The 72089-nt window shown below is 43.5% G+C and overlaps 3 protein-coding genes across 3 annotated transcripts; 2 read left to right on the plus strand and 1 right to left on the minus strand.

Annotated features, from left to right (window-relative positions):
• The first annotated feature begins 11280 nt into the window (after positions 1–11280).
• On the plus strand, positions 11281–12144 carry LOC121404806. The gene is made up of 2 exons (XM_041595175.1): positions 11281–11903; positions 11988–12144. Exons 1-2 carry the CDS (start codon positions 11281–11283, stop codon positions 12142–12144), a joined length of 780 nt encoding a protein of 259 aa, XP_041451109.1.
• Positions 12145–26087: 13943 nt separating this feature from the next.
• On the plus strand, positions 26088–27468 carry LOC121404807. The gene is made up of 2 exons (XM_041595176.1): positions 26088–26857; positions 26940–27468. Exons 1-2 carry the CDS (start codon positions 26088–26090, stop codon positions 27466–27468), a joined length of 1299 nt encoding a protein of 432 aa, XP_041451110.1.
• Positions 27469–45090: 17622 nt separating this feature from the next.
• On the minus strand, positions 45091–46141 carry LOC121404808. The gene is made up of 2 exons (XM_041595177.1): positions 45998–46141; positions 45091–45906 (listed from the first exon to the last, which is right to left on the minus strand). Exons 1-2 carry the CDS (start codon positions 46139–46141, stop codon positions 45091–45093), a joined length of 960 nt encoding a protein of 319 aa, XP_041451111.1.
• Positions 46142–72089: the final 25948 nt, after the last annotated feature.

The raw sequence follows: 72089 nt of genomic DNA on the forward strand, positions 1-72089 counted from the left end.
ATTTTTTTTCTATGGAAGAACTTTTTTTTGAAAAATTTTTTTTTTGAAAATTTTTTTGTTCGCAACCTTCCAAAAGTTATTTTTTTTTCATTTTTTCCATATTTTAGGTTTGGTTAACGAATTTTAGCTCCAAAGTCTCTTCATAGATTTTAATGAGCGATACCTGGAACGACGCCAAATTAATGCACCTATACACAAAAAAATATGGACACAGGATATAATTTTTTTGTCGACTTTTCTTGAGTTTTTAAAGTCAAAATTTCGTAAAAAATACCGCACAAAAATCATAATTTTTGCATTTCAATGCTTTATATTTCCCAGACGGTAAGCTGTAATCACAAAGTGTTTAGGCTTAACTTCTAGCGGTTTTTATTATCTTTTCAAAATAGCAAAGTTCTTTACAACCAGACGTAAATACTAAATTATGTGAAAAAAACAAGCGCTACTCTTGAAAAAGCTTAAAAAAAATACCAGTTTTCAAAAATTCTTTAAAAAAAAGTTCTGCCATAGAAAAAAAACGAGAAGGAACGTATGAGTCGCTTCTGGGGACGCGACTCTCTTATACCCGTACTCAGTCAGCATATACATTTTTAAGCATATAATTATTTAGAACTTAAAAAAAAAATTTTTTTTGCTACATCTGTTATCTACATCTACATATACTATTTATATTATACATCTAACATGTATATTCTACATGTACCATTTAGATTTCAACATCTCCTCCGCTAGGGGTTGCTCGCGCACTGAGCGCGGCAGAGTGTGCGAGCGAGAAGGAAAATGAGTTGCGTTGTCGTTTGTGGGAGGAGGGGAGGGGAAGCAACTGAAAATTAATTTCTTCATTCTGGCTATAATTATGATCCAATCTGATTCAGATTCGGCAATCTGATAGATATGGGCATTCTCTACTATACTGCGTTTCCAGTCTTATCGTATCTTTAAAATTGTGGCTGCCACAGATTTTCGTCCTTTGTGGGGCGGAAGGGGGCGGGGCGAAATTCTGAAATACACTTGTAGCAGTGTGATATCACATGAGTGTGGAAACCAAATTTGGTTGCCCTAGCTCTTATAGTCTCTGAGATCCAGGCGCTCATCAAGACGGACAGACGGACAGACGGAGGACGGACAGACGGACAGACAGACAGACATGGCTATCGACTCGGCTATTGATGCTGGTCAAGAATATATATACTTTATGGGGTCGGAAAATTTTCCTTCTCTGCGTTACACACATCCACTTTTACCACAAATCTAATATACCCCTTAACTCTTTTTTGAGTACGGGTATAAAAATATCATCAAACCATTTCTAAGCCCCAAATCTTTAAGAAAAAGTTCGTTTTGTTCCTTGAGGAAAAATCGTGCTGACTAGTGTAATTAGTTAATACTAATCCGAACATCAAAATCGGAGAAATGTTTTATAATAGTTCACCGCTAATCCAGGTCTTCGTTAGGCATCGGCAGGGCCAGTACTGTACACAGAGTCTCGCAATCTCTTAGACTGTGGAGGATGCGGAGCTGAAGCTCGCTTTTTAGCAAGCATTTGAATCTCTTGGGCTTCCAATTGTTTTGCGAATAGGGATCACGCAACAGTGCAAAGACGCATTCAAAAACGCCAACACAGACCTCGGTTGTGTGAAATGTACCACAGGAGAGCACCAAGACGTGACCATAGGAATCCATGCGCCCTTGTATTCCACCGTGGGTTAAGTTTGGATTAAATTGGAGGCCAAATTTGTATACCCGTACTCAAAAAAGAGTTAAGGGGTATATTGTATATGTGGTAAAAGTGGATGTGTGCAACGCAGAGAAGGAAACGTTTCCGACCCCATAAAGTGTATATATTCTTGATCAGCATCAATAGCCGAGTCGATATAGCCATGTCCGTCTGACTGTCTGTCCGTCCGTCTGTCCGTCTTGATGAGCGCCTAGATCTCAGAGACTATAAGAGCTAGAGAAACCAAATTTGGTTTCCAGACTCATGTGATATCACACTGCTACAAGTGTATTTCAAAATTTGGCCCCGCCCCCTTCCGCCCACGCAAGGGATGAAAATCTGTGGCAGGCACAATTTTAAAGATACGATAAAACTAACGAGAAGGAACGTTTCCAGGCTCATGTGATATCACACTGCTACAAGTGTATTTCAAAATTTCGCACCGTCCCCTTCCGCCCACGCAAGGGATGAAAATCTGTGGCAGGCACAATTTTAAAGATACGATAAAACTAACGAGAAGGAACGTGCGAGTCGCTTCTGGGGACGCGACTCTACTTATACCAGTACTCAGTCAGTATATACATTTTTGAGCTAATGATTTTTTAGAATTAAAAAAAAATTTTACATTTTTTTTGCTACATTTGTTATCTACATCTACAATGTATATTCTACATCTAACATGTAGATTCTATATGCACCATTTAGATTCTACATCTCTTCCGCTAGAGGGCGCTTGCGTACATAACGAGCGAGATAGAGAATGAGATGAGAATGAGTCTCATTCAGGAGTGGGCGGGGGAAGCAACTGAAAATGAATTTCTTCATTCTCGCTATAATTATGATCCGCTCTGATTCAGATTCGGCAATCTGGTAGATATAGTCATTTTCTACGATACTGCTTTTTTACCCGTACTGAAAAGAGAGTTAAGGGTATATTGTATTTGTGGTAAAAGTGGATGTGTGCAAGGCAGAGAATGAAACGTTTCCGAAACCTATATGGGCTGAAGCACTGTTGAAGCTGTCCATGAGCAACCATTGGAAACGCATCCTGGTGGTACACATGTTCTGTTGCTGAGGACAACGCGCCACCCGGACAATGGCTGCTGGGAAGAGTTGCAGAGTTACACACAGGAGCGGATGGGGCAGTTCGGGTTGTAAGACTCAAGACCAAAACTGGACTCTTTAAGAGCAACGTACACAAGCTCTGCCCACTGCCGACCGATACAGATGATCTTAATGTTGGAAGGAGCTTCCAAGGTGGGGAGAATGTTGACGCCACTTAATATATTATATCAGCTTAATGAACTTTAGCAATGTTAACATGAATTTGTCAATGAATTTGAATTTGGCGCTAAAAAGAAAATGTACAAGAAGAGAAGCGCAATCGATAGTATCGATAAAAATATGTATGAAGATCTATGATCACAAGAATTAATATAGAGAAAATAATAGGCCGTTTACACTGGGGCTGCGTCATGCTTCTTTGCGTCTTGGCGAAGACGCAGTTTTTTTTACATAGGTTAAGCATAGGGCCCTAGTGGTGGCAAAAAGTTGCGTCAGTGTCTGATTCATGTGCGTCTATTCGGTATATTCGATTGATTTTGGTCATTTTTGGTATTTTCTGCCTATCAGCGCAACTATCACCACTAATAACAACAAAAAATTGTAGATCAAAAATCAAATTTTGGCGCTAAAAATGTATGATTGTGCAAAAAGGTGAAAATATACATAAAGTCATTAAATAAAATACTTGAAACTGATTGTATTATTATCATATGAAATTTTTCTGACCCCCTGATGCCATTAAGACACTGCTGGTGACGAACTTCGGTGGTTTTCATAATTTGAAGAAGAACTCCCACAAACTCTACAATGAAATGTCTGAAAATAATATTTAAATATGAGAATCAATTCTTTTTCGTCCCATTTTCCTGACGTCTTGCTTAATTCTGTTGATTTTCAAAAATTTGTGTATCTTTCTTTGTCATCAAACACCCAAATCCAAATTCAAGACGCACGTCTTCCAATGTAAACGCCTTTTCTGCTTCATTGCGTCTATGCCGATATCGATAGCAGACGCGCCCAGTGTAAAAAGGCTATAAACGAACGAGCAAGAACTAACATCGAGCGGATTGAGGAATATCAGGAGTGCTGAAGAATTCCACTACGAAACTGTTGGAGGGACTTGGCTCGAACATATGGCGCCCGAACAGGACCCTTTGGAGACGGTCCATATTCCGGATGGAGTTCACAATTGGAACTCAATAAATATTTCATCCAGAGTCTGGCTGACGGCACCAACGACAGCGGCTTCGGTATCGGTAGTGTTAACTGCTTTGAGAATCTAATATTTCTTGCAGGCATGGTTAATTCCCATTCGATGTGTGTGAAAAAATATAACAGTAATATCTAGTGTCAAATGGTTGCGGCATTGAGACTTCTGCGCTTTAATTATTCTGTAAGCGGGGTCTCGGGTAGGAAGCATATTACGATTTCAGTTAGTCTCGAGTGCATACACACACGCCCTTATGCGTGCACTGCTGCACTATGGGGCATTTGACCACTTTCTCTGGCCGAAACTCATTTTTCAAAAGTCGGAAAAGTCATATTTTTTTAACCGGTATACGTAGAAATAACACCAGTCCGTAATGTTACGTACCCAAAAAATTAACAGTGCGCGCCACTGTTAAGATAACAGCTGTTAAAGTCAGCTGTTTGCTACGATCAACAGAAAGTTATCGGCAATCTTGCTTTTTTCCTGAAGTTTAAGGTGCAACAATTGCCGAATTGATCAATTTAAGTGAATCTTTTGTAATGGGCTCGATTGGAACAGGTATGTAAAATGTGTTTGTGAGTTTGAAATGAAAAAATTGACGTCATATTATGTTTAATGGCTAGTTTTTTAACAAGTCCATTTTTGTGACGAAAATTTGTCTTTGAATGAGACTTACAAAGTGTTCGGTTCCCGCCGGAAGCATTAAACTGCATAGTTATTGTAGAGTATTCAATTCTTAATCCAATTTATGTTTTTTTTTTTGCGCTTGTCTGTGTCTTCGGCGTAATCTTCATTTTTAGGTCACAAAAGAACAATTGCAAATTCACAGCTGTTTGCCGCGTGGTGCGGAGAGACTCAGAAAAGAGCAAAAGAGGGCGCAATTATGAGTATTTTGAAAGTCGCTTGTCCTGAGTACGATGAGACCATGTTAACGGCTAACAGTAAAATTATTTGCTACGAAATATTAAAGAAATGGAATAATTGCCACAGGAAGATAAATCGATTCGAAATTCGGCATGCAAATTGGCTTGACACTGACACTATCCTACACAAAGAAAGAAAAAATGAAAGCCGTTGGGCGGCCTTCCTTGCCATATTTCTCTAAAAGTGCTAGAGCGCAAAGAAAAGAATCTGCAGATTTAGCGGTATCTAAGGCACGCAACGTGAAACTGTTGATTCAAGCAGCGGGTGCAGCTGCGCGTAACCGCGGTCAACTTGATCTTGCATATGTGTTAAAGTTGTTAGCCATATGTCCAGATAAAGCTGAATCTATTCGCAAAACTTTGAGGAAGACAGTTGAGGTGCCGACAAAATTGTCTGCCAACGAGGCACTAGCTACCATTTTGGACCTTGGTTTGACAAAGCAGCAATATTGTGCAATTAGAGAGCAAACAAACAAAAAAATTTATCCACCATATAAAAAAGTTGCGGGTCAGAAGCAAGAGTGCCGACCGGATGGAATTATCGTTTCTGAGATGAAAGCAGAGGTACCTCTACAGAGTCTGCTTGAACATACAGCTGCGCGAATCATATGCCTACAAGAAGAGGTGGTTTTAAGTGCAATGGAAAAGCAAGGAACTGAATTTTTGACGGCTGATCTTATTTTAAGTTATGGATTTGATGGAAGCACTGGCCAATCGACCTATAACCAAGAATATACGGAAGGTCATACTTTTAATAGCGACTCTAGCCTATTTGCCACAACAGTAATGCCTTTGAGATGCGTCGATTCATCAGCAATATACTGTGGAATAATAGAACCCCCCAGTCAATTAGATTTTGTCGCCCCTTAAAGTTAGCATTTATGAAAGAATCAAAAGACGCAATTATAAAAGAAAATGCGGACTTAAAGGACAAGATCATGAGCTTGCGGTCTTGTAAAATAATTTTGGGAAATGGGAAAGCAGTCTACGTTAAGTTCCGTCTTTATTTAACTGTTATAGATGGAAAAGTTCTGAGCGCCTTGACAGGAACTAAATCGACCCAAGCATGTCCAATTTGTGGTGCTAACCCAAAGGACTTTCTCAACAATAAACATTTCAAGTCCGAAAAGTTTCTGCCAATACAGAGTAGCTTAAATTACGGTGTGAGTCCATTGCACTGCTGGATACGGTTTTTTGAATTTGTTTTACACGCGGGATATAAATGCTGTGTAAGGAAATGGAGGATATCGAGTCAAGATGATAAAAACGAAATACTTAAAAGGAAAAAGATGATTCAAGAATTGTTTTGGAAGAGGCTGTCTCTAATCGTAGATCAACCAAAAGTTGGCGGATTTGGAAGCACCAATAATGGCAATACTGCTCGGCGTGCCTTTAGTAACCCCAAACTCTTCGCAGAGATCACTGGCATTGACGTCAAGCTGATTTCAAATCTGAGGACAATCTTGATATGTCTCTCAAGTCAGTTGCCTTTAAATGTGGTCAAATACCAAACATTTTGTTTTAATACTGCGGGAAACAATTATTTACCTGTATCCTTGGCTGCCGATGACTGCCACCGTTCACAAAATTCTTGTCCATTCAAAAGAAATCATTGAAAACACTGTGCTACCTGTGGGATATTTTGCAAGAGGAGGGTGCAGAATGTAGAAACAAAATTTATAAGTCGGATCGACTTCATCATGCTAGAAAGATCAGCCGAAGAGAAAATTTCACGGACGTGTACCAAAGGTCTATGGATACCTCAGATCCGATAATTTCATCTATTAACCTCGTCAGGCGAATACAATTGCAACAAAAAAAACCCTTACCAACTGAGGTTTTAAATCTTTTGTCAAGCGAATTTAATAGTTCAGGCAGAGTTGAAAAAGATTCAATTAGTTTCGATGAGCTTGCTGAAGACCAGTTCGAATTCGGAAGTTGGAACATGGACCTCGAAAACGAATTCCAAGAGGATTCTACACAGGTGTGACAGTAAACATATTATTTACAATAAAATGTTAATTTCTTGTATATTACAGGTCTCCTAGTAACAATTTTGAAGAAAACTACATGTAAAAATAATTGTTGCTTGTTGTTAATTATTTTTAGTGTGTGCCAAGCCATCGCTTAATATGCTCCCATAATTTTTGTTTATTAAATGTTGAAGAAAAAGCGTAAAAATTAAATTTTTCTACGGAAAAAAGGCGGTGCCACGCCCATTTTTCCAACAAACCTTCCTTTCACTATTATAAACTCATATCAAAAAACTAAATCAAAAAATATTGTTTCGTTTGGAAGTTATTAATTAATGCCACAAAAAGTGGTCAAATGCCCCATAGTGCAGTGTCCAAGCAAATTTAGAAGCGAAGATCCAGCTAAAAATAGGGCAGAAGTGATCAACAGGGAAGGGGTACGTACCGAGTCAGGCTTACGCTCCAGGGGAAAGCTCTGAGGGATTTGCCAGGCTAAAAAACGTTTCTCCATCCTGCGGAGAGGGGCGGAGGGGTCACCCACACACAGCTCCTCGCTCTTTCTTAGCCGGGCCAACAACAATTGACAATTTTCCACGCGCAATTTTGTATTGTTTGCTCTTCGCGACGGCACAAGCAGCTGACTGATCAGTCAGTGTTGGAAAGCGCACAAGTCCTCCAGCTGGCAATATCGGCTACCACTTCATCGTAGCAAGCAGCAGCTGTCAGGGAGCAAGATTTGCACGATCCTGCAGAGTCTTGCATACCCATAGGCTGAGCGCGAGGCAGGCACGGGAGTGCATACTTCGAGGCTTATCAAGGCAGCACAGGGGCGCGAGGGAAAGGTCACGGAACCGACCACTCTCCGATCCCCCGCTCAGACGGTGTTCCGGTCAACGGAACGTAAGGGACCGTGGAGGGGCGGTACATCCCCCATCATCAATACGCCAAGGGGAAATCCGAGGCCTGCGCGGGAGCCTCCTAGTGCAGACCGAGAAGCGAGAAATGGAGGAAGGAAACCCCTTCGTGGGTAGTTCGGCACTGGCAAGATCGCCACGCCAACTGCCGGATAGGGAGCCAGAGGAGGCCGCATTGGCATTCGGGAAGGGCAGTAATCTCAGCCGATCGCCAGCACCCTCGCCAACCCCACCAACGGGTCAGAGCATGTACTCGGACTCCAAGGAGACCCCTAAGAGGACTCGGGACCCACTTAGCCCAGCTAGCTCGCAGAGAAAGACGCCGCCCAAGAAAAGCAAGGCCACACAGGACGCAACCTGCCTCGAGAACCTCTCGGAGCTAGGGAAACTCCTGGACGAGGTGACGATCAGGATGATGAACAAAACCTCGCGCCACATCACCATTGCCACGAGGGCAATGTTCGTGCGCATGAAGGAGCTGCACTCGAGCATCCAGGAGGAGAGACGAGCAGCCACATCGAATGGAGACGACGGGCATCAAGGCCACGTAGTCGAAGCCTTGTGCGCAAAATGCTTACAGAGGACGCAGAGCGAGGACAAGGGCAGCAGACGGCAACCGTCTGGACAAAAAATGCCGCAGCGCAGACCGAGCCGTGGCGAAGGCTAAGCCAGCCGACCGGAGCGGAAGCAACGGCAGCGGAGCCGAGTTCGCCACTCACGGGTACAGCCCAGCTGCATGGCGCCAGAGCACCCAAGAGGGCCGGGAGGAAGCCCCAAATGCGGCCGCAAGAAGAGGAGACGACCCATAGTGCCATCAGTAAGTCCGTGACCAACGGACATCCGGACAAAGGATGGTCCGTAGTGGCAAAAAAGCCGAGGACAGTACGCCGCGTACGTCCCGACGCGGTCATCGTGCAGGCGTGCGGAAAATCCTACAGTGAGGTGCTGGCAATGGTGACTAAGAGGGAGGACAAGCAGCTGTCGGACCTAGCGAGCTGCGTTACAAAGGTACGCCGTACACAAAACGGCAACCTTCTGCTGGAGGTGGCTAAAGGCAGTGCTGAGAGCGCTGAGTCTATGAGAGAGAGCATCGTGCGGGTCCTCAGTGACGCTGCGTCAGTGCGGGCGGCGACGGAGGACAACAAGGTGGCCGTGCTGGAGATACGCGATCTCGACTCCCTCGCGACGGAGCGTGAGATCTGCGCCGCCCTCGCGAGCCAGTTTGGAATTGTCGAGGGACGAGTCAGAGTGAGGAGACTACGCCGTGGCTATGCAGAGTCACAGACGGCAGTGATCAGCTTACCCTTCTCCATGGGCAAAGCAGTTCTACAGTGCGGTGAGGTGCGGGATCGGCTGGACCGTCTGCAAGATACGGGAAAGAGAAGGCCCCCAAGGTGCTTCAGATGCTTGGAGCCAGGGCATATTGCAAGCAACTGCAAGAGCACGGCTGACAGGAGCGGATGCTGCATTAAATGCGGACAACAGGGACACAAGGCAGCAGAGTGCAGCAATGAGCCATTGTGCTTCATCTGCTCGACAGCTGGTAAGAAGGAGGTCAGGCATCAGGCCGGCAGCAGAAGCTGTCCAGCCCTAAGTAGCAGGGTCGGAAACGCCAGACCGACATGCGGGTAATCCAGCTGAACCTGAACCACTGCAGAGCTGCGCAGGATCTCCTGGCGCAGACGGTGAGGGAATGTGGATCGGACCTGACCATGCTTAGCGAACCGTACAAAGCATGCGACACCGGGCACTGGGCCCCAGACTCGTCTGGGAAGGCATCCCTGTGGGCCTGCGGAAGCGACATCCCCAAGCTCTGCAACATCAAGGCAGGAAACGGGTACGTGCGTGCGAAAGTTGGGAACTTGTGGACCTACAGCTGCTATCTAGCGCCCAGTCTACCCCTCGATTCCTTCAACCGGATCATCGAGGAAATTGTCGACGATGCACGGAGCCATACAAACGTACTGATCGCCGGGGATTTCAATGCGTGGGCACAGGAGTGGGGCTGCCAATCCACCAACGCAAGAGGCCGTTCCCTATTAGAAGCGTTTGCATCGCTGGACCTAGCTTTGCTGAACGAAGGCACCCAGCAAACATTCAGCAGGGCGAGCGGAGGCTCCATCATAGATCTCACGTTCTCGAGCCCGTCGCTCTCACGCGAAGCTAGGTGGCAAATGGCAAATGTGTACACAGGAAGCGACCACGAAGCCATACTGTGCACCATCGGAGAGCGCCTCAGACCCAGCAGAACATACTGCAGGAGCAAGGCCTACATCGAGGACACGCTCGACACCAGAGCGATCGCCAGGTGCCTGGAGTCGTGGCATGCCACACTCGATGCAAGCGCCAACGAGGCAGCCAACCTTCTCGCCACGAGAATGGAGGAGGCCTGCGACTCGAGCATGAGGCAGCGTAAGCCGTTCACGAGGCACCACGAGCCGATTGCCTGGTGGACCCCGGAAATCGCACGACTCCGGACAATGTGCATGAAGGCCAGGCGAGCAATGCAGAGAGCGAGACGTACGGCCCGACTCGACTCGGCACTGGAAGAGTACGGGTCCGCCAGGAAAGCCCTGAAAAAGGCGATACGAAGCAGCAAACGCGAATGTTTCCTCAAGCTCTGCGAGCCGGCGGATAAAGAGCCCTGGGGCAGGGCCTACAAGCTCGTGGCGAAGAAGCTCTGTGCAGGGAGCAAGGCGCCAACTGAACCCGACGCGCTCGAGGCCATAGTGCCCGCATTATTCCCAAGCGCGCAGCATACGGGGCTAAAACCGAGGATACGCCCTGGTCCGTTCACGGTCATAGTGAAGGTCACGGAAGAAGAGGTGCTGGAAGCCGGGAGGAGCCTACACAGGAAAAAAGCCCCTGGCCCCGACGCAATCCCAAACCGAGCGCTGAAAGTTGCACTAGCACTACAGACATCTGCCTTCGTGGAGGTCTTCAACAAGTGCCTCGAAGAAGGTACCTTCCCAGGAAGAGGCAGAAACTGCTGCTGCTAAACAAGCCAGGTAAGCCACCAGTAGAGCCTTCGTCATACCGACCAATCTGCCTCCTGGACAGCGTCGGTAAGGTGTGCGAAAGACTTATAGCACGCAGGCTTAATCGAGCAATTGAAGAATCGGGAGGCCTATCGGCAAACCAGTACGGCTTCCGCAAAGACAGGTCGACGCTGGACGCCATCGACAAGATTGTGACCATAGCGGAAAGAGCCATCAGCGGCATACGATGGAAAGGAGGCAGTAAGCAGTATTGCTTGCTGGTCACCCTGGACATCAAGAATGCGTTTAACACGGCAAGCTGGGCAAGAACGTTGGAGGCGCTACGGACGGTAGGCATACCGGACTACCTCCTCTGCGTGATAGACAGCTACCTCAGCGACAGGGTGTTGTCGTACGAGACGAGCGAGGGAACGAAAAGGTACGAAGTCTCAGCTGGAGTGCCCCAGGGATCAGTGCTAGGGTCGCTCCTGTAGAACACTATGTACGATGGAGTCCTCCGACTGAACCTACCAGAAGGCACTACGATAGTAGGGTTCGCCGACGATGCGGCCATCGCAGTAGTGGCCAAGGACCTCGTAGCAACGGAAGCAGCGGCCAACGAGGCTATTCGAGCCGTGGAGACGTGGCTCGACCTAGCGGGACTGCAGCTGGCAGCGCACAAGACGGAGGCCGTCTTGTTCAGCAGCAGGAAGAAGGTGGTCTCCAGCTACATGCGAGGTGCCGAGGCAACGCATCGACTCTGCGCCATCAGGATTGCCTGCGCGCTTAAAACGGTCTCCGACGACGCAGCCCTTGTCATTGCGGGACTGATCCCGATTGTGGAGCAGGCAAGGAAAAGAGCAGCGGCGCATGAGCTGACCCTAGCAGGACAGGTCGATACGAGAGAGGCGAGGGAAGCACGAAGGCAGGAGAGCATCCGCAGATGGCAGGCGAAGTGGGACTCCTCAACGAAAGGTCGCTGGACCCATAAATTGATTCCCGACCTTAAGGCGTGGATAGATCGGAAGAACGGTCAGGTTGACTTCCACCTGACCCAAATCCTCAGCGGTCACGGCTGCTTCCGGTCATACCTGAAGCGCTTTGGGCATGAAACCGAAGACTGGTGCCCAGCTTGCGGCCGAGGCATAGAGGAGGACGCCCACCACGTTTTTTTCGAGTGACATCGCTTCACGCACGAGAGGCATAGGCTGGAGGTGGCACTAGGCACCAGAGTCAGCGCAGAGGGATTAGTCCGCCTGATGGTCTCGGACCCTGAGGCATGGGACGCCATAGCGCAGTTTGCTGCTGGCATCATGCGGGAGTTCCGAGGAGCAGAAAGAGAAAGGAGAGCGACGGTGGATTAAGGAGGAGCGGCTGTGCGAAGCAATGCTTTGCGGCGGTACCGTACAGCATCGCCCCTTCTTCCTACAATCGCCACCATCTACATAGTAGTATAGTTTAGATAAATAGTTAAGTAAGTTATTAAATAAAACCTGAATACAAAAACATACCGGCACATTAGGAGCAGTAATTCCGGGACTCTTTTGTCTGCAGATTCGTTGGGGTGCAAGTACATTTGTTGTTACAGTGGCGCAAAGTGATACAATTTTGATTAAATATTGAATCGTGAGGTGTTGTGAGAATTGCCGATTACTGAATCGAGCAACTAAACTTAAACGTTAAGGGCAACATGTTCCTTACTTATGCCAATAACAATTTGTGAAAGGTAACAAATGGCACCAAAAAAGAATGTTTGATCGAGGAGAGTTTTCCTCAATATAGTTGTTCAAGAATAGGGGTGTGTCAATCTCCAGTGAGCTAATTATACTCGATGCGAAGAAATTTGCTGCAATCCAAGAATAATACGAAAGTCGAGGGGGTTCAGTAGGCTGGGCCAAAAAATTTGATTTTTCGAAATTCAAACGGGAAACCCTCTAGTTTTGTTACCTTGCATTTAATAGTAATTAACATGTTGTTATTTTTATTTTTTTTATTTTTTAGAGGTTGCTACCGAATTAAAAAAAAAAATTTTAATCAAGAAATTAAAAAAAAAAATTTTTTCCTGAATGAGTTGGATAATTGTTGAAATCTATTGCATATATATTCACCGATAGAAAAAAGCCCTGAAATTTTAATATTTTCACTTAGATTTTAATATTTATGCTATTGATTTTCATCCAAAAGTGGTTGTATTAAAATTGAATATTTTTCACTTAAACTTTGATATTAAAATGAAAATATTTAAGTTGAATATATTTCATATTTAAATTTAATATATTTCATATTTAAATTTAATATATTTTCATATTTAAATTTAATATGTTTCATATTTAAATTTATTATGTTTAATATTTAAATCTAATATCTTTTATATTTAATTTAAAAATATTTTATGCCTAAATTTAATATGTTTCATATTTATATTGAGTATATTTTATTTTTTAAACTAATCGAATATTATTTTGCCTACGCGGACTACATTTCAAGTCCTCATGGAGTGAGATTCACAAGTTAAAGTTTGCAACTTAGAAATAATCGCAACATGAGTAGAACTGCATTTTTTGTGATTATGGCCCTGCGCAAAGATAATTTAAACTGTGTATTCAAGGCTGCAGCAGCGTGAACCAGTTGGGAATTCGGAGGACATAAAAAAAATAATATAAACATATTTAAAATAAATACAAAAAATATTTAATTTAATTTAATATAGAATATTTAAAATAAAAAGTTTTCCACTTGATTTTAAAACAAAAATGTTGAAATCAAGTCATAATAATATTCAATTTAAATATGAAACATATTAAACTACAAATTTAATATATTATATTTATTTTAAAGTTTTTTGTATTTAGATTAAATATGACCGTATTAAAAAAGCCATTTTAATAAAATTATATTTGAATCAAAGTGAATTCTATTTAATTTTACTATCTTTTTAAATTTTAAATTCAAATATGATTGTAGTTATTTTTACTATGCCTTTTTCCTATCAGTGTTGTTACCATTCATATCGTCATTAATCAGTTATTGGCAGTAAGAAACCTGCACAAGTTTTTGCGAACTAGTTAACTAAATATATCAACCTCAACTGAACTTCTTGATTTTCACCAATCGTTAATTTTTTAACAGTAACTAAACAAAAAAAAAAAATAAAAATACCTTATTATCAATATGAACTAGTTTCTAAGTTTCAATATTAATGGAAAAAACCGACGAATTCAATTTTTTTTTAATGTATATTTACCCGAAAAATTTTTATTTTCTTTCCGTGGTAGCAACCCCCCAAACATTAAACTAAAAATTTGAAAAAATTGTATAATTTTATTGAATAACAAAGAACAGAATAGGGGGACGTCCCTGAAAAAAAAAAAATGGTTGGTCAAATTTTGGCACAGCCTAGGGTTCAGTTTAGTACTAGCCAATAACTATTTATTCGGTTTCTAAGTGCATAAGCACTGAGCATAAGCGGGCTTCTAATGTGGTGAATTCGATTACAAATTTAATGCAAGAGCGTAACAAAAAGAGGTAGAATGAGCGTAAGGTACTACAACGCGATTGTCATTTAAGTGATTATTATATTATATTATGACATTAAGAGTTTGACCGAACATCCCGGCCCCGTTGAAAGGATTGCTTTCAAACTACAGGAAAAATTGCCAACTTGTGTACTGGCCTGCAGCATGTTCCATTCGCGGTGCGGAGGTGCACCACGCGTACACGACCATCCCTTCCGAGCACTGGAGACTGCACTCGGCCTAGTTTCCAGCGTAGTGGGGGTTGTCCTCATGAATGATGACCATTGTGCCCTCAGTAAGATTCGTTAAGGGTGCTGTCCATTTCGTGCGAGATCGCAATTCGTTGCCGTAATCCATAGACCATTGCTGCCAAAACCGTTGCTTGACGGCGGTGATCATGTCGTAGCGGTCCAAATTTGACAACTTGACGTTTTCGAGGGACCTTTCAGGCAACGAACGCAATGATTCGCCAACCAAGAGGTGACCAGCCGTAAGAGCGTTGAAGTCGTTCGGGTCTGACGAGAGTGGCGATATCGGGCGCGAGTTAAGAATCGCATCTAGCTCCACTACGACGGTGCTCAGTTCTTCAAACGTAAACCTTGTGTTTGCCAATGTTCGATTCAAGAGTCCCTTCGCACTCTTGACGGCTGCTTCCCAAAGGCCTGCGAAGTGAGGTGCCCTGGGAGGAATAAAGTGGAAATTAATAAAATCTGTGGCGCAAAATTTATAAATTTCATCTTGGGTCTCCTTTTGAGTTCAAGCAGTTGATTTGATGCCCCGACAAAATTAGTGGCATTATCGCAGAAAATGTCTGCCGGAAACTTGCGACGACCTCCCATCCGCTTCAATGCATTCAAGAACGCCTTCGTTGATAAGTCCGAAACTACTTCAATGTGAACGGCCTTGGTGAGAAGGCAAACGAACACGGCCAAGTACGATTTTGTAGGCCCCTTTCCTCCAATCCGTAGATAGGTATTAATGGGTCCACAAAAATCCACTCCACAGTCGTAGCGAACACAGTGTACAAGTCTCGTGCCAAGTCTCTGGCGTTAACGATCCAGTATTCCAAACGAATGAGAGCGACTAAGGCCTTAGGTCCAGCGTGATAGCTGCGAATATGCAAGTGACGAATATAATTCCAAACAAGTTTAGACTGGTTAGGCAGCAGCAACGGATGTTTTTGACCGTCTGGTAGGTCTGAATATTCCAATCGTCCACAAACCTTGACGAGCTCGAATCCATTTACGAGTTCTAAAAGGGAGTAAGAAACTTCAAGCTACTCTTCAATGGTTTTTGCTTCTGAAGTAAACGAATATCTTCTGTGAAATGAGTTTGTTGAATGTTCTAAATAAGGCAGTGCGAAGCAAAACGAAGCTCATCTAGTGTCGGTGAGGATGTGGTAGGCGTCGATTGCTTCCGACATCTCCTTATGAACCTTACCATCCAGGCAATGAGACGAAGACTATGACTGTACGAGCTGACATACTTTTCCGCTTCTCTGAGTTGACCACGTCCATGTCAATGACAAGCTGTTTACTGCTGGTGGGCCATTTCAACGAATCTTCCAGCAGAAATAAGGGACCAGAACACCATGTCGATTTGATAAGCTCGCTAACGTTGCAGCCTCGCGACAGAAGATCAGCTGGATTTTGATATGTTGGTACGTAGCGCCACTTCAAACCAGACGTCATCTCCTGACTGTCAGAAACCCCAACAAAGGTCGAAAAAGTGATGGAGTGTTGTTGCAGCCAATGCAATACGAGCTGTGAGTCGCTCCAAAAATATGACGTGATGTTGTGTTCAGAGAATATATCCTTGATTTTGTAGAAAAGCTGAAACATCAAATGTGCGCCGCACAGTTCAAGCTTCGGAAGAGACTGTTTCTTTACTGGTGCTACTCTCGACTTAGACGTGAACAATTTCACTGCAACCTGTCCTAGCGAATTCTCAGTGCGCACATAAATACAGCAGCCGTATGCCCGAATCGAGGCGTCGCAAAACCCATGCAGTTGAATAGTCGGGCTGCAAACAAAACCGCGGTACCGATAGTGACGAGATAGAATTCAATGACTTCAAACAGTTGCTACATGAATTGCTTAGAGTCTGCGGAATAGACTCGTCCCAATCCAGTTTTAGCAGCCACAACTTCTGAAGAATAATCTTAGCGACGATGACTAGAGTCGACAGAAGACCGATTGGATCGAATAACGATGATGCAGTGGATAAGATTGTTCGTTTTGTGGTGGTGGCAAAGATTTCCTTGGGAGTGAAGGTAAAGCTAAATACATCAATTTGTTGATGCCAAGTTACTACTCTCATTCTCTAATGTGTTTAGTTCTTTAATAGAGTCATCTTCCATCACGCCTGGATGATTGGAATGCCATTTGCATAAGGGAAACTGACCATAAGCGGGGTAGCTGTGATTTCTGTTTTGAGTTTGAGAAGAGTTTCTATTTCATCAGCCCCTCCCAGAAGATCGTCAACATAAAACGCCTTTTTAATAGCGGCAGCTCCTAAGGGCCACTTATCCTTACAATCATCCGCCAAGTGATGCAAACTACGAGTTGCGTGGTAAAGGGCGGACGTGGTCCCAAATGTTACGGTATTGAGTTGAAAGGTTTGAAGCTTGGCATTTGGGGACGTTCGCCACAAAATATACTGGAATTTTCTATCCTTCTCCCCCACAAGCACCTGTCTACACATCTTAGTGACGTCAGCAGTGATGTCGAACCTATGCATGCGGAATCGTAGTAATTGCTGGTACAACTCATCCTGAATGGTCGGACCGACTAAAAGAAGATCGTTAAGTGACTTCTGCGATGTTGTACGGCAAGAAGCGTCAAATACGACTCTGAGCTTCGTCGAGGTGCTACTTGGCTTGAGAACGAAATGGTGAGGAATATAATAATGTGGTTCCTCCAAGTTTGGCTTCGGTACTATGGACATGTGACCAAGACTTTCATATTCCCGCGTAAACGATAGATACTGCGAGCGAAACGAGCAAGACGTCTCTCAATGGCAAAAAATCGATTACATGCTGTATCGACTGAATTTCCAAGACAGTTTGGGTCTTCTTGGAATGGCAAGCGCACGACAATTCGCCCACTGGCATCCTTCTGTGTTGTATCCCTATAGAGCTCCTCACAGCGACGATGAGTTGGGAGAATTATAGCTCTTGAATCGCCGATTGAGTTAACCTTCCATAACTGCTGTATGTTTTTGTCGATCGACTCTTCTACAGTCACCAAGCACAACGATGGCTGTATATTCTGTTGGCGTTGGTACCTCCCACCAAAAACCCAGCCGAACAGAGTCTTCTGCAACGTGGGAAGATTGGGACCAATGGGAATCTGGTCAACAGCAAGAGCTCCATAGAAGGCTTCGGTTCCCAATAACAAATCAAAGCGCTTAGACCTAAAGAACGATTCATCTGCCAGTGGAGTATTGGCAGGTATGTTCCAATTTGATATGTCGATCTCACTATCTGGCTGGTAGGCAATGTGAGAGGTTATTCCGAACTGGAGAGTTAGCTGATAGCCAGATGTGCGCGACTTAATATACGTCGTCGTACGAGCCTTAAGGTTAGTAAGAGACTCTCCGATACTGCGGATTCCGATTTGGTGTTTTTCACGACGAAGGCGAAGTTTTTGAGCGAAGTTCTCGGTTACAAAATTAACCTGAGAACACGAATCAAGCAATGTTTGTATTCACCTGAGGCATCCTTGACCAATACCATCGCTGTCGCTAACAGTATCTGATCCCCTGCTGCTACTTCAATGTGCGAATGAGACGCTGCTTGATGAGACTGACTAGCAGTAGGTGGCCAGGAGGGTAGCGATGATTGTGTTTCTTGTGCTGGAGTTGAGGTTTGTCCTTCTGACGATTGTGGTGTTTGTTGCGGCTGAGAGTCATGCAAGGTTTAATGATGAGTCCGATTAGAGGTACGGCAACGATGAGTCGATGAGCATTGTGCCACTCTATGGCTGTTTCCAAGACAATTGATGCAGAGACCGAGGCGTTTAACATTATCGAACCGTTGATTGCTGTTCATAGCCTTGAACTGCGAACAGTTCGTAATTTTATGACCAGAACTAGAACAAAGGGTACAAGACGAATTAGTAATGGCAAACCATGAGGTTGTATGGTGATTTGAATGACGATTAGACTTATTGGTTTCAGCCTTTCGTTGCGACGAAGTACCAGCCGAGGTTTGTAGTGCGCTTGTTCATAGAGAACAATGAAATTATTTCTCTATTTTCATTTTTTTTTAATTCAACGGTTTAATTTCAATAACCGCCTGAAGATATGCCGTTCAAAATATGGGTTTCCGATCGTAGTAGCTTTCATAGAGCTTTTTGACGAAGCATATGTTTTGACAAAAAGTGGCAATTTATTATATTATATTTATTGCTAATTGCTTTTATTCGAAGTATAAGGCAAAAGTACTGTACTGGAGGGAAGAAAAAACGTGGGCTGCTGCACAATTCTGTTTCGGGAGTCTGTCTTTCTCCTCGTGATCGTTAAAGAGTTCAGTAGTGCGATATTCTGGTGCTCTGTATAATAGATGAATCTTAACCCTATATACAGCCAGACACCACGCGAATTAATTGAGATAGTTGTGCTCGCCAGTTAAAAGACAAATTTTCCAACCATTCATATTCGGGCTATATCTGTGAGTATGCTCATATTTTAACCGATATCCAGTGGTCTAAAAATGTGAATTGTCGCAAAATTTTTCGATGCAGCGTGAGGTGTACCTAACCCCAAGACCACGGCAGCACCTGCGTGGTCAGCCACAATGCTCGTATCAACCCTCCTCGAGAAGAAATCCACGTTTTCGATTAAAGTGGTGCAGTTCCCATTTGGGGTAAATATCTAGCCGCTCATTCCCAATATTTGGTTTTAAAGTGTTCCTCTGTATATATGTATAGGACTTAGCACCATTAATTGCGTTTTGTAAGTAACGTCTGTGTGTGCATAACCTTGCCGAAGGGTGTTCCTCGTGCTTTGCCCTTGAACCATCGCCACTCTCCACGCCCGGCTGTACCGATAGGCTTGCCACTACATTGAGCAGCCTCCTATAGGAGATCATAGCCACCTGGTGAACTGTGCGTCCTCACGATCTGAGACGCCAAGAGAGGCTTTCATGTCGCAGTGAAGGGTTTTGCTGGATCCGTCAGGTGCCTTGCGGCAGCACCATCTATGTCCGCCCCATAGTGCCAGCCTCGACGGAGTGCCTGCAGGTCACTGACCTCAACGTCTCGACGCCTTCACGTGGCATTATCTGGATTCTGCACCCTAAGCTGCAGCAACTTTTTCGGCTGCCTTGGTATTAGATTACATGGGTATAATTAGGACCTGATATGACCATATTTTAGTTTAACTTTGAATTTTTGTTTAATGAAAGAATATCCATGTCAAGGTCTAAGTGTATTTGAATATTTTTGGAACTCGTAGTAACACTATTATATTCACAGAGACCATCATTCATCTAATCGCTCATCTTACCATTCATCTACTCATCCCAGCACAGCTAACACAAGGAAAGATCTTTCTGCGTGGAGCAACGTAACTAATATCGTAAGTGATGAACTAAAAATTGAAATCAAGCCCTGAGATTAATGAAGGTGGTAACCGTTTGCTTTGCATTCGCCTTTAGCCATTAATGAGTTCCCTAATATTTACATTTGCACCTTGCCATTGTGCATGTTCTCCACTGCCCTTCTGTCACGAAGCTATCCTGGTTTTTTCTTGAAATTTTGAAATCAGTCGAAAAAAGAAAAGAAATGAATTTACTTATTGATAAGGTTCCTCATACTACATACGTAATCTAAATATTTCATATTTTTGTATCATATATTCTTTTTTATATCTCTATACTATCGTTACATTCTTTTTCTCTTTACTTAACTGATTCGTCAGTCACTGATTATAACTTATATACATTTACCCATTTATTATTTAATCTACGCATATATCGTTATGAATCCTATTATAATTCGAAATTAGTTGTACAAACATTGGGTGTTAGGCTCGGTTAGAGTTAGTTCGTTTTTTTTAGTTTAATAATAGTATAATAAGTGTTGCCATGAATACATGCTAAATTTCGTATTAGGAGCCATGCGAATGTCTGGTCGGAGGAATATGGTGTAAACCTAAATGAAAAGGGATCATTCCATAACACCAAAAAAATCGAGCAAATGGGGTGATCAAGGTTGGGTGGGCATTGGCTGTTGCAACAACACCTGCACAGCTAACAGACATTGCAGTGGTTTCGTTTCCGCTTCCCTTTAAGTTCCCATTCTATATGTAGTTCTCCTAGCATCCTCATAACGCTTAAACGGTCGAAGCAAGGTTATGCACGCGAATAAAAAGAATAAGATTTGGTACATACAGCGAGCACGTATTCATAAGCCCAGATCGGAACCCACTCCTACTACCGATAATACAGCCGGAGCCAGCGCGTGCAAACTTATGATATACAACCCAGAACAGCTCGAGTAGCCCATCTACAGCAATTATCGTTGTAGGTGACATGCTACAGGTTCCAGATGAATGAAGAAACTGACAGTGGCGTTCCAACAGCTGTGTGCATTTTAGCCAGGTCGGCAGAGTCTTGTAGTCCAGCGATTCCTTCCTTTTAATCCGAGTTGGCTGATCACACTTCTCCATAACGATATATATGAGCATAGCTTGAGCAATATTCTCAGGTTTGGATGGATTGCAAAGAGCTGAAGATACCGGATGCTTTATCCACTAAACTGCGAAGCTGCTGACTGTTAGCCCTTTCCACAGGTTTAAACCTTTCTATGTTAGACAGTCCAGACTCACGCACAATAAGTTGATTTATGAAATTCTTATAATTCGCATAAATGCCGTCAAACGTAGGCAGCGACAACCTCGGCAACGATGACCGCACTGGCGGCGGGTGGTGATCCGGCGTAAATGTGCTAGCGTTCAGATCTCCTTCTAGTTTTTTCTTTATGGATAGCTTTATTGCTATGTAGGTATCTTCCAAGTCCGCACGTCCTTCATCGTTCGGACTAAGATCCTCGATGTCAGATTGAACGTTTAGAATTTTCTTGAAATACGTTTCCAAGATGCTCAAGCGATAGCGAAGCTCATCATTACAAATTGGGTTTTCCGATTTGCCTTCCACCACAGATTTGATTATATTGCTCCGTTGGCGTTTCAAATCTTCGAGAGTCGTCATTTTGTTGTGTAGTGTAAATTACACGCACACAGAACTAGAGATTCCAAATGCAATGCACGCAACAACAGGAAGAAGGCACCAAATCAGCAGCAGCAGCAAGGGAACAAATTTAGAAGCGAGCGACGGCGGCAAAAAACAGGTTTGAGCGCAATTCCAGTCCAGAGAGTGAACAAAAATTCCAACGACGGCAACGAAAGCGAAAGTGATAACTGCGTTGACCGATGGACCAAAGCAAGTAGCAGCAATGCAAACGAAACGAGAGTGCAAGCGCCGTTAAATGCGATGTGGGTGATAAGCGAATGATAGAATTAAGCGAGAATGGCGAGAACACAGCGAGAGGTTAATGAACCCGCGATCGATCAGTTAGCTTCTGAAATGATTTTCAGCAATTTCGATGGCAACTGCGAGACGAAACGAAAGTGTAGTTGTTGCACTTGCAAATTATGTACCGACGAAACTGTTTGATGGAATATACATAAATGCGAGTAATTGTTCACAGAATTAAAACACGAGCCCCACGTTGGGCGCCAAAATGTTTGATCGAGGAGCGTTTTCCTCAATATAGTTTTTCAAGGATGGGGGTATGTCAATCTTCAGTGAGCTAATTATACTCGATGCGAAGAAATTCGCTGTAATCCAAGAATAATCCGAAAGTCGAGGCGGTTTAGTTGAGTACTAGCCAATAACTATTTATTCAGTGCATGAGCACTGAGCATAAGAGGGCTTCTAATGTGGTGAGTTCAATTACAAATTTAATGCAAGAGCGTAACAAAAAGAGTAAGAATGAGCGTAAGGTACTACAACGCGAGGGTCATTTAAGTGATAATTATATTATATTATGACATTAAGAGTTTGACCGAACAAAGAATAAAGACAGCGCTTCCTCTCGAACTGGGTTAGTGATATCCTTTAACCGTAACAAAAGTTATGTCGAAAAAAATTGCAACTCCATGATGGTGGCAGAGCTTGAAGCCAGGTTAAGTCTAATTGAGACAAACTGTCGCAGTTGAGCAGAAAAAAAAATAAAAGCTTATTGCTGTGTTGCTCCAATTTCTTGCATGCAATAAATTGGCTTTCCTTAATAAGGCAAACCATAGCTCTAGCCATGGCTCGTCACAAACAGCGGAGTGTCAGCGCATCCACGCTGGTCGGAAACCATATTCAAACTGATATACACAGAGCCAACAAACCATGGTTTAACCCCGGTATCCACAAATAACGGTGTGTCAGCACCTCCGGAAAATAAACGAGAAGGAACGTGTGAGTCACTTCTGGGGACGCGACTCTACTTATACCCGTACTCAGTCAGTATATACATTTTTGAGCTTATGATTTTAAAAAATTTTAGAATTAAAAAAAAAATTTTACATGTTAAATTTTTTTTGCTACATTTGTTATCTACATCTACTATGTATATTCTACATCTAACATGCCGATTATACATGTACCATTTAGATTCTACATCTCCTCCGCTAGGGGTTGCTCGCGCACTGAACGAGGCAGAGTGTACGAGCGAGAAAGAGAATGAGTTGGCAGGAGGGGGCTGGGGAGCCAACAGAAAATTAATTTCTTCATTCTGGCTATAATTATGATCCGATCTGATTGAGATTTGGCAATCTGGTAGATATAGGCATTCTCTACGATACTGTCCTTCGTCCTTTGTGGGGGCGGAAGGGGGCGGGGCGAAATTTTGAAATACACTTGTAGCAGTGTGATATCACATGAGTCTGGATATCTAATTTGGTGGCCCTAGCTCTTATAGTCTTTGAGATCTAGGCGCTCAACAAGACGGACAGACAGACAGACGGACAGACAGACATGGCTATATCGATTCGTCTATTGATACTGATCAAGAATATATATACTTTATGGGGTCGGAAACGTTTCCTTCTCTGCGTTACACACATCCACTTTTATCACAAATCTAATATACCCCTTAACTCTTTTTTGAGTACGGGTATAAAAAACAGTGTCTTATGGAACGAAAGCGGCTACATATTTAGCCACAAAAAGTCTACAATATCTCGCTCAAAGAGAAAGAAAGGAAGACCCGTTTGGAGCTGCTGCTCTGGAAAATGTCTTTTATGTGGATGATTGCTTAACAGGAATAGATTCAATACCAAAGGCCCTCCAGAGACAGCAAGAAGAAAATGGTGCACGAACAACGTTCATGTGCTTCAAGGAATTCCAACGGAAGACATCACTTCAAGCGTACAATTGGAAGATACTGCTTATGAAGATTACCGCATTAAAACCCTGGGAATCACTTGGATACCTAAATCTGACCATTTTTGTGGAAGGACAGAAATTGCCACCAAGGATGTAATATCTAGAAGAGATGTCGTATCGGAGATCTTTAAGATTTTCGATCCACTTGTACTCTTCTCCCCGGTGGTAATGAATTCAAAGATCTTCATGCAACATCTAACAAAGGAAGGATTTGACTACAAAGAGGCGCTTCCAGTTCATCTCCAGGAGGAATGGAAAAGGTACAGGGAGGAGTTAAAAATATTAAACACCATACAAGTACCACGTCATATTTTCCATGGAAAAATTCCGATATCGTCAGAAATACACACCTTTGTTGACGCATCGGAGAAAGCATTTGGAGCTGCCGTATATATCCGAGCATTACATAAGGATAAACGAGTAACAATTCAACTGCTATGTGCCAATTCACATTTAGCTCCTATAAATGTGTTAACATTACCTCGTCTGGAACTAAAGGCGGCTGTATTGGGTGCACAATTGACAGCTAAGATAAAGGAAGATTTATCCATTGAGAATGTCACAACCATTTTGTGGTCTGATTCAAGGATCGTTTTGTCACATCCATACGAAACAAATTCGTAGCTACAAAAATAGGCACAATACAGGAATTAAAATCGTACCGTACCGCTTACCATTCAGACGTGCTTCGTGACGTGCTCCGGCCCATGATCAGATTGTGAGACACCTGCAACAACACGGAACGCCAGCTGATGCGCAACAGATAAAGAAAGAGGCTCACTAACCAGGCATTTGATACCAGACAGATACGGAAGAGCCACGGACGTATATCAGCAAATAAAAACACAGGTTTGCAAACGCTGAAAACTGGAAATTCTCGTGGAAAGTGGGTAAAAGTGCCTCTTGAGTGAAAATGGACGCGGGAGAAAACACAAGTCAGCAACAAAAACAAAGACAGAGGTGGGACTGATCAGCTGCTGCAGCGACGTGAGTGGACCAGACACGCAACGCAACTTCACCAAGCGGTGAAGGCTTGTCAAAGCTGTAATATAACACGGATCGGAACCTGCATGCCGTAACGTAAGAAAAACTATCCACAGCATACTTTCAGACGTGAACAAAATAATAAATTGTAAAAATATAAAAGCTTAACATACAAAAAAGAGTAGAACCACAAAAACGTCACTAAACAGGACTCCTCCAGGTGCAAAGCAGACGCAAATAAGTACCGCACTTCATAATATGCCCCAGGTACGCCCCTTAATGGAGCAGGACAGCAGGAAAAGCGGAAGTGCGCTATCACCCGATATATCGCTGGGAGACGTGATGCAGGCCATCAACCAAATGGGCCAACGGTTCGACAAATTGGAAACAAAGGAGGATATAGGGACGTTAAAGTCCCAATTAGACTCAAAACTCTTAAAGCGATGAATGAGGTTCTAAAGCGCGATTTCCAGCAATTAAAAAGCGACAGAGAGCAGGACCGAAAGGAGCTTAGCAGACTGGAGCAAAGCAGCAAGGCCCGGAACCTAATTTTCAAAGGCCTAGAGAAGGAAGATGCGACAAAGGAGGGAGTGGATAAATTGCTACGGGGTAAAATGGCGATCCCGAACGCATCAGTACGAGAAACCCGAGTGCGCTACCAAAGAAACTATAATACGGGAGTGCTGGTGGAAATGGAAAATGCTTCGGCGATAAATGAGGTATTAAAAAATGGAAAAAAGCTAGCGGGTAGTTCAGTCTGTATTGACAGAGACCTTAGCCAACAGCAGCAAGAAAACAAGCTGGCCCTAATGCAGTTGAAAAAGGAGCTGGTTTCCATAAACAAGAACCATAAGGCCTTCGTCAAAAATGACCAGATCTATGTAGAGGGCAAATGGGTGTCCTTTAACAACGCCCACGAGCTCACTTGCAAAGGAAAGCCAGCTAACTCGATTCTAAAGGAACTCTATGGCGCTGCATTGGATGAAACCGACATTACTCACACCCGACTTCTCACCAAAGCCAGGGAATCAAAAAACTAGAACGGCAAATACTCAAAACAGCATACACATTAATATATTGTCATACAACATCGCAGGTTTAGCAAATAAGCTTACCTTTAGTCAATTTTTTAAATTTATAAATACTTATCAAATATTTTTCCTATACGAAACATTTTTCTACCAAAACATGCAGCAGTACGAACCATACTTCCCAAATCATATTCTGTCATGGGAGCCAGCCGTAAGAACGGCAGCTAGAGGAAGAGCAAGTGGTGGCCAACTTAGAGGCATCCACACAGACTTAGTCGCATCAACCCGACCTCAACTGCAATGGCTGGCAAGGCTATTATGATCAACTACGCGACATGATCCAAGAGTCCACGAGTTCTAGTGTAATGGTCGTGGGTGACGTGGATGCTAGAATAGGAACACATCAGTGCACCCCTGTGAGTAAAGACCACGCAGGAAAATTCGAAATGCTAATTAGGGCAGCAAAGGATCTTAAAGTAGACACCAATGGCAAGAATGTAATAGAGATGTGCGAGGACAACAGCTTCACGGTCCTTAACGGCAGAACGCAAAGCGACGGGGACGGAAGGTACACCTTCATGAGAGGCCAAGCGGTGTCCACAATAGACTACTGTCTTATCAATGGCATGTGGCATAATCGCATTGAAGATATGCAAGTAGTGCCCGAAACTTTCTCGGACCACGCACAACCCAATCCACACGACAACAAACTGCTCCCGAAACTGCAATGGAACGATAGGTACCGCCAGCAGTACAGAGCCCAACTCAAACAGAAAAGCGAACGGCAAGACTGCCAACCCGAAGCACCTAATATTGAGACCCTAACAAACTGGATAAAGATAGCGGCAGCCTGCATGCAAAAACCCGCCCACTATACAAGAAAACAGCCATGGTTCGACTCTGAATGCCATCGGGAGAGACAAAGATCAATGATCACATTGAAACGGTCACTTCACTCAGGCAATGCGGATGAGAAGCGGAAGTACCAAGAAGCCAACACAGCCTTCAAAACAATGTGCAGAAAAAAAAGGACAACCAATTTAGGAATAGAGCTTGAAGTAAATAATATTAAAGATAGCAAGGGTTTCTGGGAGTTTGTCAGGAGGTTGAATGGGATCAATGGGATCATGCAAATCAGAGTTGAACCGGACAGCTTAGCGCAGCATTTTAAAAATCTACTCCTACAGGACAGCCAAGCGATATTGCACTATTTTGCTTTGCCAAGGCAAGGAAGTCAAGGCAGCAGTGAGCAAGAGCAAAAACTGTAAAGCCCCCGGAATCGAGCGGATACCAGCAGAATTCCTAAAAAACGCACCTGACGTCGCTGATGCAGCGAACTATAGGCGGATATCCTTCCTTACTTCGACTATGAAGGTGTTCGCATCAATAGTGCTTTCGCGTCTTAATGACTGGGTAGAAAAGAATGGTGTGCTCAGCGAATACCAAGCTGGGTTTAGAAGAGGTTACAGCACAGTGGACAGCATTTTCGTGCTGGTGGCTATAGCAAAAGAGTACAAGAGGCGAAACCAGAAGATGTACACCTGCTTCATAGACTTTAAAGCGGCTTTCGACACCATCGACCGACATAGCTTATTTTTAAAACTTAGCTTGGCCGGAGTATCAACAAAAATTTTGAATATACTAAAATGTCTCTACAGCGATAACACGGCCGCAGTCTGGAACGGCAATAGTCTTTTTGAGTACGGGTATAAATAGTCTTAAGCAACGCAAACAATTACTAAAATTAAGAACTCTCGATCAACAACTCTACTCATTCTTGTCCACACACCAATTTAAAACAAACCACCTCTTGTATTATTTCGCAATCAGCGAAGACAGCACGAAATTCTCGGTCACCCACTTCTTGGTGAAATTTCACAACCACTCGGCCTCGAATCATCGACCTACCATTCAGCTATCCCCTTCTGCGATGCAGAGTTAGCAAAACCTTATTTTGTTTTGCGCTCCGCATTTTCCTTTTGTATAACTTAAACAGCCGGTGTTTTTTTATCTATAACACTAGTCAACACAATTTTTCGTCAAGGAACAAAACGAACTTTTTCTTAAAGATTTGGGGCTTAGAAATGGTTTGATATATATTTTTTTTTTTCTATGGCAGAACTTTTTTTTGAAGAATTTTTGAAAACTGGTATTTTTTTTTAAGCTTTTTTCAGGGGTAGCGCTTGTTTTTTTCACATAGCTCTAGTATCTTACGTCTGGTTGTAAAGAACTTTATTATTTTGAAAAGGTAATTAAAACAGCTAGAAGTTAAGCCCAAATACTTTGTGATTTCAGCTTACCGTCTGGGAAATATAAAGCATTGAAATGCAAAAATTATGATTTTTGTGCGGTATTTGTTACGAAATTTTGACTTTAAAAATTCAGGAAAAGTCGAAAAAAAATTATATCTTGTGTCCTCTATTTTTTTGTGTATAGGTGCGTTAATTTAAGGTATCGCTCATTAAAATCTATGGAGAGACTTTGAAGCTAAAATTCGTTAACCAAACCTAAAATATGAAAAAAATGAACAAAAAATACCTTTTGGAAGGTTGCGAGCCCAACTGCCCATTGGGAACAAAGGAACGCGATCAGGTACCAAATGTACAACCCTTGTTCGTTTGCTTTGTTTCCAATTGGCAGTTGGGCGTAACCTTCCAAGGTATTTTTGTTCATTTTTTTATATTTAGGTTTGGTTAACGAATTTTAGCTCCAAAGCTCTTTACAACCAGACGTAAGATACTAGAGCTATGTGAAAAAAACAAGCGCTACCTCTGAAAAAAGCTTAAAAAAAAATACCAGTTTTCAAAAATTCTTCAAAAAAAAGTTCTGCCATAGAAAAAAAACCATAATTCTTTAAAAAATTTTAAATCCCCATATCTATCAGAAAAAGTCGGTTTGGATCCTTGAGGAAAAAAAAAGTTCGATTTTGTCGAGTAGTGTAATTTAACTCTCTAACTAACTTACATTGAAATCATACTTTTACCGCGGGTGCATGCCTGATAATTGTGTCAAAACACAACTTATTTAATAAATTTTGTGCGTCGGTTAGTCGTGTGTTTGTGTTGTTGCTTTTCGTAAATACGCCCTCTCATTACATTTAGCCGCTCTTTGTCGTAGTTATTGCCGTCTATCACTCTCTCTATCACCTAACTCTCAATAACTGTTCTTTCGCTCTCGCTCTTTGTAACTTTTTGTGCAGTAACGCTCTCACTTATAAGCTGTTGCTGCAACCACTCTCCTCTCTCATCTTTTACCGATTTCGCTTTAAGCATTGCTCTAAGAATTTGCTCTGCACAGTGGTCTGATTGCTATTTGTTTTTGAACTTTTTTTTCCCAAAGTAAAAAAAAATAAAAGACATAAATATGGAATTTTCTGTCGTCTGTGCCAAAAAAAACCTGCAAGAAGCAGATCACCCATGACCAGCTCAATATCCCCTGCTGGCTTTGCGAAAGCGTAGTGCACGCAAAATGTGTAGGGATCTCGGGCCGTATGGAGACGCCATTTTCCCAAAACAACGGCCTAAATTATAGTTGTGAGGAATGCCGTGCTGTGGAAAACGACATGCGTTCGTTCATGAGGCAGACGCGGAGTGGCTTCAAAGAGCTGATCGTAGGCTTTAAACAGCAATATGATCGGCTCTTGGCCATGAAAACTCAGTTCAGCAGTTTACAGCTGCCGGCATCTGAAAAACTTACTCCGGCCACCACCTTAGTGCAGCAGTTGATTACGTTTGCTACTCCAACGGGCAACGATCGCTGCTGGTGATGCAGATTCGGGAGCCGAATGCGTCACTTCGGAGAGTATACAGTTAGAAATGTCTGTAGAGTCCGTGTCCATCGAGTCCGCACCCAACCCCTTAACTATCCCCTCAGTTTTGCTCCCACCAGCTAATAGATGTCCAGGACCACCGGATACTGCCATCACAGGTACTAGGCCTGTGGTGCCAAAACCACTGGGTGGAGTCCCACCAAAGCGACAAGTTTTTGTCTCGCGGCTAGCCCCTGACCTCACATCCAATGATATGACCGCTTTTATACAAAGCAAAATAAAAGCCGTCGGCTTAAAGGTGGAAAAATTTAACTTTTCTTACGCCAGGGAGATATCTTCCTTCAAGATAAGCGCTCTCCCAACTCAATTTGAAACCATTTGTTCCGCCAAGTTTTGGCCAGAGAATTTGGTGGTTAAAGAGGCTAAGGCTAAGAAAGGCTAAGAAAAAGAATAGGCCACCCATTACTCTTCCTAGCATTCAGACCAGTGCTTCATCTCCACCTCCATCCTCATCTTCCACCTCTACTTCCACCCATCCAAAAAACTAACTTCCTCTCTTGTAGTTACCTACCAGAATGCTAGAGGCTTGCGTAGTAAGATCAGCACTCTTTTCCTCTAGAAGTCTCGCATTCTCGTCCCACGTTACTGTGTTCACCGAGACCTGGTTAAAGCCGGACATCCTTAGTTCCGAAGTTTTGGCAGGTCGGTACACAATTTTTAGAAATGACCGTTCGTCTCGACGTGGAGGTTTCATGGTCCAGGTTCAACAAGACCTGGAATTCCTGTGCGTAAAACTGATTCTCCCAGGCTTTTCCATTTTCATTACTTGCTCGTATATTCCACCTTCCTCGGATATCCTAATAAACGAGCATCACCTGTCCGCTTTAAAAACTGTTTCTTCCTCGCTATCAGATAAAGACCATATGATAGTTCTTGGTGATTTTAATTTGCCAGGTACTGTTTGGTTTTCCGGTAAACGAGTCTAATAACCTTGTGCCAATGTCACGACATGACTTTATCGACGGCTTGTTGACCTATCCCTGTCTCAAGTCAACCATGTGAAAAATTCCTTGGGTCGAATGCTTGATCTGTGCTTTGTCTCGGATCCGACCATAGCGTTGTTAACCCGAGCCCTTCCGCTCACTATACCTGAAAACTCCTACCATCCTACATTCGAAGTCAGTCGATATTGGCCCTACTGTATTGGATCGAATGGGTAGGCTATCTGAACGTGTCCGCTGCTTTCGTAAAGCCGAGTTTACGAAGCTTAATAACCTCATTAGTGATTTTGATTGGTCCGCTCTGTATTTGTGCACTGACGTTATGAAAGGCACAAACATTTTTTACAATGTACTTGACACATTTTTTGATTCATGTGTCCCACTTTCTTGTCCGGTTAGATCTGGAAAGCCTCCTTGGTTTACCAAAGAATTATCTAGTCTACAAAATTTAAAATCAAGACTTTATAAAAAATTTCGAGAAGTTGGTTCTCCCCTTTCTCTTTCTCACTATGTAATAGCTCGGTCAAATTTCTCCTTTTTTAACGCTCAATGCTATAGAAACTACCTATCTCGATGCAGGATACGATTTTCACAGGACCCTAACAGTTTTACAGCTTCGTAAATAGTAAGCGTAACCTATAAAAACTACCTATCTCGATGCAGGATACGATTTTCACAGGACCCTAAACAGTTTTACAGCTTCGTAAATAGTAAGCGTAGAACGTCCGTACATCCATCCTCGTTATCTTTTCTCAATATGTCAGCAAACAATGATCAGGCAATTGCCGATCTTTTTGCCAAATTTTTCCAAACAACCTATTCTCATGAAAGCTACTCTGGTCAGCCGTATCCAGACAGTTTACCAAGGTCGAATGGCATCTTCAGCCCCTTGTTAAATGAAAGCTCACTGCTTCATGATCTTCGACTAGTTAAGCCGGTGTTTTCACCAGGTCCCGACGTGTACTTAGGTACTGTGCCGACGCTCTGTGTGGACCCTTGCTTAAACTATTCAGCCTATCCATTAACTCTTCATGCTTCCCCACCATTTGGAAGGAATCTTTTATTATTCCGCTCCATAAGAAAGGTAGCAAGTCTGATGCAAATAATTATAGAGGTATTTCTAAGCTATCCGCTATTCCTAAAATGTTTGAAAAAATTTGAATTCCGCACTTGCAACATCTCTGCAAATCACTTATATCTCCGTCCCAGCTCGGATTTATAAGGCGACGATCAACAACCACAAATTTATTAGAGTTTACCTCTTTTATCATTAAAGGCTTTCAAGGTAACTTGCAGACGGATGTCATTTACACTGATTTTAGTAAAGCATTCGATTCTGTAAACCATTCCCTTTTAGCACAAAAACTTGACCTTTTAGGGTTTCCGCCTCATCTTTTGAGATGGATTTCTAGCTACCTTCGTTTCCAGGTCTCAAAGAGTCCTCTTCAAAAACTCCTTCTCTTCACCTGTTAAGGTTACTTCTGGAGTACCACAGGGCAGCCATCTAGGCCCCCTACTATTCACACTCTTTATTAATGATCTGCCTTCAGTATTAACAAACTTTTGAGTACTCATGTATGCGGATGATGTTAAACTTTGTGTCCAGTATAAGGACATTTCATTTCACTCTCGCTTGCAATCCGATCTCAATAACTTTCAGTCATGGTGTTGTGCAAATATGTTACACCTAAATGCCTCGAAATGCAAAGTAATGACATTTCATCGCTTCAGCCCCGTTTTGGCTCCGTATAGCCTCTGCGGTGGTTCTCTTGAGAGAATTACCTTGGTTGATGATCTTGGTGTTAAATTAGACCCAAAGTTGAAGTTTTCTGAACACATTTCTACCATGGTAAATAAAGCCATTGGTGTGATTGGGTTTATAAAGAGGTGGTCAAAGGAATTTGACGACCCCAATATAACGAAGACTCTCTACATCTCGCTTGTTCGTCCGATTTTAGAGTACGGCTCTTGTGTATGGTGCCCCCAGAACAAAGTACACCAGGACCGTATAGAATCAGTCCAGAAAAACTTTTTACTTTTTGCTCTGCGTGGTCTTAACTGGGATGCAGGTGTGAGACTGCCATCTTATCCTCGTAGATTGCTTTTAATAAACCTTCCAACCTTAGTTAGTCGTAGAAAAATGCTTGGTGTGATTTTTTATGCACAACCTGACGTAGAGGACAGTTTGCGGGAGTTAAAATGTGAAATGTAGTTGGGAGTTTACAGAGGTAAAATGTGAAATGTAGTTGGGAGTTTACAGAGGTAAAATGGCATTAATCTGGCAATAACGCATAATGTATGAGAGGCAAGAGAGGTGCGAGAACGACGAAATGTCAAAACTGACATCTCTCTTCTCTTGTGATATCTACTTGGGGGCATTGAGCAGCGCAGTAAGCGGACAGTAGTTCTTTTTACTTCCAATCACTCTACGGAGCAGACGTATCAGTGGCATTGTGCATATCACGGAAAAGAGAGACAACGCGCATACCAGACAAATTTAAATCCAAGAAATTCCGAAACATCCGCTGGCAGTTTGTTTAATTAAACTAATAAATCGAAGAGGAAAAACAATAAAAATCAGTGTATTTAGATATTTTTATGGTGAGTGTTAATTTGTTGGAAAAACTAGGCAGTTACAATGTGCAATTTCCCTAGCCTAGGCACTCGCGTCTCGAGGGTTGGAGTATACCCCGAGAAAAGAAGCGCTAGCATCTTCGACGCGAGAGTCCCCTGGTTTGAGTGTGCAGAAAGCAGAGAAGGCGAAACAACAGGTCAATGAACCTCGGGAGATAACGGCGAATTTCTGTCAAGGCGTCAGCAGTAGCGGCCTAAACTCCAGTTTCGTACTACACCACAACTTCAGCACAATCGTCTAAGAGAGTATTAAAGAAAGAATACAGAAACAAAAAGAAAATGCAAGCGAACAGAACAAGCTAAACTGCAAACGCGCAAGTTGATAAAGTGGGTAGAAATAGTGGTAAAACCTATAAATAACAATTATATTTTATTAGTAAAACAGGAGAAAACTAAACCCCGTCGCAACGACGAAGGCCTTCGCCGGACATGAAGGGTGAGTGAAGTGTCGACAGACACATGTAGAGTATGTAAATTGTATATTTGTATGTTACACACCAAAATATTGCGAAATCCGAAAGTAAAGTAAAAAATTAAGGAAATAAGTGAAAAAGAAAACAAAATTATTGGCAAGAAATAAACTGTGAAGAAGAAAGCCAGTGAAATAGCAGAGCACTTACGATGCAATAACGTTATACAAGTTTGTTTTGTTCGCATATTCGTATGAGGAAGAATATTATAATTATGACCTGCACAAGCAGAAGCCAGCATTTCATTTCGTTTTGTTTTGATCGTTCTTTCTATTCTTATACTTATGTAGATTACTATCATGTGCATATGAATAACACTTATGTTTAAGAGGGAGGATAAAGATGGGTTTTTATTGAAATAAATACATATTAAGAATGGAGTAAGCCAGAGTGTTAGGTTTTCCTGAATGGGTCAAAAAGGGAGGTAACTACGGTGTTGTAACCGGAAAGGGATCTTCCGAATATCATTGCCATTGGAAGATCATTGGTAGGGTGGGTATAGAGGCAGAAGCATTACCATAACAGCTCGGTAATCGCAATCGGATAGGTTTGAGTCCCCATGTATTAGAATTCTTCTCTTTTGCTTGTGTTATGTTAGTGCTGCGTGTAAGGTCATCCGACTTTACGGGACTCTTGATAATATGTGCTGTAGGTGTGTTGAGTGGAGCTGTCAAGAACCCTCTGTATCGAGTCAGAGGGACTCTGTTGGCCGAGAGGTACAATAGGGGGTGGTGTTTCTTTCTGTGAAACATCACGCGAACCAGCTTTTGAGTGACTTGAGATGTCAGCGGCCAGAAGGCGAATCCCAATCGTTGCATTTCAGGCCAACAAAAGTTTGGACGTTGAACGCGTGTATGTAACAAGTTACATATTAGGTGCTCAATGAGGGCGGGTGATGGAGAAGATCTAAAAATCAGTTTCATTTCTTTAAGAAGGTCCTACTATCAATTCTAATTCTATTTCTATTTCTTAACAAAACTATCCTTTTTCTAATCTTCAAAGAAGTATCTGAATTTTCGCTATCCTCTGGAATTAGTGCCTTTTGGTGAAGTCCGGAAACATTACCGGGGAATACGACGTTGGTTTAGTTTAACTTGAAGAGTCTTTCTTACGGTACAAGAGCGATTGATATGGAATAGCAACAGCATGGAAGGAATCTCGAATCGAGGCGTCGAGCTACGAAATCGACCCCTATGATGTTGGTGTGTGGTAACAAGTCTATCAAATACCAACCAGTCAACTTTTCTTGGCAGCTTAATTCAAAATAAAAATTTCAATGAGGTGAAGAGTCCAATGTCAACGTTGCTGAGGACGAGGCTTATGCTGGAATTATTCATTAGGAAGAATACCATTGGGAATCCTACATTACCTGCGATTAATAGGCAAAGACAAATAGACTCACTTTCAAATTATTTCTGTTCAATTGGTTCGAATTAGCGCTGTGTGACTGAAGTTTTCGCTTAGTAACAATACCAATCCGATGACCTACTAGGCTTTGAGGTGGCTCAGAGGGGGCCTAGCTGCAGGCCACCGGACGGGTCGCAGGTTGCGGATAGCGAACGGCCTACCCTAGTGGGTAGGTCAGCTGCGAATAAGCGGGCATCCCAAAGAGTAGCAACCAAGTTGGCTCTGAGGGAGAGTACCGAAATAAGCAGTCCCGGACAGCCAGCGGGTGTTGCGACGCAGCAACACTGACGATGCGCTTGTGGTGCCGCCTCTCATTAAGTAGCTCACACAATCCCATCCCTACACAATACCTACCCACATCCCAGCCCCAACACTCACCTCACACCGGGCCGGACTAAGGTGTTACTCGACCCGTGCCAGCGTCAGCCTGGCTGGGGGCCCGGTATAAAACTAGCCCAGTCGTGAACGGAGAGCTCAGGGACTTGGCAGCCCCCTGTTTCTAGTTATGCCTTACCCGGGTAACGCAGAGCTCTGCCGGGGTGGACCGTTCCCCTTCTCTGCAGCTCGTGGGAACTTTATGGACAAATACGAAAATATAGACAACAAAAAAAACAAAAACGAGAGGCACTCCCCAAATGCCTGCAGGGAAAAATCCCAAGCGAGAGAAGGCAGCGGCCCAAAGGCCTGGCCCGATCCGCTCAGACGCAGGAAAGACCTGCATGGCGAAGGACGCGGGTATGAATCCGGGTGGGTCCCATCTCAAACCTGGGATGGGTGGAAAGCCAACACCCAAAACTGATACCATGGTAGGGCAGCCAAGCAATATTGCGGCTGCTCAACCTTCCGGTGAAGCGGCGGGTGATGGCTTGCCATCAACCAGTGTCCAAACCAGAAAATACAGCTATGCCCGCAAAGAGGAGTGCTGGGCACATACTCCGTCGGCAGAACGCCAGCCAGGAAGTCAGTCCAACAGCAGACTGGCTGAAAAAAGTGGAATGGGCCTCGACGGTGTTGCCCAACTTCAGTGTGGAGCCACAGAAGGTGGACGCACAACCGAAGAGGCAGCGCTCTCAAGAGACGCCCGGACCTGCCGCGAAGCGCTCCAGGGTGTTACCTAACGTATCCTTCGCGCAGATTGACAAGGAGAGGACGCTGATAGGCGTTCTCGACAAAGGCAGCGCGGAGGGGAAAATACCCAGAAGCCAATGGAAGTGGGTGGAAGCGGCACTGGCCGACCGCTGCTTCGAGCTTCTCGAGAAGGATCCCGGGCCACTCCAGTCTGCAAAGACATGGGATGGTTCCAGGGGAGCATTAAAGTGGTGGCCTGCGAAGATGAGCGCTCCGTGAAGTTATACAAAGCTGCGGTGGCGCAAATCGGAGAGGTCTACGCTGGGGCGAAGCTCGTCGCTGTGGATTGGAGCGAGGTGCCCAGCAGACCGAGGGCCCGTATATGGGTGCCGGCCACCTTTAAGGAGCCCGAGCGGATCCTCACGATGTTGCAGAGATGCAACCCTACACTGCCAACCTCAGATTGGTGGTCAAAGTGGAGGCATCAAAGGGCCCCACACATCAGGCAGTGATAGTCCTAAACAAGGAATCGCTAGCCCCGATAGAAGCATCCAAGGGAGAGCTCAACTTTGGGTTCAGCTCGGTGACCATGAAGGTCTACAAGTCGGATGCAGCGGCCGAGGCGCGTTCTGTCAACAACCCAGTTGAGCAGGACGTTGCCTCGGAGATCGAGGCACCCGAAGTAGACCCGGAGCCGGAGCCGGCCCTGGAGAGCTACTCCTCGGAGACGGAGCTGATGCTCGATTTTGAGGCGCTGTGTCGGGACGATATCCTCGACGACTCTGACGCCGATATAACAGTGGTGGAGAATGATTCCAACGAAGTCTCTGAGGCTTCTGCAGATAAATCACCACCACTGTAAAGCAGCATCAGCTGCCCTAATACTCCGCTTAGCCGCAAGCGGAGGGGACATAGTCCTAATCCAAGAGCCCTGGGTGGTAGGAGGCAGGGTCTGTGGATTAGCGACGAAGGACTACAAGCTGATTGTAGCACAAACTGAAGGTAAAATTAGAACCTGCATACTAGCAAGAAAACACTTAAATATCTTTCTGCTCCACAATTTTAGCAATGGCGACAACACGGCGGCTAGCCTAGAGCTACAAGGGACACGCCTGAACCTGGTGTCGTCCTACATGGCTCACGAGGAAAGCGATCCTCCCAGTGACCTTGTTCGCAAGATAGCCAGCGACAGCGAGAGGTCGGATACAAGCCTATTAAGAGGCTGCGATGCCAACGCTCACCACACCCAATGGGGGAGCTCGGATACAAATGTAAGGGGTGAGTCACTTTTCAGCTTCATCCTAAACTCCAACCTAATTATTGGTAATCGGGGTAATGACTCCACTTTCATCATAAAAAACCGTGAAGAGGTTATTGACCTCACTCTACTGTCTCACAAGCTGTCAGACATAATGAAAAGTTGGAGAGTCCTAGAGGACCACTCCTTCTCCGACCACAGGTACATCGAGACAATCCTATCGCTCGAAAGCACCACACCCACAAACTATACTAATCCCAGGAAAGCCAACTGGGATACATATAGTGCAAAAATGGAGGAATTACTCCCCCCTAGCCCCAAAATGCCCGGACACACAAGACGATCTTAATCGTCTTGTGGACAATTTCACGGAAGCTTGCAATAAGGCCTTCGTGGCAGCTTGCCCCCCAACCAAACCAAGAGGGTCTAAACATACAGTACCCTCCGGAAAGACTGCAGGACTCTCTTTAACAGAGCCAAAAGCAGCAGCGAGGAAGCGCACTGGGAAAATTATAAAAGTAAGCTAACCCTATACAAAAAAGAAACAAGGAGAGCAAAAAGGGCCTCTTGGCAAAAATTTTGCTCCGAAATTGAAGACACGTCAGAAGCCGCAAGGCTACGCAAGATCCTGTCAAAAACATCCCCCTCGGTGGGATATCTCAAGAGAACGGATGGTACGTGGACAAACTCTAGTGAGGACTCCCTACACATTCTACTCGACACTCATTTTCCTGGGTGTACGACCATCGAGCCGGCAGACACCCCAAGTGAAGGCCCGGAAACCTCGATGGTGCACATCCTCACAAAACGGAATATTAGCTGGGCAGTAAACAGCTTTAAATCCTTCAAATCACCTGGCCCGGACCAAGTCATTCCGGCTCAGTTACAAAAAGCCGGGGACATGGCCATCGACTGGCTGCAAAGTATCTTCAGGAAGATACTGACAGTGGGAAAAATCCCCCGAGCTTGGCTAAAGGCTAAAATAGTCTTTATCCCCAAAGCAGGGAAACCCTCACACACAACCCCAAAAGACTTCAGACCAATAAGTCTATCGTCCTTTCTTCTCAAAACCTTTGAGAGACTAGTCGGGCTGCAGCTGAGGACAACCATAAATCCTCAGTGGCTGTCTGGCGCACAACATGCCTACCGAAAAGGAAAATCCACGGAGACGGCACTCCATGATGTAATCTCGGCGGTAGAGACTGAGGGAGCTTTAAACAACGTCATACCAGGAGCCATCACAGAGGCCCTGACTGACCTGGGAGTGGATCGTCACTTGGTGATGCTCATAGAGCAATTGCTCACATGCAGGACAGTGACATCATCAATGGGATCGTCCACTCAGTCTAGGTATGTCAACAGAGGCACCCCGCAAGGTGGCGTCCTTTCTCCCCTTCTATGGAACATAGCAGTCAACAAGATTCTGTGTGACCTGGAAGGGGGGGGGGGGGCTGCAAGGTGGTAGCATACGCGGACGACGTTGCCATTATTTTCTCGGGAAAATTCCCTCAAACACTCTGCGATCTAATGACCGCAAAGCTCACGCGACTCTCAGAATGGACAGAGTCGCATGGACTGGGAATCAATCCCTCTAAAACGGAACTTGTGTTGTTTACAACCAAATACAAAATCCCGTCCCTCAACCCCCCAATACTAAACGGATGCAGGCTCTCCTTCAGCGACAGTGCCAGTTACTTAGGGTTGGTAATTGACAAAAAACTTAGCTGGAACCTGAGCATCAAAGACAGAGTGAAGAAGGCAACGATAGCCCTCTACACCTGCAAGAAGGCCATTGGGCTAAAATGGGGCATGAACCCAAGAATAGTCCAATGGATTTACCTGGCAATAGTTAGACCAATACTACTCTACGGAGTCGCAGTGTGGTGGCCTGCCCTATCGAAGGGGACCATCACTAAACAACTGGGCAAGGTGCAGCGCACTGCAGCCCTATGCATCAGTGGAGCTCTAAGCACAACACCAACGGATGCGCTAAATGCTATCCTATGCCTGCAGAGCCTTGACCTTGCAGGTAAGGAGCAGGCAGAAATGGCAGCAATCCGTCTTAGAGACTCTGACCAATGGGTGTCACATCACACTGGTCATGCGTCCATCCTAAATGGAAACAAAATCGTCCCCACAAAAACGGACTACTGCGTTCCGAGGGAGTATACAGATACCCCCTTCGAAACAATCATCCCTCACAGAAACATCTGGCTTGAGGGACCACCTGGTCCAAAGGGAGCCATTCGAATCTTTACCGATTGCTCAAAGCTGGACAACAAGGTCGGAGGAGGAATCTACTCCGAACAGCTGAACATAAGACAATCCTTCAGGCTCCCGGATCACTGCAGTGTCTTCCAAGCGGAAGTCATAGCGATCAAGGAAGCTTTGAGCTGTCTTCAGGAACTAGCCCCTGCGGCAACTCATATAAATATCTACAGTGACAGCCAAGCTGCGATCAAATCGCTGAATGCGATAACAACAAGCTCAGCTACCGTGGCAAACTGTCGCAAATCTCTTCATGAGATGGCTTATCAGTTCGTCATCAGCCTAATATGGGTCCCGGGCCACCAGGACATTGAAGGCAACTGCATAGCGGACGAGCTGGCCAGAGCTGGTACAACAATCCCCCTTCTCCATGATAAGGAGGATATTCGTATGCCAATGGCCACCTGCAAGCTCAAAATAAAAGAACATTTTAAGCGATTAATAAATGACAGATGGCAAACCGTGTCACTATGTCGCATAACTCGGCAAACATGGCCTAACATTATTAGGAAGCGCACCGATGAGCTTTGCAAACTCAATAGGAGTAGGTGCAGCTCAGTCATACGCTCCCTTACGGGACACTGGCTAATAGGCACACATGCAAACAGGCTGGGCGCCCCATATAACGACTTCTGTCGAAGCTGTAGAGATGAGGACGAGGAGGAGACTGTGGAACACCTGTTCTGCTCCTGTCCGGCTCTCAGTAGAAGGAGACTGCAATACTTGGGCGCTTCTTTTCTAATTGACATTTCGGACATGTCTACAATCAGTCCCAGACGGATCGCAGGCTTTATAAGGGCATCCGGATGGGATAATGGATAACATAGGGTCTTACGAGGGAGAAGGGAACGCATATGCGGTATCACAACGGGCCGAAACCGGCCTAGGTGTGTCGGGTCTCTGACAATCCCGACAGCCGCTTCAACCTAACCTAACCTAACAATACCTAGCAACGGTAAATACGCTAAGCCCTTTCATCAGCGAAGTAGTTGAACCGTTGATCCCTTTTTCTTTAGAGTACAGACGGAGCTCAGACCCCTCACTAGTTTACCCCAAACAATCCAGGAAGGAAAACTTTAAAAATTAACAAAATAAAGAAACATATACAACGAAAATAGTAGTAGATAACACTACTCGACAAAACCGAACTTTTTTTTTCCTCAAGGATCCAAACCGACTTTTTCTGATAGATATGGGGTTTTAAAATTTTTTAAAGAATTATGGTTTTTTTTCTATGGCAGAACTTTTTTTTGAAGAATTTTTTAAGTCTGGTATTTTTTTTGTAAGCTTTTTTCAGAGGTAGCGCTTGTTTTTTTCACATAACTCTAGAATCTGGTTGTTAAGAACTTTGCTATTTTGAAAAGATAATTAAAACAGCTAGAAGTTAAGCCAAAACACTTTGTGATTACAGCTTACCGTCTGGGAAATATAAAGCATTGAAATGCAAAAATTATGATTTTTGTGCGGTATTTTTTACGAAATTTTGACTTTAAAAACTCAGGAAAAGTCGAAAAAAAATATATCTGTGTCCTCTATCTTTTTGTGTATAGGTGCATTAATTTGGCGTCGTTTAAGGTATCGCTCATAAAAATCTATGGAGAGACTTTGGAGCTAAAATTCGTTAACCAAACTTAAAAAATGAAAAAAATGAACAAAAAATACCTTTTCGATGGTTGCGGGCCCAACTGCCAATTAATTAATGCACCTATACACAAAAAAATAGAGAATTTCATCAGCATAAGTGTATGTACCCTGACGCGGAGACACACACAGACAAGCCCTGCTGGAAATTCAAAACAAACACTTTGGTGTACGAATTAAGGTGTGTGTATGTAAGTCCGAGTACAGTTCCTGATAACTTGGACATAAAACACTGCGATATATTCATATGTGTGCACACATTTAGCAGACAGCGAACATGCCACAAACACGTAGTGGAAAGACAACGTCAAAAAAAGCAAAATCTGATGACAGCAAAGAAAATATGGCTAGTGCAATTAATCTTGGAAACGCCTCCCAGCTTGACCAAACTGTAGTGCATGCATCGACACTGAAGGGGCACGCAGGCTTCTGAGGAGTCCAGAGGGCGACGAGGGCTGTGTGAGCGATTTCGTGGGAAATCGGAAGAAAAAAATACAAGACCGTGGTTCGTTTCAAGGTGTATGTATATTCAGAATGACTTTTCACATTTTTTCCATCCGGTAAATCTTTTACAACTCCCCCGCAAGGTTGATAAAGCCAGGTGAGGCCGTGGCTTGATAATTGGTTAGGGACGCTGGGAGTCGAACGCGAACATCCCGCCGCCCTTGCAATGTATTGCAACTTATGGGGAGTCCAATGCTGCAGAAATTTTTAAGGCCGGCACCCGCCCGACAGCGTCCACCCGAAGACGGTGTGCTGGCAACGGGGAGCCCCTCGGCACTCGGCAGCATTCCATCGCGGATGATGTCACCATACACGTCCGCTCCCAGAATGAGAGCCACAGTGGCCGGGCGATGAAAATTGTCGTCTGCCAATGTGAGGTGATCAAATTTGCTCCGTATGCGATCACCGATGGACGCGGAAGGAGTGCGCAGATGCAGTTTCGGGTCCACTTGGAACACGACCTCCAACAGGAAGTCCGGGGACATCGGTGACCGGAGCACTGCTGCACAGGCTTCTTCATCACCGATCATGGACGTGCTCAAATGAAAAGCCTTGGCAAGCGACGCGTTGATCACTGAAATGGGGCGGCAGGGGTCGATCAACGCCCTGGTCTCATAGGTGGTGGTCCCGTTGTCGACGGTGACGCTTGCGGTCGGTAGTACCTGCGGGTTGCGGTGCTGCAGCAGTGTGGAGCAGCAGAGTTGGAGGTCGGCTGGAGGAGGATGCCGACGTCCTCGGATGAGTAGGCCGTCGATCAGTCGGTGTGTCCCGCGTTCGAGGTCGGCGGGAGGCGGAGGACGCCGTCGTCGGAGCTCGAGGTCCAGCTGGTGAGGACGGTGTGGGGTGACGACGATCTGTGTCCGGAATATGCAGTAGGGTGTGGTGGTGCTTGTGGCACTGCCGGCAACGGTCTCCGCTGCGGCAGTCGCGTCCCGAGTGCTAAGCAGTCGGGGCAGTACTGATTAATGAGTGCCGCCCGCAACCGCTTTTCAGCGCTTAGCCGCAGGAACCGCCCGCACTTCCTAAGAGGATGGACGCCTCGGTAGACTCGGCAGCGGTAGGACATGGTACCTCGGGTACGTCTGCTATCGTGGGCTTGATCCTCGGTGCTTCTGCGTTGGGTGCGTGTAGGCTGATGGGGTGCCATGATGAGACCGTGGCGTCGGAAATCGGAAGTGAGGATTAATAAATATGTGCAGGAGAGTTGTACTTAAGCCTAAGGAGAAGAAGGCGGATACTTATGGATCGGATCCTACGCGGGAGTAGGTGGACTGGATCTCCGACTCCATAGGCAGCAGGACGACCTTGGTAATCGGTCTTTTGATAAGGCCTCGGACCGTGGTAAGGTCTATCACACGGACCTTATCATCGGGCCCAGGGTACGTTTTTTGTACCCGTCCGAGACGCCATTCATGAGAGGGGATGTTATCCTCCTTGTCGATCGAGCCGGATATTTATATTCATTCAACAGGTACGACACAACATTAAATGGTCGATCGAGCCGGATATTTATATTAGTTCAACAGGTACGACACAACATTAAATGGTCGATCGAGCCAGATATTTATATTCATTCAACAGGTACGACACAACATTAAATGGTCCTTCGAAGCCAACGGAACGGCACATGGAAAATACAGAAGCTTTTTCACAACCAGAATTTCATCAGCATAAGTGTATGTACCCTGACGCAGAGACACACACAGACAAGCCCTGCTGGAAATTCAAAACAAACACTTTGGTGTACGAATTAAGGTGTGTGTATGTAAGTCCGAGTACAGTTCCTGATAACTTTTCACATAAAACACTGCCATATTTTTATTTGGGTTAAATTTTTTTTCACCACCCAACCCCCCCCCCCACCCCTTTGGGAAAACCCCCCAAAAAAAAAAAAACTTTTTTCACCAAAAAAAAAAATGTTTGTTCTATTCCTCTTCCCTTCCCCTCCCCCCCCTCCCTCCCCCCGTTTTCCCCCCCTCCCCCCCCCCCCCCGCCTCTTTTGTTTTTTTTTGGTGGGGGGGGGGGGGGGGGGGGGGAAATCGGAAGAAAAAATAACAAGACCGTGGTTCGTTTCAAGGTGTATGTATATTCAGAATGACTTTTCACATTTTTTCCATCCGGTAAATCTTTTTTCCAACTCCCCCGCAAGGTTGATAAAGCCAGGTGAGGCCGTGGCTTGATAATTGGTTAGGGACGCTGGGAGTCGAACGCGAACATCCCGCCGCCCTTGCAATGTATTGCAACTTATGGGGAGTCCAATGCTGCAGAAATTTTTAAGGCCGGCACCCGCCCGACAGCGTCCACCCGAAGACGGTGTGCTGGGCAACGGGGAGCCCCTCGGCACTCGGCAGCATTCCATCGCGGATGATGTCACCATACACGTCCGCTCCCAGAATGAGAGCCACAGTGGCCGGGCGATGAAAATTGTCGTCTGCCAACGTGAGGTGATCAAATTTGCTCCGTATGCGATCACCGATGGACGCGGAAGGAGTGCGCAGATGCAGTTTCGGGTCCACTTGGAACACGACCTCCAACAGGAAGTCCGGGGACATCGGTGACCGGAGCACTGCTGCACAGGCTTCTTCATCACCGATCATGGACGTGCTCAAATGAAAAGCCTTGGCAAGCGACGCGTTGATCACTGACATGGGGCGGCAGGGGTCGATCAACGCCCTGGTGTCATAGGTGGTGGTCCCGTTGTCGACGGTGACGCTTGCAGTCGGTAGTACCTGCGGGTTGCGGTGCTGCTGCAGTGTGGTCAGAGTTGGAGGTCGGCTGGAGGAGGATTCCGACGTCCTCGGATGAGTAGGCCGTCGATCAGTCGGTGTGTCCCGCGTTCGAGGTCGGCGGGAGGCGGGGGATGCTGTCGTCGGAGCTCGAGGTCCAGCTGGTGAGGACGGTGTGACTGGTGTGGGGCGACGACGATCTGTGTCCGGAATATGCAGTAGGGTGTAGTGGTGCTTGTGGCACTGCCGGCAACGGTCTCCGCTGCGGCAGTCGCGTCCCGAGTGCTCGTGGGCTAAGCAGTTGGGGCAGTATTGATTGATGAGTGCCGCCCGCAACCGCTTTTCAGCGCTTAGCCGCAGGAACCGCCCGCACTTCCTAAGAGGATGGACGCCTCGGCAGACTCGGCAGCGGTAGGACATGGTACCTCGGGTACGTCTGCTATCGTGGGCTTGATCCTCGGTGCTTCTGCGTTGGGTGCGTGTGGGCTGATGGGGTGCCATGATGAGACCGTGGCTGCGGAAATCGGAAGTGATGATTAATAAATATGTGCAGGATAGTTGTACTTAAGCCTAAGGTGAAGAAGGCGGATACTTATGGATCGGATCCTACGCGGGAGTAGGTGGACTGGATCTCCGACTCCATAGGCAGCAGGACGACCTTGGTAATCGGTCTTTTGATAAGGCCTCGGACCGTGGTAAGGTCTATCACACGGACCTTATCATCGGGCCCAGGGTACGTTTTTTGTACCCGTCCGAGACGCCATTCATGAGAGGGGATGTTATCCTCCTTGATAACAACGAGGTCTCCCACCTCTAGGTCTCTTGTTGGATGCTGCCATTTGGTTCGCTTGTGCAACTCTCGTAGGTACTCCGTCTTCCAGCGCGAACAGAATTGCTGGTTTAGAGCCTGGAGATGTTGCCAGCGGTTCAGGATGGAGGAGGCGCTCTCTTTGATTTCAGGCTCCGCCACGGAGAGTAGCGGCCCGCCGATCAGGAAGTGACCTGGGCTTAGAGCCAGCGGGTCATTTGGGTCCTCGGACATAGGAGAGATCGGTCGAGAGTTAAGGCAGGCCTCATTTTTGGAGAGTAAGGTGGCGAACTCCTCCAATGTATATTTGGCCGTATACATCGACCGTTGGAACAGAGTCTTGAAACTCTTCACGCCTGCTTCCCAAAGGCCACCCATGTGTGGGGCTCCCGGAGGGATGAACCGCCACGATAAGCCCTGCTGACTGTACACCGCAGAAGTCCAAGTTCGGATGGCCTCGAGAAGGTCAACAGCCAGAGCACGAGATGCGCCGACGAAATTACTGCCGTTGTCGGATTGGACCTCGTGAGGGCACCCTCGTCTCGCGACAAAAAGAGTGAAAGCGGCTAGGAAGGTGTCAGTGGATAAGTCGGACGTGGCCTTTAGGTGGATGGCTTTCGTGGTAAAACACCGCCTTTACTACGTGACGTAGTCGAGGGATCCAGTACGTTGCGCGGAGAAGACGAATGACCAGCTGGTTTTCACCATGGAGGACTATGTGATGAGTGAAACGCACCAGCAGGCGAACGAGGAGGGATGCGGGTGGCAGTAGGATTGGATGTTTCTCGTTGTAGGACATGGAAGCGGAGGCTTGGATTCGGCCACAAGCTCGCATGACACCGTTCTAGTCAATGAATGGATTGAGATTCCGTAGGGAACTCGAGGCAGAGAGAGGACGTTTGGTTGCAAGGCACCGATGTTCGTCCGCATAGTGCATGCCCTGCGTAGCGATGGTAACGGCTTGCAGTGCGGTCGCTATCTCTGCCCCGCTTGGCTCCTTGGAAATGTGGACTGACCCTCCTCTGCATCGTTGGATGAATCGCTGCACATAGGTAAGCACGCGCAAAGCTCGCCCGAGATCCGAGAACCGGCTGAGGATGTCAGAAGATGTGCTACTTGCATGCAGCACCTTGACTGCTCGCTTCTCCAAGTCAGTCTCCGGGAATGGGTCCAGTGGACACGGCCACTGTGACTGCGGAAGGCGCAGCCAGGCAGGACCATGCCACCACATGTCGTTCCCCGCGAGGTCGATGGGTCCCATACCTCGGCTGGCTAGGTCGGCAGGTTGTCTCGATCGCATACTCCATAGCTCGCCGGGTTGAGCGCGTATCTGGCGACTCGATTGCCCACGAACGTGGTCCATTCGCACGCTGGCTTATGCAGCCAGGCCAGCACAATGGTAGAGTCGGTCCAGAAGGACACCTGGCTAGTGTCTAGCGGCATCTGTGGAAGGATGGCAGCGGACAATTCTGCCAGAAGGACCGCTCCGCACAGCTCAAGTCGAGGCAAGGATATCGTCTTCACGGGGGCCACGCGAGTCTTAGCTGTCAGGAGAGAGCAGAATATGCCATGCGGCCGCTCCACTCGGACGTAGATCGCCGCACCGTAGGCACGCTGAGACGCGTCGCAGAAGCCATGAATCTGCACCTTCGCAGTCGGACAGACGTGGATCCACCTTGGTATGTGGATCTGCTGGATGGTCGGAAAACTCTGCAGGAAGGTCTCCCACGTTTGACGCAGATCGCCAGGAAGGTCATCGTCCCAACCTAACTCTCGTAACCACACTTCCTGCATGAACATCTTAGCTTGGATGACAAAGGGGGCAAGCCATCCCGCTGGATCAAACAGCTTCGCAATCTGGGACAGCACATTGCGTTTCGTGCAGGCCTCCCGATGAATTAATTCGGGAGGGACGAAGAAAAACTCGTCGGCACTCGCTTGCCATCGGATACCCAAGGTCTTTGCGATACTGCTTTCTTCGAGCTCGAGGAAATCAGCTCGCAGTAAGTGCTCGAGAGGGATGTCGCTCAGCACGCCCTTCTGATTTGCGGTCCATTTTCGGAGTGGAAAGCCGGCGGAATCGAGTGCTTCTCGCAACTCGGCGATGGCGGAAATTGCCTGAGGCTGGGTATGTGCACCAGCTAGAACGTCGTCTACGTACATGTAATTGGCCAGGATGTCGCTTGCCATTGGGAACCGAGGATGCACTTCATGTGCAAGTTGCCTTAGGACGCGAATGGCGAGAAATGGCGCGCAGTTGACTCCGAAGGTGACCGTATCGAGTTCATAGTCGCACACGTCCCCGTTAGGATTGCGAAAGATTATCCGTTGGTAGGGAGTGTGTTGTGGCGCCACGAGGATCTGCCGATACATCTTATTGATGTCGGCGTTGAAAACGTAACGGAATACGCGCCACTTAAGGATTTGCGTGGTCAAGTCGGACTGAAGGACTGGCCCTGAATGCAATACGTCATTAAGGCTTCTTCCGTTCGAAGACGGGCTGGACGCGTTGAAGACCACGCGCACCTTGGTCGTTGTGCTTTCTGGCTTGAAAACGGCATGGTGTGGAAGATAGAAATGGCCAGAGTCATGACTAGGTGGAACCTGTTTCATGTGGCCTAGCTCTAAATACTCGTGAATGACATCGTCGTACTGCTTCTTGAGAGGCAAGTTTCGCTGCAGACGCTGCTCGTTTCTCAGAAACTGGGCGTGGGCCGAAGGCCTCGAGTAGCCCAAGTCTATCTTTTCTGGACATTTGAATGGAAGAGTGACGATGTATCTCCCGTCGGGAGCTCGCTGCGTGGTCTGGAGAAAATTGTCCTCGCAAATGGAGTCTGACTCGCTCGTAGGTCTCCCTGGAAGGTCCTCCACCTCCCAAAACCTTGTGAGAAGTTTCTCGAGTCGGACGTCAGAGCTGACCGAGATCTTCGTGGTGAAGGAAGAGATGATTCGAGACGAGTCAGCTGCGACAGGACCGGATAGGACCCATCCGAAGATAGTCTCTTGGCCCAAGAGCGAGCCACAAATGTTGGACCGGAAGCCGCTTAAAAGGATGGATGGAAGGATATCAGCGCCTATGAGCACGTCTATCTGCGCGCTGCGATGAAAGGAGGGATCCGCTAAATGGAGGTTAGGAAGGTCTGTCATGTAGTTCTGCGGTACAGGGTATGACGGGAGGTTACCCGCCAATTGCGGAAGAACGTACGCCGTGGTCTCAACCTGGAGGCCGGGCCTTAAGGCGGAGCCGATCGTGAAGTGGCAGAGTTTCTGGGCCTTGGCCGCTACCGTTTGACTCAAACCGGAGACTTGAGCCTGGACGGCTTGGAAGGGGGGCCGAATGATTTTGAACATCCGCTCAGTAATAAAGGTGGCCTCAGATCCGGAGTCGATCAGGGCTCTAGCCTTGTATCTTGTGCCGGCATGACAAATGTCCACTATTGCTGTGCCCAGTAGCACCTGGTGGACATTTGTAGAACAATAGCTCTGGACATGGGCCGAGTCGTTGGACGAAGGAAGAGAAGAGGAAGTGGACTGTATGGTGGTAGGGGCTTGTGTGGTGTGAGGACTGGGAGCACAGTTGGAGCCACTCGGAGTCTGCTCGCCCCGATGAAGGAGGGTGTGGTGTCGTCCATTGCACGTACTGCAGTTGTACGCGCTGGTGCAGTCCCGGAGTTGGTGTCCTCTCGCGAAGCAGTTTAAGCAGAGTTGTTTCTGCTGAATGTAGCTTGACCGTTCCTGTACGGTCAGGCGAAGAAATTCTGGGCATGATCGCACCGGATGATAACTCCGGGAACAGAGGTCGCAAGTGCGCGCCTTGCTGGAGATTCTCCCCTCAAAGGAGTTGACTCGTCGAGGCGCAGGAGTGGGAAGGCTTGTACGGGAATTGTAGTGCGTCTCGATGCCTGGATGACCGTCCTCTGTCGCCTCGAGAGAGAGGTATCTCTCCCCTAAGAACTTGTTCATGGCGCGCCAAGTCGGAACCTCGAATTTGTTCGGAACCGATTGTTCCCAAAGCTCCACGGTCGCCTTTGGCAACTTCGCGGTAATGAGGTACACCAGCACGCCATCTGCAAAGCAGCTGTCGGTGGACACCTCGGAGTGCTGAAGGGTCGTAAGGCATTTGTGGACAGACCTCTGGAGCTCCTTTAAGGCGGCTCCAGATTCAGTTCGGATGGAAGGCAAGCTGAAAAGGATCTTTAGCTGGGCCTTGAGTATCAGCCTTTTATTTTGGAAACGCTCACGAAGGTTGTTCCAGGCAGAATCAAACCCTTCATTCGTGAGCGGGGCCTGTGCCACTATGTCGTGGGCTTCACCGCTCGTTTACTGGTTGAGGTGGTATAATTTTTCCAACGGAATCAACCTGGCGTTGTTTATGTAGATGGCGGTGAATAGGTCTCGGAACGTGGGCCACTGCTGGTAGTTAGACATTTGCACCTGGACGGCTGGTTGCGCGGTCGGAATGACAGTTGGTGGCTGGAGCTGGTCGTTGAGTTCAGCTAAACTTTGCTCGTACACCGCGTAGCAGTCATCGTACATATCTTGGACCTCAACTTGACCATCTGGATCCTCTGTTGCTAGAAGGGCAGAACAGGCTCGATACTCCGATTCGACCTCCAACCACATGCCTCGGATCTGTTCCCGGCGGACTTGAGAAAGAGAGGTGGTTTCTGGTCAAAGTGAGTGAGCCGGCCTGTAGCCAAAGCAAACCTAGACCGTGCAGAGCTGGCGGCAGATTGGGCCATTGTTCCTGGAACCGTGACCGTGGATGGTGAGGGACACAACAGGGTGTCGAATATGGACTGGCAAACCTTGGAAGTGGTCGGACCTCGCGAGCGTGAGGGCGAACGAGAAGAAGTGGGTGTAGTAACTGCTGCGGAAGAGCTGGGCGGCTTTGCGTCATTCTGTGAGCTTACACGCTTTAGTTTTTTGCTGACTTTCTTTCCACCAGAAGGCATACTCGGCTGATGGATCTGTTATGGGTAGAGCTCGCAATTCCTGTGGTACACGGAGGGCAGAGTGCACAGGCGGAAGTTGAAATCGGAATGATACTCGTCGCACACGTAGTTCAGAGGAATTTAAATATTTTAATATTTATTTGCGCACTCGTTGGATGATTTTGTTGTCAGAAGGAAATTTATTAATTACCAAAAATAGAATTATTAATGAAAACTTAATAGTTCTCGACAATCACCACTTCTTAATAACAACCGCGATCAATGATAATTATTAACTACATGAGCGGCCTCAGCCTTGCTGAGGTGACAAAACTAAAAACACGAGTACCCCCAACATGTATACATTTATCGATTTTGGAACTATCGATCTCGAACTAAAATGTAAACAACACCAACAATGCGTATCTGCGTATTTATTCGGGATAAACGTTATATATTGTACGCCGGTGCCATGTTCGGACATAAAATATTTAATGGTGTATTTTATATATGCGAGCAGATGGTAGTGGGCTGCGTGCGTTTGGGGTGTATTAATTGTTATATTTTCCTTGTATGATTTGTTTTGTGGGACGGATTGTGTGCACATACGTATACGTACTGCACCTGTGGAATGCGACGAGTTACGGTACATGTATGTATGGGGCCGTTGGGGGAGAAACCGCTTGGAAGGTTGGGAGAGGAGGCCAATGGAGTAGGCAGCATGAGTGTTTTAAGCAATTAAGAGCGAGAACAGGCGTTGGAGTGCCTCTATGGGGTGCCGGAGTTGGCGGAAAATGGGACTTAGGTGGTATGTACATACATATACTTGGATTTTGGAGATGCGGATGACGGACGGAGTGTCTTAGAATGAGCGAAGCTTGTACTTAGCTTGGAGTCCGGTTCCTCAAAGTTCCCGCGCTGCAAGCTGGATCGGAGGGGGGAATCTCTCCAATGCTTAATTATCCGGCTCGAAGGACCAAAATGAAGGGGCACGCAGGCTTCTGGGGAGTCCAGAGGGCGACGGGGCGTGGGCGATTTCGTGGGAAATCGGAGAAAAAAAACACAAGGTGGTTCGTTGCAAGATACGTTTTATTCCCAGAATGACTTTTACATTTTTTCGTCGGTACCTCTTCTCCAACTCCCCCGCAAGGTATATAAAAGCCCGGTGAGGCCGTGGCTTAGTAATTGGTTGGGGACGCTGGGGAGTCGAACGCGAACAGACACCTTATCAGATAAAAAAGAAATTGCCAAGGAAAAGATGTTGGATAAAAAGTTAATTTGGGCCAAAAGCCATGAAATCGAAATTTTAAGTCTGTTCAAGAGATTTTGAAACGTGCGTTACATGGACTACAAAGACAAACAAGGTCAGATGAAGCGAAGGTTGGTTTCTATCTGGAGGAAAATTGTAACATTATGGTAGCCAAGAAGGACCAAATATGAAAATAATAATAGTAAAATGAGTAGGGTTAATTGTCAGCTTATTTAAATGTGGATAAATGGTGATGTACAGAAAAATGTATGGAGACGTGGCTAATAGAAATATATAGGCAGACGACACACGAAAAACTCGTATCGTTACCTTTCTTTGGCCGTGTATCGCTGTTGCTTTGAGTCGATAACTTTTATGGTGGAGTTCAAACTGTTTCAGTTATTTATCGACACATTATTACTATTTAAACATACTTCTACTTAAACTAGCATTCGAATACATGTCAAGGCAAATTATAAACTTTCTTTTAAGCCAAAGGCGAATACAAATTTATGATGTTTAACTTTGGCTAAGTTCTTTGTAAGGACATCTGCTATCATTTCATCGGTTGGTAGATACGCAATGTCGACTTCACCTCTCTTAAGAACCTCTCGAACATGATGAACCTTGACGTCGATGTGTTTTGTACGTGCATGAAACATAGGGTTTCTAGCCAGCTGCTGTGCTCCTATGTTGTCACCGAACATCTGAATAGCTGACTCTTTGGACATCAGCTTCAAGTCGATAAGTAGGTTTCGAAAGTATATCGCCTCCTTTGCTGCAGATGATAAGGCGATGTACTCAGCCTCCGTGGAACTAAGCGCGACTGTCGATTGCTTTCTTGACTCCCAAGAAATCGCTCCTCCTGCCAAGGTGCATACATAGCCAGTGAATGACTTGCGGTTTGTCATATCACTTGCCCAATCTGCATCGACAAAACACTCAATTTCCTTGCCTTGTTTTGTGTAGCATATTTCCCAGTCGATAGTTTTGGCTAGATATCGAAGGATATGCTTAGCTGCCGCTTCATGCTCGGAATGGGGATCCTTGTTGCGTTGTGCCAACTTGTTCACTGAATGAGCAATGTCCGGACGAGTCATAACTGCAAGATAAGATAACTCCCCAATTAGCTTTTGAAACGATGTCATGTCGACCTTGCGGCAGTCCTCTCTGTTGCATGACACCTGGTAACCAGCTTCCAGCGACGTGGGCGTCTGTCGACAATCGTTCATGTTGTACTGTTCGAGCAATTCTCTAATGTACTTCCGTTGGCTGATTGAAATTGCTCCAGTACTGCCTTCACGTTTCACTTCAATACCTAGGAAGTACTGCATAGGCCCGATGTCAACTACGTCAAATTCTGCTGCGATCTTTGTTTTGATATCAGATAGATCGTCCAGGTCGTTGCACGCCAAAATAATATCATCTACGTAGACAGCTAATAGACACATATTATTACCTGGTCTATAATAGAGGCATGGTTCATTGGCAGTCGGCACAAATCCAATGCGTCGCAGCGTTGCATCTAACATAGAGTTCCAAACTCTTCCTGACTGTTTAAGCCCATAGTATGCTCTTGTGAAGCCTCAAAACGTGATTTGGATAATCAACGCTGACGAAGCCTTTGGGTTGCCTCATAAAGACCTCATCTTGCAATTCTCCGTTTAGATATGCGGGTTGCAACATCCATTTGATGTAGGTCGAGGCCATGTTCGACTGCAAGTGCAATTATCAACCTGATAGTTGCATGGCGAACAACCGGTGCGAATGTCTCCTTGTAGTCGATCCCGTAGCGTTGGCTACAACCTTGCTCTGCTACCAAACGTGTTTTCAGTGTGTTCACGCTTCCATCCGGATTTGACTTGACAGCGTAAACCCATCTGCATCCAATAGCCCTCATGTTGCTAGGCAATTCAGTAAGCGACCACGTGCCATTCTTGACGAGGGATTCGTACTCGTCCTTCATGGATGCTTTCCATAGCTCACCTTCAGTTGACCGTTCAGATTCTTCGTAGTTTTGAGGAACTTGTACGTCTGCTGCTAGTATCGCATTGAGCATATGATACTCTTTCCTCGGTCTTCCTGGTTTGCCCGTACGTACGATGGATGGACGACCTGGTCCTCTCTTGGGTTCTGGAAATGCAAGAATTTCGTTATCGGACCTATTCTCCTCCTGAATCTCTGGTGCATTTTCTGGATCTGTAGATGACTCGTTTTCTATCTCGTATTCAGAGTCCTGGTTTTGTTGAACCTCAACTGATGCCATGTCATTAGAATCTGATGGCTCTAGTCTGTCCCCTTCAGGTTCTACAAAAATGACATCCCTACTCTCTACGAGTTTTCTGTTTTCTTTACTGCCATACTTTGGCCGTATCAAATTCCCACCATTACATACTCAAAACCTTTTTGTGCGAACTTTGATTTCTTAGTTTTATCTAAAGCAATTGCTACTGAGCCAAAAACTCTCAAGTGCGATACCACTGGCTTTCTACCTGTCCAGATTTCAAATGGTGTAACACCATTCAGGGAACTTGTTGCCACTCTATTTCGCAAATACGCGGCAGTTCGAATCGCTTCAGCCCAATAGCATTCACTCAACCCAGAATGCAACAGCATACTTCTTGCCATTTCAACCAATGTTCTGTTCGCCCTTTCTGCAACTCCGTTTTGTTGCGGTGTATATGGCACTGTTAAGTTTCTCATTCCATTTTCTTTCAGATACTTATCAAAAACGTTTGAAATGTATTCTCGGCCATTGTCGCTTCGTAGAACTTTAACTTGTTTCCCAGTTTGGCACTCAACTTGACTTTTAAACACCTTAAAAGCATCAAAAACCTGATCTTTGGATTTTAGAAAATATACTGATACATATCTGGAACAATCATCAATAAATGTTGCGAAATATCGATTTCCTCCTATCAATTGCTTTTGCATTGGACCGCATACGTCACTATGTATCACGTCTAGTACACCCTTTGACCTGTTTGAGCTCGATTGAAATGGTTGAACGCAAATCTTACTTTTTGCGCATGTTGCACATACCTTTTTTGGGTAGCAAATGCCCTTGAGACCTATTACCATCTCCTTACTTCTACATTTCCTTTAGTGCGTCAAAATGTACATGACCGAACCTGTTGTGCCATTTAAATGTATCTGTCTCAACATTTACAATGTTCATGCACTTTTCCTGATTGTCATTAACCATAAACAATCCATTTTCTAAATGTGCCTTTACTTACACATTTCCGTTTTCAAAAATCATCGCAAAACTTGTTTGCCATTGCTTAATGCTTTTGCGACTGATATAAAATTGTACTGTAAATCTGGTACCAAGATAACATTATCCATTGTAACCGCTCCATCACCGAACTTTACTTTTACAGTTCCATGCCCTTCAGCAATAAGTGATTTCCCGCCGGCTAAAAATACTTTTTGATTATCTTCCGTGAACGACACAAAGCGATCCTTGTCGCAACATAAATGCGCCGTTGCGCCACTGTCTATGCACCATGCATTTACCATCCGGTCATCAGACTTAGCAACATTTAAAATTGGTACATATTTTTCAGGTTCCACTTTGGTATCTTTGGTTACACAAAGCAATGTACCCCATTTTTCCCCACTTTTGTAGCTTACGCCCTTATTGTTTACTTCTTCTTGCTTTCTTTTGACACGACAATCTGTTTTAAAATGCCCTTCTTTTCCGAAATTAAAACACTTCTTGCCTTTCTTAAAGCTTTTCTTAAAGTTTTTGTTGTCATGGCTAACATGTAGTTCTGCGCTGCTTGTTATTTCCTTGTTAACGATATCTTCCTGCCTATTCGCTTCTTCAGAAATTTTAGTTTTTAGCACACTTAAGCTCGGTAAATCATCCCGCGTCTCAATCGCAACAACAAAACTTTCATACGATTTTGGCAGACCATTTAGCAAAACAACAGATAAAAGCTTTTCATCAACCTTTATGCTGACCTCTGCTAAAGCCTCATGTAGCACCTGGAATTTGTGCAAATATTCCTGTGCACTCATGTCTTCCGACATTTTCAGCGACAACAACTGTTTGATTAGCAGCACACATCTTGCTGGTCCGCTTGGTCTGTGAATTGCATTTAACTTTTGCCAGGCCTGCGAAGATGATACACAATTTTTAACATTGTTCAGTTGGGTCGATTTAACACAAAGTAATATTGACGCCAACGCCTTTTGATCTTTCAGCTCAAAAGCTGCGCGTTGCTCATTAGTTGCATTTTCACTCAGCTCTATTTTACCACTTACTACTGGCCACAAATCATTTTGTATGAGAACACTTCTCATCAAAACTTCCCATGTGCTATAATTGTTTTCGTCCAGTTTCTCAATATTGAAATTCATATTTCCACTCATTCATTATACCCGTACTCAAAAAAGAGTTAAGGGGTATATTAGATTTGTGGTAAAAGTGGATGTGTATAACGCAGAGAAGGAAACGTTTGCGACCCCATAAAGTATATATATTCTTGATCAGCATCAATAGCCGAGTCGATATAGCCATGTCTGTCTGTCCGTCTGTCTGTCTTGTTGAGCGCCTAGATCTCAGAGACTATAACATCTGGGGCAACCAAATTTGGTTTCCAGACTCATGTGACACCTTCCGCCCAAACAAAGAACGAAAATCTGTGGCAGGCAGATTTTTAAAGATACGATAAAACTAAAAACGCAGTATCGTAGATAATGCCCATATCTACCAGACTGCTGAATCTGAATCAGATAGGATCATAATTATAGCCAGAATGACGAAATTAATTTTCAGTTGCATCCTCTGCACCCTCCCGCAAACGAAAACGCAACTCATTTTCCTTCTCGCTCGCACACTCTGCCTCGTTCAGTGCGCGAGCAACCCCTAGCGGAGGAGATGTAGAATCTAAATGGTACATGTAGAATAAACATGTTAGATGTAGAATATACATAATATATGTAGATGTAGATAAAAGATGTAGCAAAAAAATTTAAAATGTAAAATTTTTTTTTTTTAACGTATTTTTGTATCGCTCCGCGGGTGAAAATCAATCAAATCAATTAATCGCGATTAATCATAAATTAAATTCGCGAAAAAGCGCTCGGGGTAGGCATGGGTACTAGTGATCGTGCTGCCCATGAATACCATCCAATCGAGTAATAAAGACTAATAGAAATAATAGAAAACAAATGTCAACGTTTAAGAGCACCAGCTCGGTAAAGAGCACAAGCACTGTAACCAAAGCCAAAATGAGCCAAGCCCGGCAACAACAACAAGACGAGCGTCGGCTGTCGCAAGCAAAAAACAACGCGTACTTCTCTATACGCTCGCCAAAGGCAGCAGTACTCACAAAAACTGCATCACTGCAAGTGAACGAGGAGAGAGCACGCTCTCTCTCCCCCTGCATTGCAAAGTGGGTCATGGAGTGCTCAGTGCCCATCCCCCGACTCGTACTGCCTAACCAGCGATTTGCTAATATCGACAACAACTAGTACAATGCCCTCGCTCAAAACTGTGTCTTCGACCACAACAACGACAACAACCACAACAACAACCACTACAATTGCTCAGCGCCCGATACTGTCGACCCACTGCGACAAGCCCCAACTCTCCCAACCAATAAGTTCAAAAAATGCTAACGGAGCGTTAATTCAGACTGGGCTCGATCGCTATGTGCAAATCAAAAGAAAATTGAGCCCACAAAATGTGAAGAACAACAATGCAGCTAAAATAACTAAAATAACCGAGAACACTGTGCCACATAAGGCACTAGCAAACAATAGATTTGCGATACTAAGTGTCCCAAATGAAGATGAGATCACCCAAATACCCAAGGCCAAAAAATTAAGACCGCCACCTATTTATGTTCGACAGGCAAATTGTGCTGAACTGGTCAAAAAAATAACTGATACAATTGGCGCAAACACATTCTATGTCACGTACATAAAAAGGGGTAATATAAATGAAACAAAAATACAAGTCAATGACGAACAAAACTATCGATCAGTTGCGAAATACCTCGAAAATGAACAAATGAATTACTACACCTACCAACTTAAAAGTAGCAAAGGATTACAAGTGGTTATCAAAGGAATCGAACCAACAGTCCCAATCAATGAGATAATAGATGGACTTAACGATAAGGGCTTCGAAGTCAAAATGGCAATGAACATAATAAATAGAAATAAAATTCCCCAGCTTATGTTCAAAGTAGAACTGACACCTGAAAGTATGCATATAAGTAAAAATGAAGTTCACCCAATATACAAGTTTCAATACCTACTGCACCGTAGGATCACCGTTGAGGAACCACACAAACGAAATGGACCGGGCACAAATTGCCAGGAATATGGACACACGAAAAACCTATTGCACTCTACGGGCAGTCTGCGTTGCCTGTGGTGATGTTCATCTCACTGAGGCCTGCCCCGTAAATAAGGAGGACCCATCAGCCAAAAAATGTAGCAACTGTGGGGGAAACCATACTGCCAACTATAGAGGTTGTCCTGTCTATAAAGAATTGAAAAATCGCCTAAACCAACAAATAACTGCAGCTCGAAACCCGGTCGTCCGACAAAACTTAACATATATACCATCAACTACGACTCCAGGAGTTTCTTTTGCTCAGGCGTTAAGTTACAACAACGGGTCGTACGCCTCAGTCTCTAAGCCGACACTTCAACCAATCACAGCTGGAATAATGCAGAATCAGGCATCAAATCAGATCCCAGAAATCTCTGCCCACATACCCCTGCTAATCCATCCCAATTGCCTAGTGGAATTGAGTCAATGCTGGTAACTATAACAAATACAATGGTAGCAATACAACAAACGATGCAGGAGCTTATGCGCAACCAAAATCTCCTCCTGGAGCTCCCTAATCAAAACAGAAATCTGTTTAAATGTCCTGTCTAAATATATGTTTCTGGAATGCAAATGGCATTTCTCAGCACAAATGCGAGCTCTTACAGTTCCTCGCTCAACACGACATTGACGCCATGCTCATATCAGAGACTCACCTAACAAATAAAAACTATTTTCACCTCGATGGCTATAACTTCTATGCGACAAATCATCCCGATGGTAAGGCACATGGAGGTACTGGCGTTCTGATCAAGAATCGCATTAGGCATTATCCATTGCCTTCATTTGCTACATCTTTTCTACAGGCAACAGCAATTCATATTGAAATTCAGAGCGGCTACCTAAACCAAGCCGCAGTATACTGCCCACCACGTTTCTGCATTTCCGAAACAGAATTTGTAACATTCTTCGACCTACTAGGTGACCGATTTATAGCAGCTGGTGACTACAATGCCAAGCACACCCATTGCGGATCTAGACTTACCAACCCAAAAGGAAGACAACTATATAACGCTATAATAACCCCACGAAACAAGCTAGACTTTATCTCTCCGGGCAAGCCCACATATTGGCCCACAGATCCAAACAAGCAACCCGACTTGATTGATTTTGCAGTTACACGAAGGGTGCTGCAAGCTCAGATTAATGTAGATCACTTAACAGATCTATCATCGGATCACTCGCCCATTCTACTTCACCTTTACGACCATCCACAGCTTTCGGAACGCCCACACTTTCTAACTTCTAGCAAAACAGATTGGCTCAAATACAGGAAGTACATAAGCTCTCATATTGATAGCTGCCCAAACATTAATTGTAAAGATGACATTGATAGGTCAGTCGAAGCATTGGTTTCCTCAATGTCACTGGCGGCAAAACACTCAACACCAATATTAGCATCTAATAAACTTTCCAACAGCAGTCGTATTTCTAGGCACATTGAAGTGCTGCTACGCGATAAAAGAAGGCTTCGCCGAGAGTGGCAAGCACACAGATCACCTGCATCGAAAGAGCGGCTAAAAATAGCCAACCACCTACTACGCAGAGCAACTCTCCTCAACTAGCAAACGATTCCCACTGTGGAAAGCAAAATCAGGCGTATGCCCACCAATCGAGAGTGAATCACCTTTGCGTACACAAACAGGAGAGTGGGCTCGCAGCAACAAAGAGAAGGCAAATACATTTGCCGTCCATCTAGAAAACGTCTTCAAACCGCACCCAGCAACGAATAGCTTTGTGCTCCCACCAACCAACAATCCCGAAGCTACTCCGCCTATCATATTCCAATCAGGAGAAGTCACAAGGGTCATTAAAGACCAAATCTCAAAGCAAAAGAAAGCTCCGGGCCACGATTTCATCTCTCCTAAAATGATCATAGAATTGCCGAGCTGTGCAGTGTATTTCCTTACTATGATATTCAACAGCATGATGAAATGGGGCTATTATCCTCAAGAATGGAGGAAATCAGTCATCACAATGATCCATAAAGCCGGAAAAGACAAGTCCAAGCCATCATCATATAGACCTATCAGCCTACTGCCTTGCCTATCAAAGATATTTGAAAAGCTGCTCCTGAATCGTATCAAACAACACCTACACATCAACGGTGCCATCCCGACTCACCAATTTGGATTTCGCGAAAAACACGGAACCATTGAACAAGTAAACCGTATAACCTCTGAGATACGAAATGCATTTGAAAGACGGGAGTATTGCTCCGCTGTTTTTTCTGGATGTCGCACAGGCTTTCGACCGCGTTTGGTTAGATGGCTTAATCCACAAAATCAAAATATTACTTCCACAGAACATCCATGGAATAATGGAGTCATACCTACAGCAAAGAAGTTTCGCAGTACGATGCAAAGATTTCCTCTCTGAATATCATCCAATTGAAGCTGGTGTACCGCAAGGCAGCGTGCTTGGACCGACACTGTATATCATATTCACAGCAGATCTACCGACAAACAGCCTAACAACAACTTCGACATTTGCTGATGATACTGCCATATTAAATCGCTCCAAGTGCCCAAGAAGGGCCACGGATCACTTATCATCTCATCTCGTGGCCTTAGAAAAATGGCTAGCAGACTGGCGGATACATGTAAATGAGCAAAAGTGCAAGCATGTCACCTTCACGTTAAACAGACAAACTTGCCCTCCATTATGTCTGAACAATATCAACATTCCACAAACCACAGAAGTAACATACCTTGGTGTTCATCTGGATAGAAGGCTTACTTGGCGTAAGCACATCGAAGCGAAGAGAAATCTACTTAAATTTAAAGCTAGTAATCTACATTGGCTAATAAACACCCGTTCACCACTAAAACTGGAGTACAAAGTACTTTTGTACAATGCAGTTCTCAGACCCATCTGGACATACGGCTCCGAGCTATGGGGAAATGCTTGCGTTAGTAATTTAGAAATAATCCAGAGAGCTCAATCGAAGATACTAAGAACTATCACTGGGGCACCATGGTACATAAGGAATGAAAATATCCATAAAGACTTAAATGAAGGATCAGTTTAAGATGAAATTGCCAAAGTGAAAGCAAAGTACCAGGCCAAGCTTCAAGCCCATCCTAATAGACTTGCGCAGTCTTTAACTTGGCACACTAGCCATACACGACTCCGGCGAAGAGACCTTCCCACCCAGCAATAATACTTAGCTAGGGACGTACTCTAAGTAATTAAGTGTAAATAATTAAATAAATATATTAGGCTAAGATTTGTATACTTGTCGTAAGTCTCTAATAGGGAAGATTCGATAAATAAAATCCCGTAATAAAAAAAAAAAAAAAAAAATTTTAAAAAATCATAAGCTCAAAAATGTATATACTGACTGAGTAAGGGTATAAGTAGAGTCGCGTCCCCAGAAGCGACTCGCACGTTCCTTCTCGTTTTTTATTGTTTTTGTCCGACTGTGCAAATGCTTACGTACATACATATGTATAAATCTGTCGCTTGTTTCATGCACAAAGCAACTACGAGGGAAAATACTTTTGTCTCTTTCTTTTCTTTTTTTTCCAGTTTCCTTTTTTCCTTTGCTCGGTTGAATTTTGTTAGCTACACACACGCACGATTTTCTGTGCCTTGGTATACACACTTGAGTCTCCGTTCGCTTTTGTGTTTCTTGATCTGTTGGGACTTCTTTATTTTGGACTTTTAACCACGGCAACGGTCCGGCTCGCTGCAGAATTCTGATCAAAAAACACGCTGCGAATGTCTGTTTAAATTTTTTTTCCACTTTTCTCTACCGTACACACACGCACACACCAATGAGTCTAAGTCGTTTTTTTTTCGACACTGCTTTTCACTAAGCACAAATAATGTTTTTTGTTACTCACTGTTTTAGTTATCTGGGTGCCTGGGCCCATAACCTGTTTCAGTTATTTGTTGAGTAGGATAATAATGTGGACAGAAAATGTATGGAGACGCGCTCACGAGAATTATATAGGCACACGACACACGAAAAACTCGTATCGATAGATCCTCGGAGCAGCAGTGTACACGCGCAGTGTTGATTTGAGATCGATAACTTATATATCGTGGCGGTCACTTTGAACACAAAACAGCAATGAAATCTGTAAGTTTTCTAACTATGAAAATATATGTAAATCGGTTGAAAAAGAATCCGTTCAATCACTTTTGTTATTACCAAGTAATGTACCAGTTTTTATTGATTTCTTAAAAGAAAGATTTGGAGATCCAACCCACATTATTAGACATTTGATTGAGCAAATCAAAAATTACCCTCCGGTAAAAGAAGATAAAACTGAAAGGCTTATTAGTTTATATGACACCCTTACTAATCTGATACATACATTATTGACATTTGAAAAATTGGATCATATTCGCAATCCACTTTTGTTTGACGACATTTTGGAAAAACTGCCATTATCTCAGCGTCTTGCCTTTATGCAATTTTACCAAGATACAAAAAAAAACCGAAAATAATAGTTTTTCACAAATGGCTTGGTAAGAAAGTTAAAGCAGCGCAGCTGTTAGGGTTCGGGCAGAGTAAAACAAAAGAAGCAACTCTGACTGTTTCAAAGCAATTAACATATGACAAAAAGGACAAGTCTCAATATTGTAACTTTTGCAAACAAACTAACCATTATGCATCAACATGCGTTAAATTTAAATCATTAGATATTGACCAACGATGGGAACATGTTATTAAAAAAAAATGCAAAAATCATATAATGAAAAATTGCAAGCGAAAGAAATCATGCCAAATTGATAATTGTACCAAAACACACAACACATTATTACATAAGAATAGACTGCCAAATCAATATTGTGACAATTCCCAGAGTTTTACAGAACCAAAGATAGAAACAGAAATTAATTGTAACATAAATTATGATAACCACAAAGTTCTTCGAAAGGTAGTACCCATTTCGATTATTGGTCCAAAAAAGACAATCGAGACATTTGCGCTTTTGGATGAAGCTTCCACTGTGTCTCTTTTGGATCAAGATCTCGCTGACGAATTGGGTTTAGATGGTCTTATTAGACCATTGAAAATGCAGTGGACTAATAATGAGGTGTATGAGCAGAGTGAGTCAAAGGTAATTGGAGTCTGTATCAAAGGAAAGGGTCAATCATCAAAGTCACTTAGGTTAAGAAAAGTTAAAACGATTTCGGGTCTTAATCTCCCGGTTCAGTCTTTGGATGTTGATAGTTTGACTGACAAGTGGACATTTTTAAAACCATTTGTTAATCAGTCTTACTATAGGGCAAACCCCAAATTGTTAATTGGACAAGATAATTGGTCGGTTATTATAACACGAAAACTCAAATACGAATCATTCACAGGCCCAGTTGCAAGTAAGACATCGCTGGTCTGAGTGATTCATGGAATTATTGATCCTAATAGATGTTCTGGCCAATCAGATTATACCTTTCATATTAGAAATTGCATGGATGAACAAAATGATAGGGACGATATAGATTCGTTACAAGATCTAGTCAAATCATACTGGAATTTAGAAAATGAACTGACTACTGTAAAAGATAATCCGATCTCCCTTGATGATAAAAAATGTTTAGAAATTATTGACAAAACTTTAAAAAGAAAAGGAAATAGATTTGAAGTGGGACTGTTTTGGAAAAATGAAAATTTTAAACTACCAGAAAGTTACTCTAATGCCTACAATAGATTGATAGCCCTAGAAAGAAAACTTGACAAAGACTCAAAATATCAAAAAAGATACCAAGACATGATAGATTCATATATAACTAAAGGATATATAAGAAAATTGGATATAAATGAGGGCAGCGATAAAAACACCTTTGACTTTTTATCTCTCACACTTTGGTGTAGTTAATAACAATAAACCAGACAAGCTTAGAATAGTATTTGATGCAGCATCAAGGACACATGGATTTAGCTTAAATGATTTCTATATTAGCAGGACCCGATCTATATAACCAACTGATCTCCGTATTAATGAATTTCCGAGAATATAAAATAGCGTTCGTTGGCGACATAAAGGAGATGTTCCTTCAAATACAAATACGCGACGAGGACCGACACGCGCAAAGAATTCTCTGGCGAGGAACGAATCGCCATTTCAACCCGGACGTTTATGAAATCCAAGTGCTATTCTTCAGTGCCAAGTGTAGTCCGAGCATTGCTCAACAGACAAGAAACCGCATTGCACTGGATTTTAAAGACAAGTTTCCCCAAGCCTGAACCGATATACTAAATAACACTAGTCAACACGATTTTTCCTCAAGGAACAAAACGAACTTTTTCTTAAAGATTTGGGGCTTAGAAATGGTTTGATGATATTTTTTTTTTCTATGGCAGAACTTTTTTTTTAAGGATTTTTAAAACTGGTATTTTTTTTTTAAGCTTTTTTCAGAGGAAGCGCTTGTTTTTTTCACATAGCTCTAGTATCTTACGTCTGGTTGTAAAGAACTTTGCTATTTTGAAAAGGTAATTAAAACAGCTAGAAGTTAAGCCCAAATACTTTGTGATTTCAGCTTACCGTCTGGGAAATATAAAGCATTGAAATGCAAAAATGATGATTTTTGTGCGGTATTTGTTACGAAATTTTGACTTTAAAAACTCAGGAAAAGTCGAAAAAAAATTATATCTTGTGTCTTCTATTTTTTTGTGTATAGGTGCGTTAATTTGGCGTCGTTTAAGGTATCGCTCATTAAAATCTATGGAGAGACTTTGGAGCTAAAATTCGTTAACCAAACCTAAAATATGAAAAAATGAATAATTAAACGACCAACTAAGCGTCAAGTCCTTAAAATAACAATGTCAATCTTCGACCCTCTAGGGTTCCTGTCAAATTTACTTATTGCCAACAAAATTCTCTTACAAGCCATTTGGGACAGCGGAATTGGTTGGGATGGTTTAATCATTGACGAAAATTATGAGATTTGGAAAAATTTGTGCAAAAATATAGGGAAGATACAAGAATTCGAAGTGCCAAGACAAATGACAACTCTTTTAATTGACAAATGTGACATTTATTTACAAATTTTTTGCGACGCATCGAAGAGTGCCTATGCCGCTTGTGCATACTTGCGATTCAGCGATTCACATACAGTAGAATACTTGGTAATGGCAGAATCCAAACTAGCTCCATTAAAGCCAATGTCTATACCAAGATTAGAGCTACAAGGAGCATTACTAGGAGCTAGATTAGGCAAAGCTGTAAAAGAAATTCTAAATGTTCGGATAAGCAAAACATGCTTGTGGACTGATTCAGAAATAGTTCTGCATTGGCTTAAATCCAGCAGTAAGCGATTTAAAATGATTGTGGCACAGCGACTGGGTGAAATTCAATAATTAACGAATGTGTGCGATTGGAAATATGTACCTACTAACCTAAATCCAGCCGACCAAGCAACAAAAATCTTAAAATGCGATTTCGCCACCAATGATGTTTGGTTGAAAGTGCCGTGCTTCTTGTACGAGCCGCATTCGGTATGTCCGAAAGGAAAGTTAGTGAGGACTTTCGCCTGGACAAAACATCGATTGAACAGGAGTATGTACATATAGTCACTGAGATATCTAATACGATTGAAATACCTGACGTATTCCGATTTTCCAACTGGATGAGATTTTTACGCACGACTGCTTGGGTATTAAAAGATTATAGATAAATTATAGATCGACTAAAAAAGACAAACGACTCAGAATTTTTAAGTGAATTGACAGTTTAGAATATAAACAGAGCAGAATATGTAATATACAATAAAGTTCAGCTAGATTTTTACCTAAGCGAAATTGACTGTTTTATGAAGTCAAAAGCTATCCATAATTCAAGCACTTTAAAGTCACTTACAGTTATTATGACAGACGATGGATTGTTATGAATACAAGGACGATTGAACAACATTGACGAAGCCCAGTTTAATTTCGATTCAAAGAATCCAATTATTTTGAGCAAGGGGCATCCGATTACAGAATTGTTAGTTAATTATTATCATGTGAAGAACTGTCATGTGGGTAGGGAAAAGGTTATAGCCAATTTACGACAAAAATATTGGATACCAAATTGCCGTAACGTGGTAAAGAAAATAATAAGAGAGTGCCAGTTTTGTAAAAATAAAAGATCAAAAGATTCGATAAATAAAATCCCGTAATAATAAAAAAAAAAAAAAATTCTAAAAAATCATAAGCTCAAAAATGTATATACTGACTGAGTAAGGGTATAAGTAGAGTCGCGTCCCCAGAAGCGACTCGCACGTTCCTTCTCGTTTTTTATTGCTTTTGTCCGACTGTGCAAATGCTTACGTACATACATATGTATAAATCTGTCGCTTGTTTCATGCACAAAGCAACTACGAGGAAAATACTTTTGTCTCTTTCTTTTCTTTTTTTTTTTTTCCAGTTTCCTTTTTTCCTTTGCTCGGTTGAATTTTGTTAGCTACACACTCGGACGATTTTCTGTGCCTTGGTATACACACTTGAGTCTCCGTTCGCTTTTGTGTTTCTTGATCTTTTGGGACTTCTTTATTTTGGACTTTTAACCACGGCAACGGTCCGGCTCGCTGCAGAATTCTGATCAAAAAACACGCTGCGAATGTCTGTTTAAATTTTTTTTCCACTTTTCTCTACCGTACACACACGCACACACCAATGAGTCTAAGTCGTTTTTTTTTTCGACACTGCTTTTCACTAAGCACAAATAATGTTTTTTGTTACTCACTGTTTTAGTTATCTGGGTGCCTGGGCCCATAACCTGTTTCAGTTATTTGTTGAGTAGGATAATATGGATAATATGACACCCTTACTAATCTGATACATACATTATTGACATTTGAAAAATTGGATCATATTCGCAATCCACTTTTGTTTGACGACATTTTGGAAAAACTGCCATTATCTCAGCGTCTTGCCTTTATGCAATTTTACCAAGATACAAAAAAAAAAAACCGAAAATAATAGTTTTTCACAAATGGCTTGGTAAGAAAGTTAAAGCAGCGCAGCTGTTAGGGTTGGGCAGAGTAAAACAAAAGAAGCAACTCTGGCTGTTTCAAAGCAATTAACATATGACAAAAAGGACAAGTCTCAATATTGTAACTTTTGCAAACAAACTAACCATTATGCATCAACATGCGTTAAATTTAAATCATTAGATATTGACCAACGATGGGAACATGTTATTAAAAAAAAATGCAAAAATCATATAATGAAAAATTGCAAGCGAAAGAAATCATGCCAAATTGATAATTGTACCAAAACACACAACACATTATTACATAAGAATAGACTGCCAAATCAATATTGTGACAATTCCCAGAGTTTTACAGAACCAAAGATAGAAACAGAAATTAATTGTAACATAAATTATGATAACCACAAAGTTCTTCTAAAGGTAGTACCCATTTCGATTATTGGTCCAAAAAAGACAATCGAGACATTTGCGCTTTTGGATGAAGCTTCCACTGTGTCTCTTTTGGATCAAGATCTCGCTGACGAATTGGGTTTAGATGGTCTTATTAGACCATTGAAAATGCAGTGGACTAATAATGAGGTGTATGAGCAGAGTGAGTCAAAGGTAATTTGAGTCTGTATCAAAGGAAAGGGTCAATCATCAAAGTCACTTAGGTTAAGAAAAGTTAAAACGATTTCGGGTCTTAATCTCCCGGTTCAGTCTTTGGATGTTGATAGTTTGACTGACAAGTGGACATTTTTAAAACCATTTGTTAATCAGTCTTACTGTAGGGCACAACCCAAATTGTTAATTGGACAAGATAATTGGTCGGTTATTATAACACGAAAACTCAAATACGAATCATTCACTGGCCCAGTTGAAGTAAGACATCGCTGGGCTGGGTGATTCATGGAATTATTGATCCTAATAGATGTTCTGGCCAATCAGATTATACCTTTCATATTAGAAATTGCATGGATGAACAAAATGATAGGGACGATATAGATTCGTTACAAGATCTAGTCAAATCATACTGGAATTTAGAAAATGAACTGACTACTGTAAAAGATAATCCGATCTCCCTTGATGATAAAAAATGTTTAGAAATTATTGACAAAACTTTAAAAAGAAAAGGAAATAGATTTGAAGTGGGACTGTTTTGGAAAAATGAAAATTTTAAACTACCAGAAAGTTACTCAAATGCCTACAATAGATTGATAGCCCTAGAAAGAAAACTTGACAAAGACTCAAAATATCAAAAAAGATACCAAGACATGATAGATTCATATATAACTAAAGGATATATAATAAAATTGGATATAAATGAGGCAGCGATAAAAACACCTTTGACTTTTTATCTCTCACACTTTGGTGTAGTTAATAACAATAAACCAGACAAGCTTAGAATAGTATTTGATGCAGCATCAAGGACACATGGATTTAGCTTAAATGATTTTTTATTAGCAGGACCCGATCTATATAACCAACTGATCTCCGTATTAATGAATTTCCGAGAACATAAAATAGCGTTCGTTGGCGACATAAAGGAGATGTTCCTTCAAATACAAATACGCGACGAGGACCGACACGCGCAAAGAATTCTCTGGCGAGGAACGAATCGCCATTTCAACCCGGACGTTTATGAAATCCAAGTGCTATTCTTCAGTGTCAAGTGTAGTCCGAGCATTGCTCAACAGACAAGAAACCGCATTGCACTGGATTTTAAAGACAAGTTTCCCCAAGCCTGTAACGATATACTAAATAACACTAGTCAACACGATTTTTTCTCAAGGAACAAAACGAACTTTTTCTTAAAGATTTGGGGCTTAGAAATGGTTTGATGATATTTTTTTTTTCTATGGCAGAACTTTTTTTTTAAGGATTTTTAAAACTGGTATTTTTTTTTAAGCTTTTTTCAGAGGAACGCTTGTTTTCACATACTCTAGTATTTACGTCTGGTTGTAAAGAACTTTGCTATTTTGAAAAGGTAATTAAAACAGCTAGAAGTACCAAATATTGTGATCAGTTCCGTTGGGAAATATAAAGCATTGAAATGCAAAAATGATGATTTTTGTGCGGTATTGTTACGAAATTTTGACTTTAAAAACTCAGGAAAAGTCGAAAATGCGTTAATTTGGCGTCGTTTAGTATCGCTCATTAAAATCTATGGAGAGACTTTGGAGCTAAAATTCGTTAACCAAACCTAAAATATGAAAAAATGAACAAAAAATACCTTTTGGAAGGTTGCGGGCCCAACTGCCAATTGGGAAGAAAGCAAACGAACAAGGGTTGTACATTTGGTACCTGATCGCGTTCCTTTGTTCCCAATGGGCAGTTGGGCTCGCAACCTTCCAAAAGGTATTTTTTGTTCATTTTTTCATATTTTAGGTTTGGTTAACGAATTTTAGCTTTAAGTTTCTCCATAGATTTTAATGAGCGATACCTTAAACGACGCTAAATTAACGCATTTTGACTTTTCCTGAGTTTTTAAAGTCAAAATTTCGTAACAAATACCGCACAAAATCATCATTTTTGCATTTCAATGCTTTATATTTCCCAGACGGTAAGCTGAAATTAAATATTTGGGCTTAACTTTTAGCTGTTTTAATACCTTTTTAAAATAGCAAAGTTCTTTACAACCAGACGTAAGATACTAGAGCTATGTGAAAAAACAAGCGCTACTTGAAAAAAGCTAAAAAAAATACCAGTTTTCAAAAATTCTTCAAAAAAAAGTTCTGCCATATAAAAAAAACCATAATTCTTTAAAAAATTTTAAATCCCCATATCTATCAGAAAAAGTCGGTTTGAATCCTTGAGGAAAAAAAAAGTTCGATTTTGTCGAGTAGTGTAATCATTACATGGATGACTATCTAGGTGGGGCCAAAGACGTAGATAGTGCAGTGAATTTGATAAATCAAGTTAAATATATTCATGAAAAAGCTGGGTTTCATATGTGTAACTGGGTATCAAACTCACAAGACGTTTTGACAAAATTTAATAAGAAAAGTACACAAACTGATATAAAACCAATTAAAAATATAACTCAAGAACGAATCCTAGGTATGATGTGGGACTTTAAAGCAGATTTTTTTGCATTTAATTTGAACTTTACGAAAGCACATTCTGATATTTTAAACGTATTTAAACGACCAACTAAGCGTCAAGTCCTTAAAATATTTGCATTTAATTTGAACTTTACGAAAGCACATTCTGATATTTTAAACGTAATTAAACGACCAACTAAGCGTCAAGTCCTTAAAATAACAATGTCAATCTTCGACCCTCTAGGGTTCCTGTCAAATTTACTTATTGCCAACAAAATTCTCTTACAAGCCATTTGGGACAGCGGAATTGGTTGGGATGGTTTAATCATTGACGAAAATTATGAGATTTGGAAAAATTTGTGCAAAAATATAGGGAAGATACAAGAATTCGAAGTGCCAAGACAAATGACAACTCTTTTAATTGACAAATGTGACATTTATTTACAAATTTTTTGCGACGCATCGAAGAGTGCCTATGCCGCTTGTGCATACTTGCGATTCAGCGATTCACATACAGTAGAATACTTGGTAATGGCAGAATCCAAACTAGCTCCATTAAAGCCAATGTCTATACCAAGATTAGAGCTACAAGGAGCATTACTAGGAGCTAGATTAGGCAAAGCTGTAAAAGAAATTCTAAATGTTCGGATAAGCAAAACATGCTTGTGGACTGATTCAGAAATAGTTCTGCATTGGCTTAAATCCAGCAGTAAGCGATTTAAAATGATTGTGGCACAGCGACTGGGTGAAATTCAATAATTAACGAATGTGTGCGATTGGAAATATGTACCTACTAACCTAAATCCAGCCGACCAAGCAACAAAAATCTTAAAATGCGATTTCGCCACCAATGATGTTTGGTTGAAAGTGCCGTGCTTCTTGTACGAGCCGCATTCGGTATGTCCGAAAGGAAAGTTAAGTGAGGACTTTCGCCTGGACAAAACATCGATTGAACAGGAGTATGTACATATAGTCACTGAGATATCTAATACGATTGAAATACCTGACGTATTCCGATTTTCCAACTGGATGAGATTTTTACGCACAACTGCTTGGGTATTAAAAGATTATAGATAAATTATAGATCGACTAAAAAAGACAAACGACTCAGAATTTTTAAGTGAATTGACAGTTTAGAATATAAACAGAGCAGAATATGTAATATACAATAAAGTTCAGCTAGATTTTTACCTAAGCGAAATTGACTGTTTTATGAAGTCAAAAGCTATCCATAATTCAAGCACTTTAAAGTCACTTACAGTTATTATGACAGACGATGGATTGTTATGAATACAAGGACGATTGAACAACATTGACGAAGCCCAGTTTAATTTCGATTCAAAGAATCCAATTATTTTGAGCAAGGGGCATCCGATTACAGAATTGTTAGTTAATTATTATCATGTGAAGAACTGTCATGTGGGTAGGGAAATGGTTATAGCCAATTTACGACAAAAATATTGGATACCAAATTGCCGTAACGTAGTAAAGAAAATAATAAGAGAGTGCCAGTTTTGTAAAAATAAAAGATCAAAAGATTCGATAAATAAAATCCCGTAATAATAAAAAAAAAAAAAAATTCTAAAAAATCATAAGCTCAAAAATGTATATACTGACTGAGTAAGGGTATAAGTAGAGTCGCGTCCCCAGAAGCGACTCGCACGTTCCTTCTCGTTTTTTATTGTTTTTGTCCGACTGTGCAAATGCTTTCGTACATACATATGTATAAATCTTTCGCTTGTTTCATGCACAAAGCAACTACGAGGAAAATACTTTTGTCTCTTTCTTTTCTTTTTTTTTCCAGTTTCCTTTTTTCCTTTGTTCGGTTGAATTTTGTTAGCTACACACTCGCACGATTTTCTGTGCCTTGGTATACACACTTGAGTCTCCGTTCGCTTTTGTGTTTCTTGATCTGTTGGGACTTCTTTATTTTGGACTTTTAACCACGGCAACGGTCCGGCTCGCTGCAGAATTCTGATCAAAAAACACGCTGCGAATGTCTGTTTAAATTTTTTTTCCACTTTTCTCTACCGTACACACACGCACACACCAATGAGTCTAAGTCGTTTTTTTTTTCGACACTGCTTTTCACTAAGCACAAATAATGTTTTTTGTTACTCACTGTTTTAGTTATCTGGGTGCCTGGGCCCATAACCTGTTTCAGTTATTTGTTGAGTAGGATAATAATGTGGACAGAAAATGTATGGAGACGCGCTCACGAGAATTATATAGGCACACGACACACGAAAAACTCGTATCGATAGATCCTCGGAGCAGCAGTGTACACGCGCA

The sequence above is a fragment of the Drosophila obscura genome, unplaced genomic scaffold, assembly GCF_018151105.1.
Source record: "Drosophila obscura isolate BZ-5 IFL unplaced genomic scaffold, ASM1815110v1 contig_40, whole genome shotgun sequence".
Lineage (NCBI taxonomy): Eukaryota > Metazoa > Arthropoda > Insecta > Diptera > Drosophilidae > Drosophila > Drosophila obscura.

Coding starts and splice junctions, on each gene's coding strand:
- LOC121404806 (XM_041595175.1), top strand. CDS start 11,281: ATGTACGATGGAGTCCTCCGACTGAACCTACCAGAAGGCACTACGATA. Junction 11,904..11,987: donor GGGCATGAAACCGAAGACTG/GTGCCCAGCTTG, acceptor CGAGAGGCATAG/GCTGGAGGTGGCACTAGGCA.
- LOC121404807 (XM_041595176.1), top strand. CDS start 26,088: ATGATCCAAGAGTCCACGAGTTCTAGTGTAATGGTCGTGGGTGACGTG. Junction 26,858..26,939: donor TTCTGGGAGTTTGTCAGGAG/GTTGAATGGGAT, acceptor CTACTCCTACAG/GACAGCCAAGCGATATTGCA.
- LOC121404808 (XM_041595177.1), bottom strand. CDS start 46,141: ATGCGAGCTTGTGGCCGAATCCAAGCCTCCGCTTCCATGTCCTACAAC. Junction 45,907..45,997: donor TCCATGGTGAAAACCAGCTG/GTCATTCGTCTT, acceptor ATCCACCTAAAG/GCCACGTCCGACTTATCCAC.